The sequence below is a fragment of the Brachypodium distachyon genome, chromosome 2 (genome assembly GCF_000005505.3).
Source record: "Brachypodium distachyon strain Bd21 chromosome 2, Brachypodium_distachyon_v3.0, whole genome shotgun sequence".
NCBI classification, from domain to species: Eukaryota; Viridiplantae; Streptophyta; class Magnoliopsida; order Poales; family Poaceae; genus Brachypodium; species Brachypodium distachyon.
In genome coordinates this window covers 31,335,262-31,387,940 of record NC_016132.3, presented here as the reverse complement: position 1 = coordinate 31,387,940, position 52,679 = coordinate 31,335,262, and the positions used below count along the sequence as shown (strand labels likewise).

The following is a 52,679-nucleotide window of genomic DNA, read 5'->3' as shown; positions in this document are numbered from 1 at the left end:
AGCCGCTGGACAAGCCACCACCACCGGAGTCACGCCGTCACGGGCCTTGCGTCCGTCGCCATAACTGTACCGTGCGAGCCAGAGGGAGGGGCGAGGGGAGAGGAGGAGATGGAGGGGCGGCTGGAAGGCCCTGCCGCCGCCGCGGGCTGGCCGGCGGCCACCGGCGGTAGTGCCCGGGAGAGAGAGAGAAGCGCGGAGAGGAAGGTTAGGGGTGGCGGCGGGGTGTCACCCCATGAGTCGCAGGAGCGGCTCGCGGGGCGCTAGGGTTCCTACTTAGAAGTAGTTATTTTACAATTGTCTTAAGAATAGTTATTTAGCTTTAGAAATAGCAAAACCGTTTATATTTAGATTTGTACCATTTGTTTGAGGAAAAAGCAAAAGCAGTTACTGAAGGTAATTATAAGAAAACTGAGAGAAAAATCTAGGACACGCTGGAGATGATTAAAAATCTAGTAAAGCTAAATCATCGTCTGATGTTCCTCCGTACACAACCGTCGATTTATACCGTGCTTTTCTACCGACCACTTTGCTTTACTCACTCTTCCAAAATATATAAGGCCGACTATTTCACTAGTAGTATTAGATTATTGTGATGCAAATGTGACATCATTGTATTTGTATTGAAATGTTTTCTCGACAACCAGAACGTGATGAAACTTGATAAAAGGTAGTGGTTCAAAAGCCTAAGTGAACTAGACACTAAGTCCAACAATTTGACACGATTATGCGGCCAAAGACTCAACGATGCAAAACAATGGAAATAATTTTTTTTTAGACTCGAACTGTTTTGGACAAGGATGATCTAACGCTATTTTCCCAACTTTTTCACGGATGATAGGTCTGAAAACCAAATGCAGTCTAAACTACGTAAAATGTTGAAAATCTCAAGGAGAGCAACCTTGATCTTCCGATTCCACCTGATGGTAGGCGTTCCCAATACTTGGCTGAGCATAGGTAATTTTCAATTAGGTGGAGTCGACTCTCACTATCCGATTACCAACTGTAGAATGGCCATCATATATGGCTTGCAATCGCTGAAGAAACTACGGGCGAAGTCGACCTTGCTATGCAGCACGACCGACCTAACCACAAAAGTCTCTTCGTGCAAGCACTCGAGGACAAGCAAAAATCGGTACAAGGCAATCTGTATAAGCCCAGTAACTACACCCTCTCTTGTCTCTTCCTCGCTGGCTTCGCAGTTCCATTATGTACGTGGTCAGACACTGCAACATTACTCTCAGTCGTTAAAAAATACTCCGTTTTTTAAATTAGGCCTATATTGTTTTCTTTGACTAGACCTTTGACCAAGATTTAGTTTATTAATGTATACTTATTGTAAAATAAAATTGATAATTAGATTTGTATTCAAAAGTACTTTTTTATGATTATTACTTATATCACATATGTCATATGATGATGGAGTAATTTTTGGTTAAATGCTCGGTCACAGAAAACAATACATGCCTTAATTTAAGGAACGGAGGGAGTGTAAGTCATGTAACTTTTGTTACTCATTAAATTTGACCAAACAAGAAATATCAAGATTTACAGTGTTATCCAATATTAAGTGACTCAAAATTGCCCACATATGAATGTATTTATACTTAAAAGCGTCTAAATACATGTAATATTTCGTCAGTTAATATGGCCTGAGGGAGTGCATTTTTATAGTTGATATTTTTGCAATAAGATAATGGGAAGAAGTGGAGTAGTACTCCCTCTGTTTCATAATTTTTTAATCAAATTTGTACAAAATTAGATTTATCTATTTTTTAAAAAATGTCTAAATACATGTAATATTTGGACAAGAATGGAAGAGGGAGGGAGTACTTTATATCCGGGCTTCCAAAAGTTTCGGACTGCTCAAGAGGAAATTCCACAAGGAGAGCTTGTAAAACACGTCGTCACTGGTCTCCTTTTCCCCCTGCTCCTCTTCATCCAGGCCTGCCGGCTGCCGCTGCCTCCTCGCATCGCCCTCGCAGCAACGCCTCATCCTGCCAATGGACCTCGACTCCTCCGACGGCGAAGCGTGGCTGCTCGACGCCTTGGCCACGCCGCCCCTCTTCTCCGCCGCGGCCCCGCTGCCGTGGCTCTGCGGAGACCAGCATTATTCCTCCCTGCCAATGGATGCAGTCTCCGACCTGGATGAAACCCCGGGCACGCGCTCCGGTGAGCTCCATTTCTCTTGGATCCAACCATGAATTTTTCTTGTTTATTTCTTTATTCTGCCGTGCTGTGCGGGGGCGGTTAGCGCGAGATTCTTGTGATGCCGACGCTAGTTTTAACCTGTGCGTTGTTAGTTTGCTTGATTCCAAAAGGGTAAAAAAAAATTCATTGACTTACCGTGGTGTAGAATTGTTGGTGTTTGAAGTTTTCTATGCGCTTCGGATTCAATTGGTTGGCTGCAAATCGGATCCCACTACGAGGCATTGTGGAGGGCCTTATTTTACAATGGTGGGTGTCCACTTGCTAGTGCTACCTCTGCTTGTGCATATAAGATGTTCTATCTTTCTCTTATCATAAACTTTTTAAAGTTTAACCAAATTTATTAAAAAATATACTACTCCGTTACGATGGCCATGAAGATGTTTGTACATTTTTGTATGAGTAAATTTCATAGAAGTATGGTTTTTGGTCAGTAGTCTCATCAAACCCCACTTTTCGCTAATTCGCTCGCAGAACTATAGTTTTTCAGGCAAAATGTCTCAAGTAGCCCAAAACTTGCAGATTAGGACGTTTGATGGGATTATTTAAGGGGGGGCCCACATGTCAGCGCCTTGGGGCATGGCGGGGCGTGCCAAAGGGCTCGCTGCGTGCATGCCGTCACAGTGAAGAAGATGGCGTCGGCGGTGAGAAAGATTCGCCGCCAGAAACAGCCAGCGACGGCGAGTTGCCATGCCCGACGACGGCGCTCGATGCAAGGGCGCTCTGGGGTGAGGGAGAGGCAGGCGACGGCGTGGGCACATTTGGGAAACTCCATGGTGCTTCCGCGCAAAGCGGTGTGGTCGGGGAGGCGCGGGAGGGGATGACGACGAGACCTGGAGAAGACGTGGGGTGACAGAGCTTGAGTGGGTCCCTCAGGTCATAGAGAGAGAAGGAGGGGGAGGGTTACCTGGTCGGGTTGGGTTTAATCCCACGTGGCACCTGACATGTGGAGCCCACCTATAAAAAATCCCATCAAACGGCCTAATCTGCGAGTTTTGGGCTACTTGTGACACTCTGCCTGAAAAACTGTTGATCTGCGAGCAAAGTAGCGAAAAGTGGGGTTCGGTAAGACGACTGGACCAAAAATTGTGGTTCTCTGAAATTTACTCTTGCACTACGTTGAAGAAATGCATATTTTCGTCATAAATCTGTCACATCTGTGTGGAAAACTGGAAATAGCTTCCGCCATGGATCAGGAGGCATCCTATGGTGATATGTTTTTGTCATGGGCACAACAAAATATGCCATGGATGCACGCCACGACAGCAGTTAATTTCGTCCTGGAACAATGCGCCAGGTTCTCGGATGCGGTTATATATAACCTAGTTAAGTGCTCATTGGGTTTGGCTGTAATTGGTGTTTGTCTGCTTGTACGATGAACCCTCTTTCTATTAATGCATCAAGATGGAAGGCATTTTCGTTTGTACAAGGAAAAAAGATCTCAAGTTTACATAATCACTAGGGGTCATTTTCTTTGTTTTTATGCATTCCTTTTTAATAATTACTAAGCTATGTTGTGCTCTTCTATCATAGGGGAATCTGAAACAGCGGCTAAGAAAGTCGAGAACATGAATGGTAAAATGCAGGTTCCTGTTTCCTTGGATGATGATTATTCCGATTGTTCTCATTTCATGAAGGAAAGGCTTGCACTAGCTCTCAGTTACTTCAAGGAGTCCACCGATCAGCATCTGTTAGTTCAGGTTTGGATTCCCACTAAGAACGGAGATCGGTACGTGTTGACTACTTCAGGACATCCCTTTTTGCTTGCCCAAGAGAGCATCAAACTTGTTCAGTACAGAGCTGTGTCCATGACGTATGCCTTCTCCGTAGATGGGGAGAATGTCCATGATTTGGGGCTTCCAGGACGGGTATACAAGCAGCGAGTACCTGAGTGGACACCCAGTGTGCAGTACTATAGCAGTTTCGAGTATCCGCGGCTTAACCATGCGATAAATCACAACGTTCATGGTACTGTTGCCTTGCCTGTATTCGATCCTTCTATGAAGTCATGCATTGGTGTTGTTGAGCTTATAATGACATCCAAGAAAGTCAACTATGCAAGTGAGGTTGATAAAGTCTGCAAAGCTCTTGAGGTGTTGTTACTTTTGCCTCTTCATGTACAAACTTATATCAGTGTATATTTAGAACTACAATAGATGTTAAATATACCACATGTAATGAATGACAGATTAATATTTTCCATATATTCCCTTTTTGTGTTACATTGTGGTAAAAAAATATCTGCTATCTGCAGGCAGTGAATCTTAAAAGCACCAAAATTGTGGAACATCCATGTGTCCAGGTAATCATTCAGTAATTGCCATCTTAAATAATATATTATCATGTTTTATTATGAGAGTAAAATGGTTTTTGCTCAGATATGTAATGAAAGCCGTCAAGTTGCTCTAGTAGAGATACTGGAAATCTTAACTGTTGTTTGTGAAGAGTTCAAACTGCCCTTGGGTCAAACTTGGGTACCTTGCAAATATCAAAGTTTATTGGCACATGGTGGTGTGAAGAGGAGTTGCTTGAGCTTTGGTGGAAGTTGTATGGAGGAAGTATGCATTTCAACGAGTGATGTTGCCTTTCACATTATTGATGCTCGTATGTGGGGCTTCAGAGATGCCTGTGTAGCGCACCACCTACAGAAGGGGCAAGGAGTTTCTGGAAAGGCATTCATCTCAGGCAGGCCATGTTTTTCAAAAGATGTCAGTAGATTCTCCAAAATGGAGTATCCTCTTGTACACTATGCCCGCATGTTTGCATTAGCTGGCTGTTTTTCAATATATTTGCAGAGCGCTTATACCGGAGATGATTACATACTAGAGTTTTTCCTACCACCTGATTGCAGAGAAGACGATGAACAAAAGGCTCTCTTGCAGTCCATCATAGTTCTATTAAGACAGCATCTTCGCACTTTACAGGTAGCCGGGGATAAAGGCTTGAATGAAGCTTGTCTGCAAGTTGATGCCGTAACTGTAATGCATAATGAAGAAACTGGAAATACATATGTGCAAGACTTGAACGTTGGAGGTGGAATTCATACATTACTTGAGAGTGATATGCATGGAGGTATCCATGAGTCTGATAACAGGAATCACAAAGCTTCAACGATGTCCAAAAACCATTTGTTATCTCATGATTATTCCGGTGACAAACCTGTGGCAATACCAAGTGGCAGTGGTACCTCAGATTCTTCATTGTTGTACAAAAACAAGAAAAATCCCGTGAGGAGAAGAGGAAAAGCAGAAAAGACAATCAGTTTAGAAGTTATCCAACAATATTTTTCTGGAAGCTTAAAAAGCGCAGCAAAAAGTCTTGGTGGTATGCACAATTTTAATTTCTCTACTCCCTGATACATTGATTACTGTTCAGGACCTATTCGGTTTGCAGGAATCTCATAGGAATTTTACAGGATTTCAACCCTTAGGAATTTTTCCTACGTGTAGCATTCGTTTTATAGGAATGGAAGTGTTAGATTCCTAAGGATTGAGTCCAAATTGGTCTAATTCCTAAGGTTTTTAAGCATTAGGTAGGACCTCATTTTAAATTCCTAAGGAATGGAATGTCATGCACACTCCAATCCTCTACTTTTCCTATCCCTATGGTTTCAAATTCCTATGAACCGAATAAGCCCTCAGTACGTGCATTCACTGGAAGTCTCTGATGACTAACGTGTGGTGTATTCCATACCCACAATTTGTAGTCATTTGTGTAGGAGTGTAGATCATAGAAATATCAAATGTGTCATTCTGAAATCAGCATTTTTAAAAGGTTGATCTAAGTTCATTTCTCAATCTCTTGGTATCTTTAAATCTGGAGTTGTAGTCAATTTTAGTAAATTGTTTGTGTTAGACAGAAAGGTGTTTGAAATCTCAAAATGTGTTTAGTATCTTCAGTTGCCTGTTTACACATATGACATAGTTATACAGTGGCCACCATTTATTTTGTGAGCCTTCCTTTCGTCCAATTTATGATTAACCTAAGTGACTAAGTTTATAATGAATATCATAATGATAAGAGAAACAGAGTCTCCCCATGTCTTGCATGTTCTTAACTAAGTTATTTTTCCTTTTGATAGTATGCCCTACAACGATGAAGCGCATCTGCAGGAAACATGGGATTCCTCACTGGCCATCACGAGAAATCAGCAAGGTTAACAAGTCGATTTCAAAATTAAAGGAGGTAATCGAGTCCGCCCAAGCGTCAGAGAGTGCATTTGGTTTCACATCTGTCACAGCTCCTCCCTTTGGTCCTGCAAGCTCATCGTATCTTCTCGATATAGATAAATCAAGGCAAGAGAAAACTGCTGAGGTTTACATTCCTTTTGGTAATGAACACAAAGCTTCATCCTCGCAGAAGTCACTACAAAATTGTAGCCCAAGCATACTCATTTCCCCACAAACCCTTTTAGCCAATAGTGTTATCCAGATTGAAGGAGATAAAGTAACTAACTTGAGAAGCTCATCTGGTCAACATAGCACAAATTCACAGACTTCAGAAGGTTCTTACCCAGGAAGTCAAGGAAATGGGGCATTTGTTCGTGAGTCCATTGCTTCAACGTTCCTCGAGCCACAACAAAACTTGTACAACTCACAAGGCTTCGCCAAAGATTCTGTCAGACCAACTGTACTGTCTCCAGGTAGAATGATGTCGCCACAGAATTCCGGGATTGTAACAGTGAAGGCACATTACAAGGAAGATATTCTGAGGTTTCGCTTCCCGTGTTCTGGAAGTCTTAGAACCTTGAAAGATGAGGTGGCCAAAAGGATACAGATTGATGTTATCGGTTCTTTCTACATCAAGTACCTGGATGATGATCACGAATGGGTTAATCTGACATGCCAGGCAGACTTAGAAGAGTGCATGGAAATCTACTTGCTATCTGGTTTGAATGTTCTGAGGCTGTTGGTCACCGACAATGCCGTAATCCTCGGGAGTTCACATGGGAGCTCTGCCTGATTGTAGGTTTAGATAGTACATATTCTTCTAAGGTTCCCCCCGCACTGGTACATTTAGTTTTTTTTTACAGGAAACAATGGTGTATTTAGCTGCTTCGTTTTCTGTAAATATTCTTCTTTTCATATCGTAGACATTTCTCCAATGGTCCGCAACACCGGGAAACCAAATTGTTTGTCACTGTTTGTAAATATCAACCATTTTATGCTGGAAATGTAACGTTGCAAACATAAATGGAAGCAACAGTCTCGTTCTTTGGAATTGAATGTATTCTGGGGGTAATTTCTGTTCAATAGAAAGTGTGCATAGACAAGTTATCCCAGTGAAACTAAATGGAGTACTGAAAATTCGTTGCCCAAATGAGAATGAGTGAATGACTTGCTTTAGGAACGCTCTGTGCTGATTAGTTTACAGAGTGCCAACTATCAGGAAACGACTCTTCTGCCGTCACTACTGTAAATGGTACTGTAATATGCACAATAGTGCCGTTCTGAAATCATGGCCGTTCTTGCCAGCTGAGCGCCAGCGGTTCTGATGGTCCCTCCCATCTTGCTGCGTGTTGGCTGGACTAGAAGTCTAGAAGGCCCAGCAAAAGCGCTAGTCGCTCAGTACAGCTCCTCCTTTTTTTTCTCGAGGAAAGTACAGCTCCTCCTGATACACGAATGGCGTATCACTGTGGGATGTGTTTGGTTCTGTGAAAAGTTAAAAAGGAATTATTATCTACCAAACAGTACCTATTTACGCTTTTTGAATCTAAACTGATTTTGGTTGCCAAAGGTAAACCGGTAGGTCTGCTTAGTAGTCAGTCCCTTTCCTATTGCCAAGACTTGCTGTCATGAAAAATGAATCCAAGCGCCCGCGATTTTCTCACGTTGCCCAACTATCATGGTACCAAGATGTTGACACGCCAAACATATTATGGTACTGTAGTGTTAAGAGCGGCGACAAGTTGGGGTAAAGTTGCTTACCAACAAAGCTGCCCACATATGCAAACAACCAATATTTCCTCACTCTCCCACGTAGCTAGCTGAGCTACCACAAACTACTCCACGAAACAGGCGCTCTTATTTAACGATCGACATCACACACTGAAGTTCCTGAGATCCTGTCCTTGCTAATTAACCCAACATCTTTAACGACATCACATAGAGCATCACCGGCTTGCAGAAGGGCCGGGCAGCAGTATGGCGAAGCTGCACCGGCTTGTCACGGCCGTGCTCAGGCTCGCGGCTGCGGCGGCAGCGGGTGCGGCAGCGATAATCATGGTGACCAGCCATGAGACCACCTACCTGTTCGGCTTGGAGCTGGAGGCCAAGTACTCTCACACCCCAGCATTTATGTAAGTAATCCCACACACACACATGTATATATGATCGCGAGATGTTGGATCGAGATGATAATTTCAATGCATTGTTCAATTTGGCATGCGTGCGCGCAGCTTCTTCGTGGCGGCATACGGCGTGGCGTGCGCCTACAGCCTGCTGGTGCTCCCCGTGCGGCCGGGGAGCGCCGGCGCGAGACTGGTGGTCATGGCCGATGTGATAATGGGGATGGTGCTGACGGGGGCCGTGGCGGCGACGGGGGCGATAGCGGAAGTGGGGAGGAACGGCAACTCGCACGCCGGGTGGCTGCCCATCTGCGGGCAGGTGCAGGACTACTGCAGCCACGTCATGGGGGCACTCATCGCCGGTTTCGTCGCGCTCGTCGTCTACTTCCTCGTCATCATGTACTCCCTCCACGTCATCGCCGATCCCATGTGCCCGTGCCATTGATCGATCAGCAATGTCCCATCTCCCACTCTATTCTAGTGGTGGTATATATAGTTGGTTCGTTCATGCCAGATGAATCTTCTATATCTAAATAAAAACAACCCACTACTTGATTTCTCTAAACATACAAGCATGTCACGTCATCACATAATTAATTTGTTCACACCTATTTATATTTAGTAAAAAACTAATACTTTTGCACATGCATGTATGTTATTTCCATCGAGCTATTCCCACTAAGCGAGAAATGTATAATTTTATTATATGTTTTCAATTTTGAATAGTTTTTATGTTAACTAAAAATTTCCGCAACAACGTGCGGGGTATCATCTAATTATAAGTAAAGTATGGAGTAGTAGCCTGTGTCGAACTATGTACCTTGGGATCGATAGGACCTGGGTAGTGGATTGTACCAGAATTGCGAAAAAAAAAGGTTCAACATCTCTATTTCGAGTCAATTTTTCTTTACACTAGCAATTTGCCCGTGCGTTGCCACGGCACTTTTAATGCGCTCGTGGCAGGCGCACAGTAGTCGTCACGACCGCCGAACTCAATGATTGTGCCATGGTTTCCTCTGCTCCTGCTCTCCCTACACACTAATGTAATCCAATGCACTTCAGAGAAATCTACCTTTGCAGTTGCTTCTGCCTTCAATACCTCATAACCATGGGATTCCTGAAGCCGTTCATGCTACTTGAAAATTGATCATAGTTGTCACGGTAGAACCATATTGCATACAAACTGTAAAGGTCAACTGAAATTATCGGATTTGTCATGACTACTATAAATGCAAAGCACATGATTCATGTGAGTATGTAACGAACAAAACCATTCTGGACAGAACCATTTTGGATGACTGAATATTCTTAGTATTGCCTTCAGCTCAAGGTCTAGCATTCGGCAAAAAAATTGCCACACTAAATTACCAATGTTCATTTGGATCATTATATAAGGCAGATTCTACGGTACCCAATACTCCCATAGACCAAATGGAGTATTAGAGAAGGGCATTCTGGACTTTCCCAATAAAAATCACCTTGGGCATATAGAACATCCAATGCTTGCACATTAAGTTGAAAAGGTTACAACCTTCTTCGATAGCTCAATAAATTTATCAACATATCATGAGATGTGCATTATACCTGCACGCATAAACCCATTTTTAACTTCTATGCAGCAAAGATATATAGTTCTAAATCCATGCTCTTCACGAAAATAAATTTACCTGAATAGCAAGGAAAAATCTAGACCCACTCAGTGATGGAGCAACTGAAACTGTTTCGGCTGATTCTGAAGGTCCTAACTGAATTTTAGCTTCCACCTTTGACCTTGACAAACTTTTGATATCCAGGACATTTTTTCAAATATTCAAAACGAGCTCAACATGAATCAACATGCAGCAAATAACCAATTTGATGTAAACAAAAAGCAGCAAAAAAGCAAGATGACAATACTACTAAGCACTCAAACATTAGGAAAGCAACAAAAGGTAAACCTACAATTAGAATAGGGAAATCACTCACGTTGTGGACATGGAGTAATGCAAGCTTTTCATTGTCACTCTGCATACTGAATCTGGATCATCGTTGCTTTTGCATAGAGGTGGATTTGTGCCATGTGTTCGTGTCTTGTAGCAATCATTGTTTAGATCGGGGAAGCATTGTGTACCCAGCACGTGCCGGCAGGGTCGGTCACGCCGACCGTCACCCAGCACACGTGCCTCTCCGTGCCGGCATGGTCGCCGCCGTCCTCGCCCCCGCCTGCCGCCTCCTATGCCCTAGCACACGCGCAGGCCGCCTCCTTCCTCCCAGCAAACGCCGACGGGGCAGCGCGCCGTCCTCCTCGGCCGCGCTAGCTGCCTCCCCGCACTCGCCGCGCCAGCCGCCGCCTCTCAGCACACGTCGACTGGGTCACGCTCCCCCCTCCTCGCCCATGCCTTCAGGCCGCGCGCGCCGCTCTTCTCCAAGCCCGCGCCGGTGACCTCCCTCATCCCAGCCCACGCCCGCTGTCCGCCGCTGTTCCTGTTGCGTCCCTGGAACCACCGTCCTCCTCCCAGGTCGCGGTCACCGCTTTGCTCCTGCCGTCGGCGAGGTTGACGAGGGTGGTGGTGCAACCAAACCCTAGTCGACGCTCGTTTTGATCCGTTCGCTTTTTTTAGGGCAGTTTCGATCCATTCGTGTGCGTGCGGGTCTGAGAGAAGGAGAAAAACATGTTTGGGACTTTGGGCTGGGCCAGCAAGGGTTGCGGTCTTTTGTCGGCCCAGGCGTGCAAGGGTGCGGCAAGAGTTTGACGAACGACGAAAAAAGGGTGAAGGGAACGGTCCGTATTTTTTAGACATGTATAGAAATCCAACTCACGAAACGTACACGAACTGCTTAACGTTCTAATCAGACTCACTTAACACAATCTAATATTTAATCATGTGTTGTTAGCAATTGCTTTAAAAAAAAGAATATAGCAACTAACCAAAGGGAACACATTGGCGCGAAGGTTTGGTTCCTACCTCTTCGGTGTGATGGGTTAAAATTGACAGCAACGTGTGCTACAAGTTGCCACTCCCGTGGACTAAGGGTGCGTCATTTGCTTTTAAAAAAAGCTGCTTTGCTTTTTTTTCTCCCAAGAAATTGCCCTTTTTTTCTTGATGTGAAAAGCACGGAAGCCTGTTTGGTTCATATTTTCTTTTCTTCTTTAATTTCCTCCACCCGCACGCTGCCTCCCTCTTCTTCATGGGCCGGCGTGCCAATCCAAGGTCTTCTCCTACACATTGTGCCTCCCTTTTTTCCACAAGCCCTTGTTCTTGTTCTAGGTTGAAAAGGAGGATGAGACCGCATGGACTCTGGTTCGCAGGGGCGGCCGGGGTTGGACTGCTGACGGGGGCTCACGGGGGGAGGGGGGTGATGCAGAATGCCTCCACCTCCTCTGTAGTGGCAGCGGTCCTTTTCGGCCGAGGAGGTGTGGGCGGGCACCAGTGGGGGAAGGGCGTGAGGGAAGGAGAGACGGCGAAGGGAGCGTCGTGAGCCGTCGAAGAGTTCACCGGCCGAGTGGAGATGCGCGATGTATTTGTTACCGATGACAATGGGTAATAAATTTGAAAGTTACAAAGTAAAAAAAGATGAAAGTACCTTAGGAGGTAATTCGTAAAATGAACGAAGAAGCAACTTGCTTTGCAATAAAAAAAAAACCCTTTGGTTAGCCTCTTTGTTTTCCGAAAGAAGAAACTAATAACCAAAATTAACTAAGCGCATCCTAAAGTTGTTACTTCCACAAAAGTAAAGTTAGCACTACCGCAGAACTAAAATAACGCATAACATGAAAACATCTACTCCAGCCGCCACTCTTTCCATTCGGGGCAGAACTTGAAAGACGTTTGCTCCTTGTGAATTCCGAATTACTGTACTCCATAAAAAAGAACAGACACATTCGCTCCATTGGAGAAAGGAAATTCACGATACCCGTACGGCCCGCACGTACACCAGCCGCCGCCGCCGCCTCCCATCCCCGCCCAATCCTCCCTCCGCCTTGCCCCGCCTCGACGCCGCCGATACCTCAGCGCGGGTGCCCAGCCTCCGTTGCGTTTGAGCCCGCCGGAGTCGCCATAGAAGCGGATGCGGCCGGCGCCTCCGCGGCCCCGTCCAGTCCCCTGGAAGTGAGCTTGTTGCTAAACCCTCCTTTCTGATTTGTCGTGAATAGTAGAGCATGAATAATTGAAGAACTTGTTAGCGAATTTGATATTTCTAAAAACAACTGGGACATTGATTTCATCAATTAGCTTCTGTTCCACTGCATACTGTTTTGTTTACAGCTTTTGCCAAAAAAGTCACTTTCTAATATCGCTGAAAAGGTTTCAGTTTCGATTGGTTCGTGCCGTTCTCTGAACCTTTTTATGCTCCATTTTCTCGAGGTAAGACAAGTTAAAATAGATGAAATACTTTGGCTGGATCTTGGGCTTTTTCCTGGAATTGCATGAGCTACTTTTAAAATATATTTGGGACTTACGAGACGTGCAAAAAGGGGAGATAGAATTTTTTTGTTCACAGCGTGTCATTGACGATTCTGATGTGAATGTGATGCAGGGCCGTAGTAACCCAACTAATTATTGATAATTATCTCTTGCTTCTCTTTATACTGCTGCTGATGCGAAACCTGGGGATAAAAAGGCATCAGAGAAATCAAAAGAGGAGAATACAAATATCTTTCCTGCTGAATTGATCGAGCAAAACAATTTGGCTGTTGCTTCAGTGTGCGAAGAGTTGGCGTCTGAAAATTAAATCAAGATCGACATCATTGTTTCTATTGACTTGAAATTGCACTCCTACAAATTTCTGAACTATTTAAATCAATCTTAGGCTCACACAACCTCAATGGCCCAATTTAATTATTGTCCTCTCACCTGAGGCCAATGCTTATTGACCCATGGATGAAGAAACGGAATGCCGTGCTGTCAGAAAATGCTGAAAAGAGGGGGAAATGTGCTTGATAATCTGCAAAAGCAGCTAGATGAGGTAATTTGCATTTGCAGCCCATTTACAATTTGTTTCTTTATGCTATATATAGTTGCAATTTTTTAGTTTCCCGGATAGCTTCCTTGGATTTCTTTATTCTAAATTGTTTTCCTCATTTCTCTTATGATGCTAGATCATGTGCTTATTTCAATGTTATTCTTTGTTATTGTCAGGCTGTCCTGGATACGTAACTGTATAAAAAAAGCTCTCGATGTGTTTGAGGATGATCCTGCTACCTCTTTAAGCTGTTCTAGCCATCATCTTCACAAGATTGCTTGTTACTCAACAAGTTAGCAGCATTTATGTCATGTGGGGGCGTACCTACCAGCGTAGCGCTCGCCCTGCTGCAGATCCTCAGCCCTAGTTTGTGTTTAGTTCAATTGCTTGCTTAAGTTAAGAAATAGGATCTAAGTCGGAAAGGTTTTGTCCGTAGAAGGTTACCCTGCCGACAGAGTTCTTTTCTTCTTTCGCAAGTTGTAATTGGCTATTTATAGCCCACCCTAGTCAATCAATGAAGCAAGCAGAATAATTAGTCTAATCTCTCGTCCCCTTCCTCTGCGCCCTGCGCCTCTCTCTCACCCCGATCTCCAGCCATAGGGCGGCGTGGCTACCAACCTCGCCCTCTAACCTACCATGACTACAACCTCCGTTCCAATCCACGGCTTCCTGGTTCCCAAGCACGTGACAACTTGGTATCATATTCATCTTCGATCCCCACTGCCGCCATGAGTCAACCTCCGCCCCCTCAAACCCTAGCCGAGCTCATCATCAAACAGCAGACATATCATGATGGTGTGGTGGAGGCCCTCAACAACTTCGCCTCCGACTGGCAACTTGATGCAGACCAGCGCCAGGCGGACGCCGCCAAGCTCGACGCCTCGATCAAGCAACTCACCGAGGTCCTGCAGTCCGTTCAGAAACAGGCCGCTGAAACTGCACAACAGCAGCGCGCGCAACACATGGCCATCCAACGCCTCGAGCAGGGCGGCTCGGCGCCGCGGCTGGGAGGCCCAGGCATCATGCCCACGCCCGGCGACAGGTCCCAGGCGCTGGATCTGACCCACAACTCTGAGAGCAGCGACCGACCCCCACGCCTTTACAAAATCGATTTTCCCACGTTCGATGGGGAAAGCGATCCGCGTCCATGGCTGACGCGATGCAACTTGTTCTTCCTCGGTCAGTGCACGCAGGAGTCCGATAAGACATGGCTGGCCTCCTACCATCTCACCGGCGTCGCCGCATTGTGGTACGGCCACCTCGAGACCAAGATCGGTCGCCCATCCTGGGAGACGTTCCGGCAACTCCTCTCCAACCACTTCAGGCCTCCCACACGTGCTAATCCGTTCGGCGAACTGATCTCCCTCCGCCGATCAGGCACGGGGGCAGACTACACCAAGCGCTTCCTCGAGCACCTTTCTCAGATTCCCCCGATACCTGACTCCGAGGAATGGGACATCTTCACCAACAACCTGGGCGGCCCCATGAAGACTCAGGTCGAGATTATGAAACCAGCCACCTTGGAAGTGGCCATGGACCTGGCTGTCTCCTTCGAGCACCTCCACAACGTGTTGGCGGCTACGGCAGGCTTCGCGTCCCGACCGGCTTGTCAGCTCCGCGCCCCTGCAACACTGGTCCCCACCACTGCTGACCCCTCCAGCGTCACTCCAGCACATGTGTTAAAAAAACTAACAGCCGCGGAGATGGACGACCGGGGCGCGAAGGGGCTCTGCTTTAATTGCGACGAGAAGTTCGTCCGCGGCCATCGCTGCAAACGACTCTTCTACATCCAGTCCACGGACGACGACTTTGCGGATTGCGACGACGACATTCAAATCTCCCTCCTCGCAGTCACGGGCGTCCACACTAGTGACACCATGCAGGTCCCCGTCCGCATTGGTGATCGCAAGCTCGTCGCGATGATCGACTCGGGAAGCACCCACAACTTCATCAATGAGGACATCGCTGCCACCGTGGGCGCCAATTTCTCGTCAGGCCGTCACCTTCGTGTCATGGTCACCAACGGCGACCACGTCACCTGCTGCAGCCTCCTACGGCACGCTGCCATCGTCATCGACAAAGAGCACTTCGTCGCTGACCTCCACGCCATCCCATTGGGTGGCTTTGACGTCGTACTGGGCACACGTTTCCTCAAGACACTCGGGCCAATCCTTTGGGATTTCTCCCGTCTCTGGATGTCTTTTTGGCATGCTGACCACCGTGTCGAGTGGTACGGACTGGCTGCTCCGGGACGCCCAACTCACATCCACGTGTGCGCCGGTCGTGAGCTCCTCGACAGCCTCCTCGCTGACTACACCGAGATCTTTGGTGACACCACGGGCCTGCCGCCGCCGCGAGTCCAAGACCACCACATCCGATTCGAGGCCGGTTCCCTGCCAGTGGCTATCCGGCCGTATCGCTATCCAGCACTCCAAAAGGACGAGCTCTAGAGGCAATGCGCCGAGATGCTGGAACGCGGTCTCATTCGTCACAACACATCGGCCTTCTCCTCCCCGGTTCTGCTGGTGAAGAAACGTGACAGCACTTGGCGCTTCTGCGTTGATTACCGAGCTCTTAATGGTGTCACCATCAAGGACAAGTTTCCCATTCCCGTCGTTGACGAGCTGCTGGACGAGCTGAAGGGCGCCCGCTTCTTCACGAAGCTGGACCTGCGGTCGGGTTAGCACCAAGTACGCATGGCCCTAGAGGACATCCACAAGACGGCGTTTCGTACCCATGAGGGGCTCTTCGAGTTCGTGGTCATGGCGTTTGGTCTGACGAACGCTCCAGCAACGTTCCAGGCATTGATGAACGATGTGCTCCGTCCTTTCTTACGCCTCTTTGTGCTCGTATTTTTTGATGACATTTTGATCTACAGCTCCTCCTGGTCGGACCACCTTCGTCATGTCAAGACTGTCCTGGAGGCCTTGAGGACTCATCAACTCTTCCTCAAGCGCTCCAAGTGCTCATTTGGTGAGGAATTAGTGGCGTACCTCGGTCACGTGATTACGGTTGACGGCGTCGCCATGGACAGCGCCAAGGTATTGGGCGTCGTCGATTGGCCGCAGCCCCGGTCAGTACGTGCCGTGCGCGGCTTCCTGGGCCTTGCCGGTTACTATCGCAAGTTCATCCGCGACTTCGGCGTCATCGCGGCACCACTCACGGCGTTGCTTAAAAAAGAGAGCTTCCTTTGGTCGGAGGAGGCTGACCACGCTTTCTTCGCTCTCAAGACCGCCCTCACCACGGTGCCGGTTCTGCAGCTCCCTGACTTCACCAAAGCCTTCACGGTGGAGTGCGATGCGTCCGGGTTTGGTTTCGGCACGGTGCTGCACCAGGGTGCAGGTCCGATTGCCTATTTCAGCCGGGCTATCGCTCCTCGTCACGCCTCCCTTGCGGCATACGAGCGTGAGCTGATTGGTCTGGTCGAGGCAGTGCGGCACTGGAGGCCGTACCTCTGGGGGCGCTCTTTCATCGTCAAGACGGACCACTATAGCCTCAAGTTCTTGCTCGATTAGCGCCTGGCAACCAACCCCCAACACCACTGGGTGGGCAAGCTCCTAGGGTTCGACTTCACTGTGGAATACAAGCCGGGGCCACCAGAATATTGTGGCCGACGCTCTCTCTCGCAGGGACGCGCCTGCGGGCCATGCCTGTGCCATCACGGGACCGGCTTTTGACCTCTTTGACGCCCTCCGACAGGCGGCACGATCTGATCCAACTTTGGTGGCACTCCGTGAGCAGCTCCAGTCGGGCGAGCTGAGCGCCCCTTGGGCTCTCATCGACGGCATTGTTACTTTCAAGCACCGGGCCTATGTACCGCCATCATCTCCATTGATGGCCGAGGTGCTGGCTGCTGCCCATGACTCCCACCATGAGGGCATCCAAAAGTCGCTACACCGTCTCCGTCGCGATTTTCACCTCCCTCGGGCCCGCGTGGTGCTTCAAGATTATATCCGCGCATGTGAGGTGGGCCAACGTAACAAAACCGAGCAGCTTCATCCAGCCGGTCTGCTTCAGCCCTTGACAGTCCCTTCCCGCATTTGGGAGGATATTTCCATGGATCTCATCGAAGGGCTGCCTAAGGTCGGTGGCGAAAGTGTCATCCTCACCGTTGTCGACCGTTTCTCCAAATATGCACACTTCATACCACTGGCGCATCCCTATACAGCTGAGACGGTGGCCAAGGCGTTCTTCACCAACATTCTTCGCCTCCATGGAGTGCCGGTATCCATTGTGTCAGATCGTGATGTGGTGTTCACCTTGAATTTTTGGAAGGCCTTATTCGCAGCTTCAGGCACCCGTCTTCACATGAGCACGGCTTTCCACCCGCAATCTGATGGGCAGGCCGAGGCTGTTAATCGGGTCATCGCCATGTACTTACGCTGCCTCACCGGTGATCGGCCTCGCCAATGGCTCCAGTGGTTGTCATGGGCCGAGTACTGCTACAACACATCCAACCACTCGGCTTTACGGGATACTCCGTTCCGGGTGGTCTACGGCCGCAATTCTCCATCGTTCCGCGATTACATTCCAGGGGAGATTTGTAATCAAGCGGTGGAGCGCCAGATTGTTGATCGTGATCAGTTCCTCCAGGACGTGCATGGTCGGCTCCTTCAGGCAGTGCAACATTACAAGCACTATTATGATGGCAAGCATCGCCCCTTGTCTTTTTGACATTGGTGAGTGGGCTTGGTTGCGCCTTCACCATCGGCCAGCAGCGTTTCTGGGTTCTACAGCCAAGGGCAAGTTGGCTCCTAAATATTATGGCCCTTTGAAGATCATCGCCAAGATTGACTCGGTGGCCTATCGTCTGGAGCTACCAGCCCGTGCCCGCATTCACGATGTATTTCATGTGGGTCTGCTCAAGAAGTATCATGGGTCGCCGCCGGAAGGACCGCCGGCACTGCCTCCCCTTTTCCACGGCCGTGTGCAGCCAGCGCCCAGCAAAGCCTTGCGCGCCCGCCTGTGCAGAGGTCTGCAGCAAGTGTTGATTCAATGGGAAGGCCAGTCTGCTGCCAATGCTTCATGGGAAGACGTTCCGGCATTTCAGGCTCGCTATCCAGGCTTCCAGCTCGAGGACGAGCTGTTTCATAATGGAGGGGGAGATGTCATGTGGGGGCGTACCTACCAGCGTAGGGCTCGCCCTGCTGCAGATCCTCAGCCCTAGTTTGTGTTTAGTTCAATTGCTTGCTAGTTAAGTTAAGAAATAGGATCTAAGTCGGAAAGGTTTTGTCCCGTAGAAGGTTACCCTGCCGACCTGATCTAATTAGAGTTCTTTTCTTCTTTCCCAAGTTGTAATTGGCTATTTATAGCCCACCCTAGTCAATCAATAAAGCAAGCAGAATAATTAGTCTAATCTCTCATCCCCTTCCTCTGCGCCCTGCGCCTCTCTCTCACCCCGATCTCCAGCCATAGGGCGGCGTGGCTACCAGCCTCGCCCTCTAACCTACTACGACTACAACCTCCGTTCCAATCCATAGCTTCCTGGTTCCCAAGCACGTGACAATTTACCTATGGTCTATAGTAGACAAGATTTTCCTTACACTGGTAACTTCTACAAGCTCATGCAGGTGGATTGTCTGCAAGTCTTTAATTCATAAATAGTTTGTTTGCTACTTCCTTTTTTATTTAAATTTAGAGTTGCAACAGAACTCTTTAAATAACTTGCAGACCTTACTATTTTACTTGTCTATTTTGCGATCTTTGTTGTCTGATAAACTAAGAAACTGTGATTAACTTTTAGCTACTCCCTCCGATCCATGAAAAGTGTCGCCCACTTAGTACAAAACTTGTACTAACTTAGTACAAAATGGGCGACACTTTTTATGGATCGGAGGGAGTACTAGATAAAACAAAGAGGTTCATATGTATCCTTCCCATTCTGAATTCCAATTTGCATTTGATAATCCTCTTCTGGATGCCGTAAGTTATGGTGTGCAAACTGCAAAGAGGTCACTTTTAATAACCACTATCTGACTACCTAATGAATCTAGGTCTTTGTATATATCCGGATATAAGAGTTTGTCTCCTCCGGGGAAGGAATTAGTATTCTTCTGATAAATGGAAGTGGGAAATTAAAACAGGCTCCTGACAAATTGAAGGCAAGGTTCTTAAATCAGTAAGAAAATAAGTGACTGCTGCTGTGTATTTACTCAAAATTACTCTGCTACTTGTTTTGGTATCAGGGCATGTTCAGTAACGCATCAAATGCTTAAAATTAGTCAGATTAGAAGTCGATGTTTTGTGCCTCTTTATATATTATGTCGTCATTGGTTAAGATACTTCTATATGTCTCCACTTGCTATATTTCCTAGCATTGGTTATTCACAAGTTAAAATGGAGATGTATCTCCTTAATCCAACACCAACAGTAAATGCTACTCCCTCCGTTCCTAAACGTAAGAAGTCACAGCTTTGTCATAAGTCAAACTTCTTGAATTTGACCAAATTTATAGAAAAATCTACCAAAATTTATGACTCCAAATTAGTTTTATTGAATCCATCATAATATATATTTTCATAGTGTACTTATTTGATATTATAAATATCGATACATTTTTTTACAAACTTGGTCAAACTTTACTTAGGACAAAGCTAGGACTTCTTGTACTCAGGAACAGAGATAGCATTTAGAAATCGGCTAAATCATTGAAACTTGATTGAGTAGAGAATCATTGGCCTGTGCTCTGTGATTTATTATAACTAATTTAGGCACTTACCCACAGATTTAGTTCTTTTACATGGCATCGCAGTTTGATCCTTTTGTTTTATTCGTTGATCCCATTGGATATTTCCCTGACATTCTACACAATCTGACAGACTAGATGCACAGGAATAACCAATGTCTTCATGCTCCTGAAAGTTCTTCTCTAATCTCAACATGATCAAAAAGTACAGATCTGCACAAAGAAGGAAAGGCTGCATGTTTTACTCTCGTTGCTTGAAAGGGATGAACGAAAGTAGGTGATTATATTTGTCGCTCGATAGATACTGGTTAAAATGGCTAATCCGATTGTTCACGTAACGAAGCCTAACATATTAACAAGCACTGTCTTGTAACTTCTGCAAAGTGGCACCGCAGATATCATTTTCATGTAATATTATTTCACTGTGCATCTTGTTCCATGTCTTCTGATTTCACCTGATTATATTTGCTGTACATGTGAATTCCGTATATATCTCTTGCATATTATATTTACCTCATTTTGGATATTTTGAGGATTTATACATAATTTGACATGACCAACGTATTTGACTGCGAACAAAGATTGCTCAAGTCACAGAAAAGGTTGAAACTTTGGCTTCGGTACTACCAATGCATTCGTCTTATTCTATTGTTGCAGGATTTAGGTTGGAGGTTGGTCTTTTTTGACAGCAATTGTGACGGCTACTACGAGTACAAGTGTACAACATCAGCCTTGTCTGGTTGGCCTATTTAGTTTTTCATGTAATCCATGAATTGCTAATTCAAATATATGGTGTAGCTTCATGTGGACTGATTGAGTCATGCTATAATAATATTTTATATCCATCTGTGCATTAACTTTTCAAGTTTAGTTCTCCTATTGTGGATTAAGTATTGTGATCCCTCATTCTAACTCTCTTTTTTTGCAGTTCCTGGTGGAGAAGTAACAAACTCGGATGAGATATTTACCATTTAATAATGCACTTTATTTTTGTGCACGTTAACATTAGGTTGAAATTTGAATGAGAAATATTTGTTATTTACTAGCTAAATACCCATACCTTGCTATGGATAAAACAAATTGGACTACTCACTAAATTAGACTAAAATGATCATTATATATTAATGGCACCATCTGATATTATTCCAAATCAGTGACGAACATCATCACCCTGTGAGTCTTTTGTAATAACTTTAATTGTTTGCATTAAAATGGGATGAGAAGTTTTTTTTTTTTAAAATAGAAGTGCTGAGGGTTTTTTACGACAAAAGGAGGTGACGGACCGCCGCCACCGATTGAGTCTTTTATATAAGAGTAAAGAACGAACATTGTCACCCTGCGAGTCTTTTGCAATAACTTTAATTGTTTGCATTACAAAGAGCTGAGAAGATTTTTATTTACAAAAAATAGAAGGTGAGGAGGGTTTTTTTTATGACAAAAGGAGGTGACGGACCATCGCTACGGATTGACTCTTTTATAAGAGTAAAGATAAAGATGATGCAGTTTTAACTTTTCTATATTAAACACACGTGCTCGATTACCAGTGGTAAATTTATGAGTGCACCGGATAAATTTTTCGGCAACTCACTCTTTTATATCCCTTGGAATAGGTCGCAAGAGAAGGAAGTCCTCTCTAGTTATACGTGCCCATCGATTTATTGGTGAGAGGCCGGGTTGTAATTTGTGGGCATTTACAATTGCAATGGCAGACGCTTTTTGAGACGTCACATAGTCTTTTTATCTGATCTGTATGGGTGAGAAGACTATCCTTTTCTATTGAAACGATCGATGCCCTAGCCATGTCCAAAATGGCTTCTTTTTTCTTAGTTATGATATGTTCTATTCGATTTTTCAAATCCAATTTAATCGGGGCATTTGTTGAATTTGATTTGCTAGAGACCACAATTTAATTCATTGCAGGACAACTGTTTTGTTAATATCTTAAAATGATTGAGATAAGTTTGCATTACAACCCTAACTAGTCACAAAGCTTAAATTATCTCCGAAACTCTAATGCCGATTAGAACATAACCCCCGATTATTCATACCGTTTAAATTACCTCCTCAAAGATGGTATTCAGATATGTGACAAGTTTTGACCGAATCAACTAATGTTTTTTAGTCAGAATCAAAAAAAGTTGCTAGAAAATTTTGAAAAAAGTACACAAAATCATAAATGTTGTCGTTAGTGTACTGTTAAAATTTCAGCGCATTTCAACTAAAGATTGAGAAGAAGATGTTGTTGTCAACTCAGGTCAAAACCTGTCACGTATCGAAAACCATCTTTTGTGTAGGTCAGGGGGTAATTAGAACGGTATGGATAGCTAGAGTCTGTGTACTAAGCGGTATTGGAGTCAAGGATATTTTAAACTATGCGATTAGTTCAGGATTAATGTAATATGGACTTATATCTAAATGATTCGAGAGATACTAAATAGATATTTCTGTAGAGTTAATAATACATATTTTCCTCTCGTCATAATATTTTCAAACAGTTGACTGAACGCGTTGAAAGTTGACTGGCAGCTTGTTTGATGGAAACAACTAGCCGTCGGCGTCGCCTATGACAATGACAGCCTCCGTTGTAATCTTGTATCTTCACGGACGACGCACTAGTCATCATTCAAAAATCCCGCACCCATATATGCGAGCAGAGCAGTGCAGAGGCAGAGCAGAGCACAACACAGCCACTCAAGCAGCCAAAAAAAAATCAAAATGGCCCGACGACGCAGCGTCGTCCACGACGTTTCGCTCCTTCTCCTGTGCTTCTGCTGGCTGTGCTCCCTGTCCCAGGCCAAGAGGACGCCGTCGTCCAAGAGCTCCTTCCGGCTGCCCGTCCGGGCGGTGTGCCTCGGGGGCTGGCTTGTGACCGAGGGCTGGATCCTCCCGTCCCTCTTCGACGGCATCCCAAACAAAGATCTCTTGGTACGTCAAAAAATTGTAATTCCACGCGCTTAATTAGCTTCGTGTAATACGTTGCATGCGCTTTATACGTGCTTAGCGCTTACTATGTAAGTACGTTGTATATATGAACAGGATGGAACGCAGCTGCAGTTCAAGTCGGCAGCGAGGGGCATGTATCTGGCCGCCGAGCAGGGCGGCGGCGCGGCGGTCAGCGCCAACAGGGCGCAGGCCTCCGGCTGGGAGACTTTCAAGGTCGTTGGTCATCTTTTACCGTAGTCTACGTACTGTTGCTTAATTTAATTTGTGCGCTAAGTCTAACTGTCTAACCCAGAGGTTTGATTGATTCAGCTGTGGAGGATCAACGAGACGACGTTCAACTTTAAGGTGTTCGGTGGCCAGTTCGTGAGCGTGGGGAGCGACGGCACGGTGGTGGCGACCGCGGCGTTGCCGGGGCCGTCGGAGGCGTTCCAGATAGTGCGCAACGCCGGCGACAAGAACAGGACGCGGATTAGAGCGCCAAACGGGGCCTTCTTGCAGGTATAAATAAGAAAGAGCGCGCGCACTCGCATAGTGGCGTCTAGTAGTACGTAGTGGGTCGGCTCTCCGGCACAACGAACTTTCCTTTTCTGTCGATGGTTCTGTTTGTGTTCAACTCATAAGTGCTCGTATTAGTTACGTTTCTGAATATAAGATATTCTAATTTTGTCTTAAATCTGACCAAATTTATAAAAAAAATCTACTGCCTCCGACTCGCATTAGCTACTCTTTCGGTTTCTAAATACTCCGTAGTCTGACCAAACTTATAAAAACAAATCTACCAACGTTTATACTCTAGATAAGTTTTAGTAAATCAGATTTTCACAACATACGTATTTGATACTTGATAGTAGCACATTTATCTACAAAATGGTTAAATTTTAAAATGTTTGATCTAAGACAAAGATAGAGCATCTTATATTTAAGAATAGAGCTAGTGGTATTCAATAGAATGTTGTCTTTCCCCTTAAATCTATTACTATTTATTAAATTGGAGTTGGTGGTGATGGTACGGTCGCAGTTGCGGTCGCCGTAGGTTAACTTCGTTAAAATTACAACCAATATGCCACTACTCGTTATTTTCTTTTTCTCCGGTTAAAATTACAACCAATATGTCACTGTCCGTTATTTTCTTTTCCTCCAGTTTTTTTGTGAGTTTATTGACCCGTAGCAACGCGCGGGCACAGTAATTACTATCCCTTGGGATCTCGCCGGCGCCCGCCGCCGCTCTTGATCGCCTCCACCAGTTCGTGCGCGTCGGCGTCGTCCATGTGAGGAAGGCGGCTGCGGACCCGCGGATCCGTCGCGGGCCCCGACCGCCGCCTCCACCGGCTCGTGCGCGCCGGTGGCTCCACGCGGGACTTGGACGGCGATGAGATGAGTCTGAGGCAATTAATTTGACGTTCTGATACAATTTTCTATTGTTTCGTAGCAACGCACGGGCTTTTGCTAGTTGTTTTAACAAATGCCACTAGTACTCTAAGTTTGGCGTGACAAATCCGCAATACCAATGAGTCTTGCCTGTACTTAAGTCTGGCGCTAAGCCAAAAGCAGCATGTTTGGCTGAGGCATCAATAAGCATATCCTGTTCAAAAGCAGTACAAGTCAATCCTTGCCCGGCCGGGGAGGGAATGAGATCTAATTTGCCTTAGTCAAGTCAACTAATCCTTACCATCACACTTACGGCAGGCAAAGAAAGATGGCTCGGTGACAGCAGACTACGGCGAGAGCACAAGCTGGGGCGACGACGACCCGTCGGTGTTTGCAGTGACCAAAGCCGGGGAGCTGCAAGGGGAGTACCAGATCTGCAACGGCTACGGCACGTCCAAGGCTACACCGGTTCTCAGGGTAAGATCGAGATATACAAATTGGCTGTGCCCGGCCCACCGGCCTTGTTGATTGATTGCCCAATTGCCAATTGTTTATGATTTCGAGAGGAGGTCGATCCGTGTTGTCAGGCGGTCCATGCACGCCTGCTAGGGGCAAGGAAACAAAAGGATAGGGACGATTATTCATGATGCGCCGAATAGCTCCGTGTTGCCCGGACTTTGGAAGCAATATCGCAACATGCTGGACAAGCGATCACATGCGTTTTCGTGCTTTTGCCATCCGTAGTACGAGTTGTCGCTTCTTCCATCGTATATGTATCTACAGTGTAGAGAAAACGACATTTCAGTGGAAAAACGGCCAAACATAAACATTCCAATCCAGTAAAAATAATGCTCGGTAGTTGATTTTTTAAAATTCAAAATAACTCCATGTTTTTGCAAACTGGCAGAACCACTGGAGCACATACATAGTGGAGGAGGACTTCAGGTTCATCTCAGCAAGTGGGCTGACGGCAGTGAGGATCCCGGTGGGGTGGTGGATCGCCAGCGACCCCAATCCTCCGGCTCCTTACGTCGGAGGTTCTCTCAAAATCTTGGACAGGGCGTTCAAATGGGCCGAGTAAGTCTGAATTCGCCTCAAACCAAGATGCACTTAACCAGGGGACCATATCAAATCAAGAAATCTTCCATCTTGCAAAATGTTAAATTCAACAGGAAATACAACCTGGGCGTGATCGTCGACCTGCACGCGGCTCCCGGGTCACAGAACCCCTGGGAGCACAGCTCCTCCAGGGACGGCACACAGGAGTGGGGAACCAAAGATGCCAACATCGCCGAGACGGTGCAAGTCATCGAGTTCCTGGCGTCCAGGTACGCCAAGAGCCCGAGCTTCCTGGCAATGGAGCTGATGAACGAGCCGCTGGCGCCCAAAACGTCATTCGAGAGCCTGACCAAGTACTACCGCGACGGCTACGACGCCGTCAGGAGGCACTCGTCGGGGGCCTATGTGATCATGTCGAACCGGCTTGGGACCGGGGGCAACACTACCGAGCTTCTCGGGTTCGCCGGAGGGTTCAACGGAGCCGTCCTCGACGTGCACTACTACACGGTGTTCAACTCCATGTTTGATAACTTCACCGTGCAGCAGAACATCGATTTCATCAGGACCAACTTCTCCAGCGATCTCGGCTCTATCACCGCGCAAAATGGGCCTCTCACGTTTGTCGGTAAGCTTAATCTACTGCAGGAAAGAAAGAAAGAAAATGGAAAAAATGCCTAGAGCAGAAAAATGTTCAAACAGGGGAAATCAAATATTTGACGCGATTTATATTTACATGTAGCTCCAGAAATATCTTACTTATACCATGTTTTTTTCAGGAGAGTGGGTGGCTGAGTGGAAGGTGCCCAATGCAGCAAAGGAAGAATACCAGAAGTATGCCAAGGCGCAAATGGATGTGTATGGGCAGGCCACTTTTGGGTGGTCCTATTGGACTCTCAAGAATGTTAACGACCACTGGAATATGGAGTGGATGATCAACAACGGATTCATCTCCCTGAAAAGCTAAGGATTAATATGTTATCTGTATGTCATGACTCATGAGCGTGCTGAACGCTTTAAATAAGACGGATGGATCTGCAATAGTGGAACACATATCTCCTGTAACGGATCATGCTTCGCTGTTATAAACCATGATGTTATTGACAGATCTTAAACCCTCATCTGTGACGTGTGTCCAGTGACCGACTCGTTCATCACTGATAGGTCGTTGGCACGTCAGTGAAGGCCCTGTTTGGTTGGATTTAAAACTGTCTTTTGACTTTTGGCTTATAAGCCACAAAAGCACCTAAATAGTTGCTTTTGACTTTAACTTTTTGCTTATACCATCATCTAACAATATCAAGTCAAATGTCAAAAACCAAAACCGAAAGCACCTATTGGTGCTTTTGTGACTTATAAGACAAAAGTCAGAAAGCAGTTTTAAGCCCAATCAAACAAGACCGAAGATGCATTGATGGGCCAGGTAAACATGGCGGTCTCCGGAGCATTGCTATAGTAGTCACTATCAATGGGCCAGGCTGCCTGTCACAGGTTATACATTCCATTAGTGGTGTTCCTCTTTGCAAACAGGCCTTTTGATGTGGTATGTCAGCAGTGAAATGTTACATTGTTACTAGCCACATGAAAATATCACCACTAACAGACTTGCTCGATGGTGACATTCAAAATACATCTAAGATGCCTTCTCCCCTCACGATCTAGACCCCCTTCTCCAATACTTTCTCCCCATGGGTTCCCACCTAGATATCGCCAGAGGAGGCGGAGATGGAGGTGGCGTCGGCGGCAACTGCAGCCACGGTGCAAGAACGTAAGAGAGACGAAGGCGTGAGATTATCTTTTTGGAGACACCACGGAGGGGTCGTGCTAGAAAATCATTTTCACCTACGCATCCAAACGATCATCTTTCACCAGGGAAAACCCCGTCGAGGAATACCCAAGTACCGAGCTGCATTTGCTAAGAAGAACAAGACGATAGTAACAGCCAACATGCCGTGCCAAAAAAAAGCTGTGAGCCTACCGTGCCCGACCAGTTGCCCGGCCCATCACGATACTAAATGAGCCGTGCCGGCCAGCGACCCGCCTGGACCAGCACGGCCCGTTTAGCTTTTTCTTTTTTGTACATTTGTTAATTCCTCGTGGTCCGCAGGCTAAACAGGTCTAGGCCGGTCCGGCCCGGCTACTGGGCCGTGCCTGTGCCTGGGATTCGCCAGAGCAGGCCGGCACGGCCATTTATAAACGGGCCTGGGGGCCAGACCGTGCCGAGCCCGATTAGCCGTCGGCTGGGCCATGACGGCCCGTTGAGCCCCCTATAGTCGTAGCTTACATTTGCATATGGCCTGCCAAAAGAGCCCATGATACCGACCGCACTACCAACTCGAGGCTTTTCACTTCCGCCAGCTTCTTCTTCCTCAAAAGAAAAAATTCCGGCAGTCCCGCCTGCGCCGCCTCCCCGTCGCGGCGGACACCGCTCCTCCCATGGCTGCGGACTGGACGTGGGCGCGTCGGGCGTGGGAGAAGTGGACCGGGAAGCACGTCGGCTCTTCCGGTATCCCCTTCCCTCCCGCTTCGCTGCTCCTTCTACTCTCTCCTGTGTGTGAACTAATCCCCATCCTCTTTGCAGGGATGCCGGTCAAGGCAGCGTTGCTTCTCAACTACGATCCGACGGGACCGTCTCGCCTCCTCCCCATCGTGTAAGTATCATCCCTGACGCCGAGAGCACGGCCAATTTAGGGCTCATTTGGTTGCTTGCTAGGGAAATAAACACTGGGTAGCAAGTCCATACGAGGGATTTCTAAGAGCACATGGGATCCCCTCCCGCAACGGGAGATCTCCCCTACCGGGAAATCACCATTTGGGAAACAAGGGCGAGCGAAGGAAATCCCGAGCACAGAAATGTCATGAAGAATTCGAAAACAAAATCAAAACAAATCAGATAACTGTCACAGATAATTCTGAATTATTCATAGTTCTATAAATTGTCATTGAAACTGGCTCGGAGTTTCAACTGATGAATTTAGAACGATAACAAACATTTTTGTTTCAACTTCTGATTGAACGATAAAATTAGCAATTTAGTAGTTTAAGATTAGCATTATTTCCAGTGGCACCTACTGGAAGATGCAATTGGAATGCCAAAATGATTGTTCCAGAGTGCAGCAACAAGGGAGATAGTTTGAATGTTGAATAATATATATACAATTTTACTCTCCTCGTTAGTAATTTTGATTCAAGTTTATCTATGTGCGTTTATAAATTCATAGATTTGACAGATATCTCAATCTCAAATATATGTAAATCCTATTTATTAGGGGTATGGCCTTGGCCTTGCAAGCTGGGCCGACCTAGCTTTTTTTACTTGAAATCCTTGCATGTAATTAACTTTGTTTAGCATTCTAGAAAATTAACTTTGTTTATGTCTAATCAAATGGTAAAATGGGCCTTTTCCTCAAAAAACATATTCATTAAGTTACGTGAACTTTCAAGTCCCTTAAGTTTAAATTCACAAACTTTTTCAACTGTGCAGAGCAGAGCAAGAGGGAACAAAATTTACAGCTGTTGATCTGCAACCATTCATTGACTTTTTTAGGAGGAATAATCTGCAGATGGAATTTTTCTCTATTGGGCCAAACCTATGTGAGTTTCTAGCATTATTCGTCTAAGTTATCTTTCATACTTTAAAGATAGGTGAAAGCTAATTATACATTGTTATCTCCAGCACTGTCGTGATTGTATGTTACACATGTGTAGATTTAGTCACCTCAATCCACAATCACTGGTTTTGTGCTCGTTGTGTTAACTCGGAAAAGCCAGAAGGTGAAGGAGTTATAATTATGCAGATTGGGGCTTATTTGTTAGTCTCCATGTACGTATCTCCTTGTTCAACATTTAATTAATAGAAATCAGCTTGGGGTCTGCCAAAGTTTATTTTCATATTGATATCTTAATGCATAGGTATGATGGTTCTCTTTGTTCGGCTTCACAAGCAATGGTGGCTGTTGATCAGTTTGCATGGCACTTTAACCGGAGAACACATTAACTGTCGACTTGTATTAATTTGAGGTTTATTATGAACCTGCTACTTCTGTTTGGAATCCTTAGAATGAAGTGTATGACCTGATATGCTTCCAAATATTACTGTTGTCTTGGGATCAGTAGGTATGTAGTGTAATAACATTAAGCTTCAGCTGTTTCTGAAATAGAAGTTTTTGAGATTGATTGGTTTTCTCTACACACATGCTCAAACATGAGCAGTTCTTAAAAGTTCTGGAACGTGTTAATTATAGGCAACAATCCTATAAATTTATACTCCCTCCGTCCCATATTAAGTGACTTTATATTACATGTATCTAGACGCATTTTAAACATAGATACATCGTGTTTGGGCAAATTTGAGTCACTTAATATGGGACGGAGGGAGTATGTTTTAGGAATCATTCTCTTGTAAATGCACATCAGTTCATTTGGCAACAGTAAATGGGTAAGTTATTCTCATAATCAATGTACCTTGTCACCTTGAGCTGAAACTATTACTTAATCTACATTTTTTGTATTGATGCGAGTGCTTTTGCTACGTAGATTGCGTGGATGATTCACCGGCAAGCTAGAGCATCACATGTGAGTAGGTAACGGTTGTCGATAGGGCCGTAGGAATTAGCAGTAGGAAGATCGAGGTTTATTTCTTGCTTGAATAATGTCAATAAAAGTACAATGCCTAGCAGGCTAGGGAACGGGCTCATTTTTAGTTTCCTATTTGCTTCCTGCTGCTTTGCTGGATCTGATTTTATCTCTGCCTTTGCCGAGTCCTAGTCGAACTTCTAAGCCGCAGCTCGTCCTCAACCTGCTGCACCTGGATTCTGCACATGATTTCTCCTTGCACTTCTGCACTAATAATTTGACGCCACAACCGTGCAAACCTACTTCAGTCTGAGTTTTAACTTTGTATTCTTTTTTCTGACTTTTGCTTTTGAGTACCATCTGGGATACACAGTTCTTATATGGTCATCAAAACCCAAGTATTTGTAGAAATAAGCAAAGTGGTCCGCTTCATAAATGCACCAAGTTACCAAGAGAATCCAACTGAAGATAGGGGGAAGGAGATAGTGAAGTGTACTTGAAAACTTATATTGGCGTGATTATGTAACCAGGAACATATTAATTCAACAGTGAAAAAAAATCTGTTGATGCTTCTGTGTCCTTATATCAGTTCACCTTATTGGTCTGGGAAATTATTTTGCTTCTTCTGCCACATCATGTTGTCGGCACCATCGTTTCATACAGCTATATTTTTTTTTAACATATCCTATTATTATTTCTTGTAATGATGCAACTGATTGATTATGCTTGTCGCAATTTTACGTATAGGGCGGCTATCTTGATGAGTAGGATAGATTTCAGTGTTGACTGAGGATGGAGACGTCTTGCTCACAACTGATACACTGGGAATGGCGGAAATACTTTTTTTTTATTCAGGCCGACGTGCACGCGGTATTTAAATATGCATGTTTCCGGGTAGCGCCAATCCTGCCGGGGATCCCGGGCCTTTCCCTGGGTCGAAAAGCCACGAGTCAAATTGACCCTGGGAAGGTTTTGGACGCATTTGGTTGCCTCCATAAGCGGGGGTATATGACCCCGTTCCCTGTCTTTTCCCCGTGGAAACAATCCACGAGTCGGTACGTCGGGAAAGAAACCACGCGCCTCTCGGGACAGAGCGCCTCCGCGCGCGAGCTCTTCGTCTTCCTCCCGCGACTAGGAGTTCGTCCCCTCTCTCCTGCAATTTCCTTCGGCGCCCGCCGGGCGCCGGCCCACCTCCCTCCTCCTGTCCTCCAGCCGCGTCGTCCCCGAGCAGATCGCAAGTCCTCGAGTAGATCGTCACCCTGCCTCCTCCAATGGCCCCTTCTGTAGATTCTTCCTCATGCCGGTTCTGGATCGGCTCATCCTCCCACGGCTTCCATTCTTCAATCCAGCAAAGCCTCGTCCTCCTCTGACTTCCTGGTGCACCTACGATTCCGTTTCCTCTTTCAATCTCTCTGGTTCTATGGTTTCTCACAGATCTGCTTGTAAGAAATTGTGCTGACGAAGGAGAGGAGAAGCAGTTCTAGGCATTTTCGAATTACTTGTGATTATATTTGGTATACCTATTTAGCTTTATTTCCTTTTTATTCCTTGATTTTTTCTGATTTTTTTGTGGTTTCCAAATGGGGCACGGGGTGATTTCTCGCCCTTGTTACCAAATGGGGTCACAGGTGATTTCCCGGGTTTGAAGATTCCTCGAGGGGATCCCGTCTGCTCCCTAAAATCCCCTCTTTGGATCTAAAACCCTGGATTTTCCTTCCCCTGCTGCCAAACTAGCCCTAAAGCTTGTTTCTGTCAACTTCTGTTATATGGTATAGATTAATTAATTTTATGTTCCTCCTTGTTCTGTCAATTCGCCCTACAGTAGATCCCTCAGTTTTGCCATGTGTTTGCCCTTTTGGATATACCTTCCATTTGGCAGAATTATTTCCCCCTCAGAGTTGTGCCAGTAACGGAATCAGTTATCCAATAAAAAGTTACAAATAGGATAATCCTAATTTATGGGATTGATTAAGGTGTCCATAGAAAGCATCATTCCATGGATTTTCCCAGACAAGTACTCGCTCCAATCATAAATAAATTGTTGTAAAAATATTACATGTATCCGGACGTTTTTTAAGAATAGATACATCCATATTTGGGCAAATTTGAGTCAAGAATTTAGAACAACATTACACAGAACATGTATTTCCCTCGTCCCGAAATAAGTGACGTGGATTTGTATAAAAATCTATACAGATCTATGTCATTTATTTTATTTTGAGACAGAAAGAATAGTAAAAAAAATAGGGCGAAACTTGGTGGGTGATAATGTACGAGTAATTGAATTAGGATCCAGTGTAAGTACGCATTTGCTCCCATGATAAAAATAACTGCGGTTAACATCAAACCCAAGCATGTCTGTCTGGGTTCAGTGACGCTACTACCTCTGTCAGCCAATCAAATAAAAGTCAAACCCTGCTATCCCAGCCCTTGGTCAGCCTCGTCGGCCGAATTCTCGGCGCGGGCCTTCTTGAACAGTCTAATAAAACACACGGTTCTCATGGCCTGGTCAAAAGTCAAAACAAAATCTTCATCACGTACGGCACCATCAGAAGACATTGCACAAATTGCAACACGCAGCTTTTTATTCTTGTCTGCATTGCAGCCTTGCAGGATCGACCAACACCACCTAGGCTAGAACAATATGTTGTTCCACCGCCACCGCGGCGACGGTGCTCCTGAACCTCCTCCTTCTCCTTACGACGACGACCGGGACCACAGCCTGGTGGTGCTCCTGACCTTCGGCATCTTCTTCTCCTTCGTCGTGCTCTACCTCGTGGCCGGCCTCGTCTGGGCCTCGGCGATCGCCGCCTTCGCCGTCGCGCTCTCCGTCTGCTACCTCAGGGCTCGGAGGCGGGCCGCGCTGGCGAGGCTTGCTGCCGCGGCAGGCGTTGGCGGCAGAGCGCGTCTTGCTCGGAGCAGCAGCGGTGGTTTGGACAATCTTCACCTTCGTCCCGCTGCTTTGCTGCTGCCGGCGTTCGCGTACAAGAGGGGCGCCGGCGAGGCGGCAGGGTCCCCAGGGTGGGCGCAGTGCGTGATATGCATCGGCCTGGTGCAGGCCGGCGAGATGGTGCGGCGGCTGCCGGCGTGCAAGCACCTGTTCCACGCCGAGTGCATCGACACGTGGCTGCGGTCGCACTCCACGTGCCCCATCTGCCGCGCCGTCGTCGTCGACGGGCGGTCGTCTCAGCCGCCGGTTTGAATGATTGGTTAGCCGGTCTGCGGCCGCCTTCGGAGGTTCGTGCAGTACCGTACAGGGATGGAGTAGCTTGTAAATTGTAGTTATGGGTGTTAACTTTCGAGACGAAGTGTGAGATTGAAGTATCTGTTCATGCCCAAATGTCCTCTGCTATTTCCTTGTTGAACGAGGGTGTTAACTTTCGAGACAGAAGAACGGGAAGTAACGAGGGGATCACGTCGGACGTCCCACAATTTCGGCGGCCCATACCAAATCACAACTTGGCAATAATGTCAGAATGATCGGACAGAAGAAGCAATTTCGGACAGACGGTATAGTGTCATCTCGCCCCCACCAACAGGCAACGGATGTAGTACGATCATTTTGACATTCTTGCCAAGTAGTGGACAGCTGGACAGCTGGTGCATGATTTTCAAGGTGATGCACTCACTCTAAAAAAATATTGAAATACAAGACTCGGTATCTTAGTTTAGGAGCAGTTATCAAAATGAATATATCCTCGCCTAAAAGTCCTTGTACTCTGCAAATTGAGTTTTCCCCAAAATTGTCTGGACTAATTTAGTTAACCATCTGAAGCTTGTGCTGTTCAATGCTGAATCGGCAAAATAGACAGGGATACAGAAGACACCTAGATTGTTATCCAACTTTCCAGTTTCTTTCCTTCAGAGGCAACGCAGATTGATCAAAATAGCCATCCAGCCAAACTCACAGCACTCAACTCCTTATGCACTCTTTGTTTGCTGCATTTAATCACAAGACTGAACTAGTTACAAACCTCAATGATTTATGTCAGTTGGAACTAACTAAATGGAATTTTGTCAAGTAAAAATAGATTATGAGAGGTACCAAGCTAGGTGTGCAGAACACGATGTAGTTTCATACAATGTTTCAGAAAGCAACATTAAAATGCGTGGACTGTGTATTATGCATATGATTGTTCATTGGATTCAGCAAACAATTATTTCTAAAATCCGGAAAGATGATATGAGGAGCAACTTTTGAGTAAAGCGAGTTCTCTTTTGTGGAAGACAATGAAAAGTTCATTAGGTACACTCAAGCTGGGCTTCTTCTGTCATCTTGGAGTACAGCATTATGTTGTTTGATTTCTGTTAACAATTTGTTTCAGGTGTCTCTTATTTTTCATTACTAAATTTTATTTCTACCATCAAAATACATAAAAAGATTGCATTGTGGCGTTTTTCTATTTCCATAAAAAATTCTGGAGAACAATCTAAAAGCTGACCAGCACAGGTGTTGGTACGCGTGTAAATAAATGATTCCGTAACAGATGTTACAGTTTTTCTTGGTCAGGACACAGAAGCTTGGTCTTTCAATGTTGAACGCTGACCACAATTTTGCCAAATGGTGATAAGTACTGTGGGGCGGCACTGAGACTCATCGTTGAAAATGGTATAACCATCCTAACCCTATGGCAAATCCGAAAAGAGAACAATCACCATCTCTTTGAAGCCACTGCCTTGTGAGCATCAGATTTCGCACTCTCATTCACTCGGGGACAACTGTTTGGATACAAGCAGGACTGCAGGAGCCTCTGGTTTTGTGAGATTATAATCTTGAAATTTCTTGCTTTGGATTGCCCAGCTTTTCATAGTTGCTGTAATCCCCTACTTTAAATGAAAATGGCAGCTTGCCATTCGTTAAAGATGATGAATTCAAATGATATCTGGCTTAGATTATGCAAATGTCTAAGGATATTAATTTATTATCCAGCCCACAACAAAACTAGGAGTCAGTTTCATGTTACGGCAAACCTAAGAGAAATACTGGGGAATTGTACAAGTGTGCAACACAATCCAACCATTCAGATCTAGAAGTTCTTGGTGAGAATAAATGTACCTTTTTCTCCTCCTCAATCTTAGCCTTGATAACTGAGTAGAGGGCAACACCAGTAATAGCAATGCAGGTGCCGATTCCAGTTTGTGTGGTGATCTTGTTGCCTGATCAACATGGAGCGAAGTGTTACATACCACTGATAAGAGTACACGCCATTTGAGCAACATATGTATTGATCTATTGATCATAAACAAACATTGGAACTAAGTGAAATACCGAAAATAACGATTGAGAAGCCAATGACGAAGACACGTTTCAACACATTGCCAACAGCATGTGTCAGAGGGGCCACCCGCTGCAATGTGTTTGTTGCAACCTGGTTGTCCAAAATTAGAACATATGAATGTAAGAAGGACAAAACTATCATCAGAAATACCACAAGCATAATGCATATTAGGTGATATTATGGTTTATTTCTGTATGTGAAACAACTACATGTCCTGGTGCAGCAAAACATGCTGAGTTGCACTGTACTCGACACCCTTGAAGTTGATTCCTATCCTCTTGATCTAGTGACATAGTTTTGATGATTGGCTTTATACTGAGTAAAAACACTATGTCACTATGAGATAATACAGGAAAGTCATATGGCATGAAACCTTATACCTGGTTATAAAGGTGATAGAACAAGCCCGCCAAGAAGAGGTTAGAAACCAACTTTGTCAATCCAACTTTGGCGATTGCATCTTTGAATCCATGCTGCACTAGTTGAGGTCCTTCAATCTGCAAACATTGTAATACGAAATATATATAAGAAAAGCAATTTGACACTCCAGCAGAATTGACTGCAAAAGTTGTTTTTTCTATAGGAAGTTATATCCAAGAATCAGCCTAATCTCACACATAGCCCATAAACATCATGTGACTCGGGCCTGCCTGCCAATTGTACATAATTACATAAACAAATTTCATGCAGACATGTCCACACATTCTAGAACATGAAGTTGTAACATTACTTGCAGTATTGCAAAACCTAATAATGGGCCAATAGTCCATCTCACAGTAGCCAAGTATGAAATTACAAATTACATAGGTGGTGAGTTTGCAGGTTGTTAACATTAAGAAGTTGCAGTTGATCACTTTCCTTTTCCTTTCAAAATCATTACCTATTGTTCTTCCTCATGTTGTCTTCCATTGTTGGTTGGTATGTTTCTGTTTCCTGGTTACACTTGCTGCTGTTTGTCCAAACTGGATCCAGTTTGGAGACATTGTGCTCAATAAAATGGTAGTCTAATCATAGAATATTGGATTTTGTTTTTTACAGTGAATAGGAGTCATACATAAATCTATTGAAGATAAAATATGTATTATTAGTTAAATAAATAAAAGACTTACAATCAGTGCTGGAGGAATGCAGACAATGAGAGCAATTATTGAGATGTAGGCATATAGATTGGTGCTATCCATGTCAGTCTAGGACAAAGAACAGAAATAATAAGAAACGAAGTTATCAAATTGTATTTGTTCAGGAGGAATGGAAAACGCGCGAAAGCATTAGGGCCAAGACACAAACCATAGCTTTCTTGGAGTAAATGCTACGGTACGTGAAGGAGATATTGGAAATCATGGCATTAATGAACCCAGTCCAGTTGAATGAGAGTTCCGTGAGAGATGCGATTGATACACCTAATCAGATTTAAGAAGTTAACCCTGGTCCAAATCTCATAATATTTGGAATCACAACATGATTCTGCAATAAAATTCCTGTTAACACAAAAACTATCCTGCCTGGTGCATACGGTGTCCTCATCCTAGCAATCTTGCTAGCGCACAAACCTAAACAAACCGCTACATCATCGCATATCAAAAGGAACATCAAAATCTATCACATAGATAATAATGTATTCTAAAACATCTACCGCCTCCTGTACCAGATAAACCTGATACAAAACATGGGAAGCTGAAACTACATGCAAATACTGTAGCATCTTAGCATTCATGTTGAAAACGATGTTAGAGACAGAAAACTAAGCGGTATGCAGGTAGCTTCAGAAGAAGAAAAAAGTGCATTAACCACAAATTACCTAATACAACTGGAGCAAGAGACAACCACAACGTCAACGGAACTGGATCCCCAAGGATAAACTGTGAAGCAGCTGCATTGAAGAATGGCTCCAGAGCTGTGTTGCATTTATTTGTTAAAAAGATGAAATCATAACTAAAAAGGGATGACATCAACACAACAAACAGGGGGCAGAAAAGATGTGGAAAAACCAGAATATTATTGCAGCACCTTTAATGGTGTGGGCAAATGAAACAGCTACAGCAGCAAAGGACACAGTGCTTGTTACATGACCAATGGCATGGCAAACTGCAACTGGCAACAGCAGCTTCAGAAGCGCCGAGTTGATCGGCTACAAAAGTACAAAAGAATCGGGTTTACTGTTTCTCGTCAGTAATGATGCCATTAACAAGAAAAAACATAGTTGAGAAACACTTGATGATTCACACAAATATACAACATTTTCTGAACATAGATATAAATTTATACTCCCTCCGTCCCATATAAAGTGACTTTCTATTACATGTATCTAGACGTAATTTAGTATATAGATGCGTCCATATTTAGACAAATTTGAGTCACTTAATATGGGACGGAGTGAGTATCTATTTTAGCTTGATTCTTAGATATCCATGTCATTGTTTGTAAATTCCTCACATATGCAGATACACACTCTATAACAGCTTACGGTAAGATATCAGGGAACATTGGTCCTAAATTGACTACAGACAGGAAAAGAAACAAAAATTATAATTATATATCTGATTCTAAAAAAAATAGTGTATATATATCTCTCCATTCAGAACCAACGTCATTTGTACATCAGAAGGACAGGATAAATAACTCTGTTACTCCCTCCGATCCATATTAATTTTCGAAATATTACATGTATCTGGACGCTTTTTAGGCATAGATACATCCATATTTGGGCAAATTTGAGACAACTAATATGGATCGGAGGGAGTAATACATTCAGAAATGGACATATAAACCTCTAAGACTTGAGTGACCCAGTGTTTCATGTTTTTTTTAAAGGTGAACCGCTGCTCATGAGTTTCACGAAAAATAATGAACCATGGGTTAGGGGTGTGGTAAGAATACCGCGCGCTTTAGGAGACCGATACTCCAGCTGATAAGGCAGTATAAGACTCCTACCGAAAGATGGGTCACCGACACGAAGCTATATGAATTCGTACAAATTTAGATGATGAACAAAACTGATCTCAGCATTAAAGAGAATTCGCACACGTACTATGGATAGGGGAAATAGTCGAAGATCTTCTTGTTGAGGATGTTAAATATCACATTCAGAAAATACCTACAAATTATATCAAAATGGTAATCATTAGACCACTATGGCTATCGTCTTTCACATGTGGGTGCGACATTGTAAACGAATTCTTCAAGTACCCTTGTTCATGGAAATTGTCATTCTAGCTGTGTGGGACATTTGGAACACAAGACATATATGGACTTTTTAGGGCATACCGCCAAACTTGGAAGATTGGGAAAGATATAAATTTGACCATGTCATTGGGATAGGGAAAATATGCCCCTCAAATGTCTGATTGGCTGAGTAGTCTCATATAAGATTTTTTTTCCTTTTATCCCCTGACACCAGCACAGAGCACACAAACACCCTATACCATCTTTTTCTCCCAAAAAGGACATGCCCCCCCGCCTCTGCATAGACTGGTGCACACAGCCATCTTATTTTAGTTTTAAGAGTACAAAGTGTCAAGTCATACTACACCGAGTAACATAAATCAAATGGTACGACTCATGCATCACAGATCCTATTGCTATGTTGTCATCTATATCGGGTGAACAAGTCCAGATACCATCTCCAAGTAGTTGCAATCTATACAACCTGGGTTTTTACTAATAGTATATGCCATTATAGGTCAATCTCCTACTGTTTTCCCTAAAAACATTGTACATGTAGGTCAGGAGAGTGAGCATACCACATGAAGAAGAAGAAACCGGTGACAAGGGCCGGATACTTATCTACAAATCCTGTAGTCTTTGCTTGCCTGTAAGTAACCCCAGCAAATTGTGTTAGGGTGACAAGAAAAATCTAAAAGCTCTGATTTACGAAGAATCATGCTAATTATGAGTTTCATTAGCCAAAGATACAACAAATATTTAATCTCGGCATAGAACTCATAGTCTCCTCTTTTCGAGTACAAGGCACACACAAGCCACAAGCACTACCACCTGCGTCGCAGGTGTGGCCTCACTTAATAAATATGCAACACCATGTTAACCATAGGAATTGAGCATCCAAATAGAATGCTACTGGGTGTGGATGAGATTATGAGGATTGGCTTACTGATAAATGTAATTAGAGTATTAAACACAAAACATGATTTAAGTGTAAGGGTCCAACTTCAATTTTAGCCCTCCAATTAAAAAGATAGAGGGTTATGGCATTTACAAAGGTGAAACATGAGCTGATTCTCCACCCTACCATGTATGATTATTATTGACTTGGAGGAGGAGAAAGAACAAAGATAACTCTTCATATGTTTTATGAAGACTTGAAACTCTAGAGTCTATTAAGTTGCATGCATCTAACCATTTCACCCAAAAGCTCAAGCTGTTGGGTTGTATCGTTATATTGCTGACTCTTGGTGTATCGTTATAACTTGCAAGAAGTTGTTAGTATTAACTCTAGATGACATGGAAGTGTAAAAATTTGAGCTACTTACTAACTCTAACTTTGTAAATGCCCTTAGCTAAAAAAATGCTCTAAAGTGGTATTTATATGTTTTATATTAGTAGATGCACATTCCGCGATGTTCTCATGTTATAGTTTGCTTATAAAAATGCCCACCTGGTTAACCATTGCTTTCCGACAATCTAGTACTACTATCAAAAGAGAGCAACTGCAGGGAAACAAAGCAATTTACTTGGTTTATTTCTTCTATTCGAATATTAGAGCTGGTAGATTAAAGTGGCGATTGGGTAACTGGGTGTCTACATCGAATTCAGTAATCTTCAACGGAGAAACCCCTAGGTAAAGAATGGAGCTGTGCAGCTTTCACGGATCCACGGTACAGAGTGCGTAAGCTGCGGGAAGGCAGGAGATCGATACTAACCCCGTGGAGTCAGACGAGGAGGCGGAAGCCGGCGCCCGGAGCTGCTGCCTACTGGCGGAAGAAGATAGGGTGCGGAGGGAGGGAGCGAGGAATAGCGCCGGGAGTAGCTGCCTCCCGCGGACGACGTTGGCGCCATTCATGACGGCGACACCGCCAGCACTGAGCGACGGGGCTGCCCGGCGGCCGCCGAACCGCTGGCGGACGGCGACGGCAACGCCGCCGCCGCAGAGGACGGTCGCGACCGCAGCCATTGGTAGTTAACGCGGAGAGTGGAACCAGACGTCCGTGTTGGGGGATTGTGTGGAGGAGCCGCGAGCGCGCGGAGATAGAATCGTGATTTCGTAGCACGGTCGAACAGATCACAGATGACGCCAAGACGGCAGAATGCCGAAGACAACGGAACGGAAGTGAACCGAAACGAGGATGCGCATTCTTTACTGGAGTATCTCTTTACCTAAATCGGCGTTTATGTGTGCAGTTTCTCAAAAATAAACTCCACATGGGTAATCGAATTCGTTCGATTAGAAAACTAATTAAATGATAACAAAGGTTCCACCGAGACTTGAACTCGGGTTACTGGATTCAGAGTCCAATGTCCTAACCACTAGACCATGGAACCGAACATGCCAAACGAACGAGACAAACGTACTTTACTTGTGTTCGCTCGCTCTGAGCAACCTTTTGCCTGTTCCACACCGACAACGACACAAAATCGGTTGTTGTTGACTGGCTTATAAATTTCTCTTCCCATATTAGTCCGTAACACTAATACGATTCATAATACATGATATGTATGTATACGATAACAACACACGATCCGATATCCATCCTAATTTAGTCCTTGGGCTTACAGTTACAGCAATATAAGCAATCACGTTGATCCGACACGGACAAGAGATAACCGGCAGTACGTATCGTGGGTCGCCCAGCCCGAGTCGCATGCATGTCTTATCGTACGCAAACCGAACGCGTTTCGATGTCTGCTGCCGACTATATATGGGCAGGTAGCTAGCAACCCACGTCCGTACTTCCCATAGCAGTTAACCCGTGTGCGCGGCTCGAGTCGTCAATTAGCACACGCACAACTCGATCCGCCGGACGTAATCACGATGTCGTCGCGGGAATCGGATATCATGGAGGAGTACGCGGAGACGGTGAAGGAGCGGAGAACAGAGGAGAAGCTCAAGGACGTGAACCTGGACGACTGGCTCCCGATCACGTCGTCGCGCACGGCCAAGTGGTACTACTCGGCGTTCCACAACGTGACGGCCATGGTGGGCGCCGGCGTGCTGGGCCTCCCCTTCGCCATGGCCCAGCTCGGCTGGGGCCCAGGAGTGGCCGTCATCGTCGCCTCCTTCGTCATCACGCTCTACACGCTGTGGCAGCTGGTGGAGATGCACGAGATGGTGCCCGGGAAGCGGTTCGACCGGTACCACGAGCTCGGCCAGCACGCCTTCGGCGACAAGCTGGGCCTCTGGATCATCGTCCCGCAGCAGCTCATCGTCGAGGTCGGCACCGACATCGTGTACATGGTCACGGGCGGCCAGTCGCTCAAGAAGTTCCACGACCTCGTCTGCAACGGCAGGTGCAAGGACATCCGCCTCACCTTCTTCATCATGATCTTCGGCGCCGTCCACTTCGTGCTCTCCCAGATGCCCAACTTCAACTCCATCTCTGGCGTGTCAGCCGCCGCCGCCGTCATGTCCTTGTGTTACTCCATGGTCGCCTTCTTCACGTCGGCGGTCAAGGGCCACGTGGGCGCGGCCGTTGACTACGGGCTGAAGGCGACGACCACGGTGGGGCAGGTCTTCGGCATGCTGAACGGGCTAGGGGCGGTGGCCTTCGCGTTCGCGGGCCACAGCGTGGTGCTGGAGATCCAAGCGACGATCCCTTCGACGCCGGAGCAGCCATCGAAGAAGCCGATGTGGCGCGGGGTGGTCGTCGCCTACGCCGCCGTGGCGCTCTGCTACTTCTGCGTCGCCTTCGGGGGCTACTACGCCTTCGGGAACTCCGTCGACCCCAACGTGCTCATCACGCTGGAGAAGCCACGCTGGCTCATCGCGGCCGCCAACATGATGGTGGTCGTCCACGTCATCGGCAGCTACCAGGTGTTCGCCATGCCGGTCTTCGACATGATGGAGACGGTGCTGGTGAAGAAGCTCAAGTTCGCGCCCGGACTACCGCTCCGCCTCGTCGCCCGCTCCGCCTACGTGGCGCTCACCATGTTCGTCGGCATGACCTTCCCGTTCTTCGACGGCCTGCTGGGTTTCTTCGGAGGCTTCGCGTTTGCGCCCACCACCTACTTCCTTCCCTGCGTCATCTGGCTCATGCTGCGCAAGCCCGCCAGGTTCAGCGCCACGTGGATCGTCAACTGGGTGTTGATCGTCCTCGGGGTCCTGCTCATGCTGCTGGCCCCCATCGGTGGACTGCGCCAAATCATCCTTGATGCCAAGACTTTCAAGTTCTACTCTTAAATTAGATCTAGTACTATTTCTTAATTTGTTAGCAATTCAGCGTACTTTACTAGTTGCAGGGTTATATATGTAGTTTTAATTCATTAATAACGATGCAGGTTCGTGTGTGTATCAAAAAGAGCTGTATAATTCTTATTGGAATATAATATTCTAGCCTATAATTTCCTTACCTGATTAACATACCGGTACCATAGATAAGCCACATCCATGTCGTTCTTTTCTTTAAGAGAAAAATATATTTTATTACTTAGACGTGCCAACCAAATCGTTGGCGACGTGAGACTGCACGAAGGTAGGAACACGGCCCGGCCATACGGCTTGGGGCACATGCTCCATCTTCGCACCTGAAACCGCTAGGGCATCAGCCACATAGTTACATCGCCGATTACAATATGTGTAAACCGACATGATACAAAGTTTAAAATAGCATTTGCTCGGATCTCCCGTAACAGCGTTCGATTGGGGCCAAGATCATGGTCAGAACCGGTGAGCGCATGTACAAGCAACAGGGCATTAGTTTTGTTACGAAATCCGGCGGATGCACGATAAAGGATGACACCGAGGCACGATATTTGTTAACGAGGTTCGATCGAAGCTTACATCCCGGGGGCATGACTACGGGTGCTCCTCCCCCCATAATACCGCAACACAGGCCACCTGTGCGCCGGCACAAGCGAGCCTATTGCTATTATGTTGTCATATTCTCTTTGGACTACCCCACGGTGCCTTTATATTTAGACCCGGGTTACACGTGTTCGACTCCAACACCTAACCCTCCGCTAATTCCAAGTCCAACTGTAACACTACTCGTACACATATTCGACACATATCTCAACAAACTCTTGGCGAATATTTCCCTCACCACCTTGAAGCCGTCATGCACGAACCTCCGTGTACCTTGTGATAAGGGATGGTCCGATCTTCTCAGAGAGCAACGAGGATAACTCGTATGATTCTACAAATCTTCCGGCTGTTCACCCGTCGCTGCACGATGAACTAGCAACCCAATGGAAATTCGTAACACCACACACTTGCACAGTAGTCCGCCGACCACAAGTGGTTTCACAGCCTTCCAATTCCCAGCGGAACGACAAATTACGCTCGAAATTTAAGTGGATAACAAACACCCTATCAAAACAATATGGTGTATAGAATTCCAGATGAATGCTTCTCACAATCAACAAGAGTCTCGAAAATAGCTAAGACGTGGTCTAACTCTAACCCTAGGCGTACCCCTTGTATATATAGGCAGGGGGCAGCCAAACACACAAACGGACTCAGACTCAAACTAGGTTCGACTCAAACTCATACAACCAATCCGAATAGCACTGGGCATAAACAAGGACTCGCAGGTCCGGGCGCCCCTTAGACGTGTCGGGCTCGTCGTAGGCTGTCCTGGTGCGCCTCATACCCATACTCAACTTGTGGTGGGCAGATCATTCTTGTCGTTGGCTGCCCCTTGCACACAAGTTGATCGTCTAGCGTTTTGTATCCTCCATCTCCATTTGTGGTGCACCTGCCTCCCTTTCCTTCCTCGCGCATATTTTGATGTTGGATAACAGCACATGATGATCCTCGCACGCGGCCTCCTCTCCTCCACGCTCCATGGTTGCCTCAGCCTCAAACCTGATTGCACAAAGATACAAAGACTTAGGCAGTATAAAATTCTCATCAATATAAACATTAGGTGCAGCTAGGAGTGAATTCACCTGTTGTTCTAATAACTTGGCACGTGCTCGTGTAATTGGTCCAATGCGTAGATCATTGGATTTATCTTGAACAGCAAGATCATCATTAGGCAAAGATGACAAAGGACTAGGGATGCCCTCATCATCCTCCCCCTCTTCAAAAGGCATCGACCTCGACGCTCCAAGGTCTTCTCCATCATATGGCGTCAAATCAGCAACGTTGAACGAATTACTCACGCCAAACTTATCGGTTTGAAGATCTATTTTGTAAGCATTATCATTGATCTTGGCAAGCACCTTGTATGGTCCATCTCCTCGTGGCAGCAACTTTGACTTACGTTGTTCAGGAAATCTATCCTTGCGAAAATGAACCCATACCAGATCGTCGGGCTGAAAGAGCACTTCTTTTCGCTTTGTATTGAGACGTGCAGCATTGTACTTGCCCTTCTTCTCTATTGCTTCTTTAGTCTTCTCATGTAATCTTCTGAACAAAATCAGCATGCTTGGACGCCTCCATATTCACACGTTCTTGACTTGGAAGTGGCAGCAAATCAAGTGGCGTAATGGGTTTAAAACCATATACCACCTCAAACGGACAAAGCTGCGTTGTTGAATGTACCGCTCTGTTATATATTTATGATAACTCTCGGCTATTGTCATAACCGACGGTGCCCACTCGGCTATCTCCCATCGGCTATGCTTAGTTGGCCATTACCCTAATACCTGAGCGTATCATCGGGTATGTGTATAATCGACAGTGTATGTGCACCGTCGGCCTAGTTTATATCCGGGGCTTTTATATTACCGTCGGCCTGGGTTATATCCGAGTGTTTTATAGTATTGTTGGCATTTATTATAACCGAGAGGTTTTGTCCTACCGTCGGTCTAGGTAATAACCGAGAGTTTTGTAGTACCGTCGGTATTAAATATAACCGTGGGGTTTACATTGCCGTCGGTCTAAGTTATAACCGAGAGGTTTGTAATCCTGTCGATATTAATTATAGCTAAGAGTTTCTATCCCTGTCGGTATTATGGATTACCGAGAGCTTAGAAACTGACATCAGCGAATAATTTCATGACATTATTACACATGCATCCTATAGGCATAGTGTACAAATGGGCTCACTTCTGGTCACATCTGAGATTGAACAAAAGATGTAATCGAAGCCCACATAATTAAAGGACACATGTCTCACAATGTAGCACAAGTCTAATGGGAGATGGTTACATAATGAAAACTACATAGAATCTTCAATTATCTGTCTTGGCAAATATGGAAATGTAGAAGATAAGTTAACAAATTTAAAAATAGTTCATCCCAAACAGCTTGAAACATCAAATACTTTGTAAGATGCACCATGATAAGATCGCTTCGCCCCAGCTTACAAGAAGTCAAAGATATCCTCATGCTCACCACCAACTCCAATGTCATCCTCACCACCAATGTCACCTTCGCCTCCAGTGCTCTAAGAAAATAAAATACCAGTTCTAAGAAATAATATCCATGGTAACATAATTTCACGAAATATTGAATTTATACATGCAGATGCATGCATGGTATATAGTGATGAGAATTTGTTTGCACATCAGCACATTTGGGAGAGTTAAATTCTGACAACTTTTGGAAATAAATAGTAGAGTCAAATGTCCAACATTAAGGTGTGGCCAGCACTGTTTGTTTCTACTTGAAGGCTGAGAAAATAACTGCACGGAGCATATATGCCTATATGTACCAGTCAGGTCCTTGGTGCACCAAACTAAGTTGTGGCTAAAATATCACTTTTACTAGCTTGCTTTTTTATCAGAGATTTTATTCCTTAAATTCTAGCTAAGAAATTTAGTTTTATTCCTTTCTAGCTTGCTGCACATGTCAAAGAAAAAAAAATGCCAGATGCTGGTGCATAGATTATGATTTTCTTCAAACCCTGCTGCTGGTGTAGGCTACAGGCCCGCATGGGACACCTGTGCAGAGTGAGTACTTGCGCAAGGCACCCAGATGACCAGGCCTAGATGTTTCTTAAGTAACAATTACTAGTGCTAATAAACAGTGGAAACAGTAGTGCCACTAATGTTACGTTCAAGAGATGGATTGGTTCAGGGTTACTAAAAAAAGAGATTCGCTCGTGGCTTCAGGAACTAATGAATAATAACTATCACAGAAAAGTCTATTTTCCCATGTCAACCAATAACTGAAAACCGCATTAACAATTATGATAAACGAAACTTGTTTTGCTAGTTGATTTTATTCGTACAAGGTCCTAATTCCATATTTTGCATTGTCAAAATTTGGATGTACTTAAACATGACTTAGTGTATAGATGCATTAAAATTTGGTCAAAGTTGAGATCTCCTTTTGTCAAATTTGTTCAACTATTACCGGTTCAGTTCCATAATCATCCTCTTTGTACAAATCCTCTGAATCTGACTTGTCCTGTGCATCAAACACAGAAGTAATAGTCAACAAACAGAAGCAGTATGAATATTACTTCAAAATTAAAATTGCTCCATCCAAACTCATCAATAGTTTGTCACCAATGGTTGATTTTTGTGCTAAACTTACAAATTCATGTTCCGGTTCCCGCAGTAAACCATCAAAGTCCAGTCCTCCATTTGACGTAAGAGCCTATGTTAGGAGTAACATGAACATTGCTGTCATAATTGTCAACTGTATCTACTCCAATCCTCTTGGTTCACGTACTATCAGTCTCCTTCCAGTCAAATTTTACAAAATAAATTTTCATGTTAAAATGCTTTGCCCAAAAAGTGACATTTGCAAATAGATAGGAGTAGCTGAAAATTTATACTCAGACCAAAGAAGAGCAACAGGAGCCAGGAGGAGCAAGCATCCGTAAATAAACATAGTTATGTTGAACGCTAAAGAACCAAACCCAACGTCAGAAATCCTCAATTGCGACACAAGCGGGGAGCAGCATTGTGAAATCATAGGTGATGTGTAATATTGGCAAGTGTTTTAAATGAAACATTGATTGGATACTTTGGATAATATGGATATTTATGTGATGACATGTATCTTGTTTGGACTTAGTGCTTTGCTAGTGGTGTGCTGATCCATTAGTTTCTTATGTGAAAACATGGCGTGAGTTGTGTGGAACTTATCCTGAGTCAAGTCGTGGACTTGTGCTCATACTGGTTATTTGTGTGTTCGCTTTCAGGTGTTGCCGGAGCTAGAGAAACGTGGTCGATGACGGGATCGAGGGACGAAGCTTGGGAAGCTGAGGTCGAGGATCAAGGTCATGCGGGACGTTCGTGCGAAGGAACAATGGAAGTGAAGGCTACGATGATCCGGGAGGGCACCGGTTTGTCGTAGTTGTTTATACCGGATATGTACGGTATTGGAGATATTCGATACGTGATGATCGAGTTTTGAAGACATCACAAGAAGAGTTAATGGCACGGGGTGGTATCGACGTGAAGATATGTAGGTCCAGCTGTGGCTGGATGAGAGCTGTTTAAAGATTAAACAGTAGCGTCATCAAGATGGCGTCGGATGGAAAAGTGGTCTACATGAAAGTTGTGCGCGTCGTCGAGACGAACAACTTTGCTTTTGGAGTTATCTCAATCCGAGGTTGTATGCGGGCCCCACGGGCAAAATACCGACCGGGACAGAGGAGTTCGTGTTGGATTCGGACTCCGTTTAGGGTCGCGAATTTTCACTTATAAATAGAGGGCATCCTAACTAGGGTTTTAGCAAGGACGTGAGGGAACTCAGAGCTTTGGATCTAGATCAATTCTTGGAGAGTTCTTGGATGCATGGTTGCATCTTTTGTAATCGATCAACATCGTTGCAATAAAGAGATTCGTTGGCGGTGTCATCTCTGTTTTTTCTCGGATTTTCGTGGATTCTTCGTGCTAGATCTTTCTAACACTTTGGTGCAGGTTCATCACGAGTTCATAATACTTTGCTGCAGATTTATCACGAGATCAAGTGAAAATTGCGATTAATTCATCTTTCTTGTTATTCCTCGAAATTGATTTTAGATTAATCCTCATAACTTTCTGTCAGCTGTTACTATTTTGATCATATCTTTTGATTGGTACGTCCGATTGAGCTGATTCTTGTTGCGTTGGTTAGATAATTTCAATACCTTTTTTTTGCATACTCATACTATTTTTTGGTTCATCTAATCAAAAGTTACGACTGTTTTACTATCACGGACAGAAAGGTGATTTAGGATTTGAACTTTCGGGAAAAGTTTTAATTTGCTTCCGTGCAATCATTCACCCCCCCTCTGATTGCCTATCTCGATCTCACAAGCATGGAGCAGCTGGTGATGAGCTGGGCGCCAAGCGGGCCAAGCGGCGTGCCTCAGGTGGCGTCGAGGCGTCGAGCCGGCCGCCGGGCAGGGGGAAAGCAGCATGCCCAAGTGATGCGGCTGCCGTTTGACTGTGATCGTGCAGGCTATATGTCCTAGCAGGCTATGCGGCACCCGCAATACGTTACAGAGGAGACTGCAGCCTGCAGGAGAGAGATCCAGGGAGTGAGTGAGAGAGAGACCTTGGCGCTCCGCTGGAGAGGGGACTGCAGGAGAGAGACCCAGGGAGTGAAAAAGATCAGGAACGAGAGATATACCCTGGTGCTCCGCTGGGGTTGTCTCGGTTTTGGTCCATCGGAGGGGAAGCAGAGGACTCGCCGCATCTGTGGTCGTCCATCGCAGAAAAGCAGAGGAACTCTTCTCCCACACAACCGGCAAGAAGAAGGACTTGAATTTCAGAAGATTTAGATCAGTTTTGGAGTAAGACAAATGAGTTCGTTGTGATCGGAAGTGGGAGACCGCACGATATTAGGAATCGGTGGGTGCGCGGTGTGCGATGGCACGGAAATTAATTTCGTGGGCGCGAAAGAAGTAATAACCGCCCAAGCACATCTGCAGTTTTTTTTAGTGAAAGCAATAGGGAAAACACGTCTGCAGGTATCTTTCACCTGGAGTCAACACTTAATAAAAGTTATATTATTTGTGTGCACAGCGACGAAGAAGCAATGAGCTGGTAGATGCCTTATTCTTAATAAAAGTTCTCTAACCTGGCAGCCATTTTTATCTTATAAAACTAGGGACTGTCTATTTGGCAGCTGGCTGTTTTTAAAATTGGTAACAGTCGGATTTTGTAGAAGCAATTTGGCATCTGCTGTTTTTAGCATCTGTCTGTTTTTCAAATTGGTAGCAGTCAGATTTTGGTTATACTAAATTTCGTCTCAGCCCATGAAAAAACAGGATCCCCACGACCCCACGTACCCCCATCCCCACCTCGTGGACAGGATCCTATTCGACTAGAAACACATAAAACACACAGCGGCAGGGAAAAAAAGAGCTGGAAAAGATAGATCAAGCATCAAGGAACATGGAAGAGAGCGAAGAACAACAACAAGATCCAGTTGCTGACCGTATAGAAGAGCAGCAGACCCACTCGATGAACTGTTAACTATAGCCACTAGAGTACAGTATAACAGTTAAAAGAAGAGAGTACAGTATAGCTGTTGCTGCATGTGTTTTTGCCTTTCTCCTATTGTGATTCAATATAACTTGTAGCTGCTAGACTAGCTTGTAGCTGCTACACTAAAGAGAATTCTATAATTAGATAATACAACCATGAAGGTCACTGATAAAAACTATTCCCTTCGATCCTAAATTCTTATGGTGTTCTAATTCAAATTTGCGCTAAAACAACAACAACAATTTAGAACCGGAGGGAATAAGAATTAGATAGATTCAGCATTGCTATTTAGCTGCTGGCCTGCACGATCCCCCACCACCCCACCCCCAAAAGTCTCAAGCTTGAACAATGCAGTCTAGCATTTGCCCCCTCCCGTGACTTCGGAAAAACAAAGCAAAGGGTGTTCATGATGATTGATGAGGCATAATTCAGAAACTCGGAATAAAAAAATCAACTGATAACTGCCTAAAGCAAAGATAGAACACTTATATATTCTCTGGACTGAAATTCATGATACTAAATCAAAACAACAAATAAAGACTTGGAAATGATATAAATCTCTTGCATCGTGGCTAACTTTATGTTTAAATGACCCAAAGCTCATCTAACTGAACAACAAAATAGTTTATGCATCCCCCACCCCGACAAGAAAGACTCATAAAAGACTGAGAAAGAATTGATATGTACTGAGAAAAGACTGAGAAAGAAATTGAGCATGCAAGGAGGGAGACTGAAATGAACATACAAGGACATGAATGCAAGGAAAAAAGACTGAGCAAGAAATAAACTAATAAAGACTAAGAATCACATGATAAAAACTAATACTAATACCGGACTATTAATAACCATAAAGGAACCAAAAAAAATAAAGCCGGCTATCATGGCTGGGACTGAAACTAGCAAAGAGCTAAGACATAATTTCTGAAAATTTATAAACACATTGCCCTCAGCTTCGATGTATATTATTCAGCCTCTCTGACCGAAAATGCAACAACCCCTACCACATGAACCCCCATTTGATTCCAAAATAATAATAATTCAAAACCCCTCAACCAGCCACACAACTACTTACCACAAAGCAGCAACCATGACACAAAAAATAGGCTGAAAGATATCAACGGCATCCCCTGAAAAATGTGTAGCTTAGCTAGATTAACAGTAACCATAACCAATGCATGAAACACAAAACATGGACAGTATCTAGCTACACTGTAATTCCACTACACTACAGAGGATAGGCAAAAGCATCACAGCCCCTAATTGCACTCAAAAATCGTTCTCTGCCTATGCAAACAGTACAACTAGCAAAGCCAAAAACCGGCATTAACAACCCCTAATCCCCCCTGTATCTGGAGCGCCCCTCCGCTCTGTGCAAACAGCACAACTAGCAAAGCTAGATATGGATTTCCGCCTCCGCACTGCACACTAACCCGCTAGCAGGCTGAAACTTACGAAACTACAACACTACAACAGCTTGCATAACTCATGATCATTTTGAGCGAAATCTCTCGCCAGAGACAACAACCACTGGATCGTGGGTCGGGTGTCCCAATCTTTCAATGAGATTGATAACTCTCGATTTGGGTAGGAGGTGACGTTGATGATCCGACTACGGCCTAAAAGGCAGCGCCGTACCAATCGATACACCAACTCCAGAGGGTTATTGATCACGCGGAGGCACGATCAACCTGACCACGAAGGTCTTTGTTCCTGCAAGCAATCAAAGAACAAGTAAGAACAAGATAAATAAAAGATGCAATCTGAAATTGCGAATATACTATATCAAACCAATGTCTCAACGAGACGATACGTTGGGGTTCCGAAAGCGGTAAAACAGGTGGTCTAACCGACACACGCGATTTCACGAAATAGTAGCGATGGCTAACTTTTGACTAAACAAAACCCCAGGCTCCTTAGGGGGCTCATGGGGTATATAAAGCAGGAAGGAGAGATATTTTCATCCACCTTGAGTAAGGAGGCCGAAATCCAACTCTATCTCTAACTTTCCTAACAAACTACAACTCTTTAGGAAACAGAAAAACAGATTCGTCAGCTTGTTTTGTCCGCCACGGTCAACACGCGTCGAATGTCCTTGTGGGCCGGATCCGTTGGAAAGGTCTTGTAATTACCTTTCCAAAAAGTACTTGTTTGCTTGATGTGGACTCCAGATGCGGCCTGGGTGATTAAAACAAATTCGGGTCTCCTGACAGCTCGGACCCGAATCGGATTCAACTTTAATTCGTGATATCTTTCTCTACCAAGCTCCGAATCATGTGCCGTTTGATTTGTTGGAAAGTAGACTTGATAGTCTTCACTTTGAATCTCCCTTTGCAGAATATCACACTTCATCTTCACTTTGGACTTGTAAAGTTCAATAAGATGCCTACATAATAAGATTACACAAGATAGTAGCTCCGCCTCTTTGCAAGTAACATATTGAAAACATTTTGTAATTGAATTCACCTAATTATAATTATTAGATACACCAACAATTAAGATTCTAATGGTCGTATCCATGGTTAGCATGTCCATATCATCCTCCCTTTCTTGAAAGGAAAGCCGTCATCGGCGTCGTTTATACTGAAAATATGCTAACAAAAGAGACAAGGTATGCGCATGGTATATGTATATATCGTTATTTTTAACTCCACTCCCATGTTGCACAATTAATGTTTTATAACACAATTTCATGAGATAATTAGTCAAACAATCATCATGAATATCATTCCAGCAAGAAGATTGACAATATGTTTTGCATATATAAGTGAAACAATATCTTGTATTTGATTTGCACCGCTCACCATTATACCATCCCAACACTGGAGAATAATAATTAATGTTACCCAAATTA

The 52,679-nt window shown here is 44.9% G+C and overlaps 8 protein-coding genes and 1 non-coding gene across 11 annotated transcripts; 7 read left to right on the top strand and 2 right to left on the bottom strand.

The window, feature by feature from the left end:
• Positions 1–1,868: 1,868 nt before the first annotated feature.
• LOC100824282 (protein NLP3) lies at positions 1,869–7,425 on the top strand. Its single transcript, XM_014898412.2, has 5 exons — positions 1,869–2,169; positions 3,739–4,298; positions 4,460–4,507; positions 4,584–5,529; positions 6,287–7,425. Exons 1-5 carry the CDS (start codon positions 2,001–2,003, stop codon positions 7,165–7,167), a joined length of 2,604 nt encoding a protein of 867 aa, XP_014753898.1. The 5' UTR covers positions 1,869–2,000; the 3' UTR covers positions 7,168–7,425.
• Positions 7,426–8,193: 768 nt separating this feature from the next.
• Positions 8,194–9,216, top strand: LOC100837255 (CASP-like protein 1C1). The gene is made up of 2 exons (XM_003568665.4): positions 8,194–8,503; positions 8,603–9,216. The coding sequence occupies exons 1-2, from the start codon at positions 8,349–8,351 to the stop codon at positions 8,934–8,936; spliced, it is 489 nt and encodes a 162-aa protein (XP_003568713.1). The 5' UTR covers positions 8,194–8,348; the 3' UTR covers positions 8,937–9,216.
• Positions 9,217–12,252: 3,036 nt separating this feature from the next.
• On the top strand, positions 12,253–15,918 carry LOC112270799. Of its 2 annotated transcripts, XM_024459026.1 has the most exons (3): positions 12,253–12,579; positions 13,280–13,435; positions 13,609–15,918. In XM_024459026.1, exon 3 carries the CDS (start codon positions 14,161–14,163, stop codon positions 15,880–15,882), a length of 1,722 nt encoding a protein of 573 aa, XP_024314794.1. In that variant the 5' UTR covers positions 12,253–12,579; positions 13,280–13,435; positions 13,609–14,160; the 3' UTR covers positions 15,883–15,918. The 2 variants fall into 2 exon arrangements, with proteins under 2 accessions (XP_024314794.1, XP_024314793.1); XM_024459025.1 differs by having other exon boundaries at positions 12,263–13,435.
• A 6,846-nt stretch (positions 15,919–22,764) lies between these two features.
• LOC100823369 (probable glucan 1,3-beta-glucosidase A) lies at positions 22,765–26,605 on the top strand. Its single transcript, XM_003566360.4, has 7 exons — positions 22,765–23,042; positions 23,154–23,273; positions 23,370–23,558; positions 24,747–24,905; positions 25,336–25,505; positions 25,601–26,112; positions 26,264–26,605. The coding sequence occupies exons 1-7, from the start codon at positions 22,833–22,835 to the stop codon at positions 26,449–26,451; spliced, it is 1,548 nt and encodes a 515-aa protein (XP_003566408.1). The 5' UTR covers positions 22,765–22,832; the 3' UTR covers positions 26,452–26,605.
• A 1,211-nt stretch (positions 26,606–27,816) lies between these two features.
• LOC100836950 lies at positions 27,817–29,673 on the top strand. Its single transcript, XM_003568664.4, has 5 exons — positions 27,817–27,990; positions 28,066–28,135; positions 28,969–29,078; positions 29,193–29,307; positions 29,397–29,673. Exons 1-5 carry the CDS (start codon positions 27,921–27,923, stop codon positions 29,479–29,481), a joined length of 450 nt encoding a protein of 149 aa, XP_003568712.1. The 5' UTR covers positions 27,817–27,920; the 3' UTR covers positions 29,482–29,673.
• A 3,030-nt stretch (positions 29,674–32,703) lies between these two features.
• LOC100823052 (RING-H2 finger protein ATL39) lies at positions 32,704–33,261 on the top strand. Its single transcript, XM_024458811.1, has one exon. The coding sequence runs from the start codon at positions 32,704–32,706 to the stop codon at positions 33,259–33,261; it is 558 nt and encodes a 185-aa protein (XP_024314579.1).
• Positions 33,262–33,643: 382 nt separating this feature from the next.
• On the bottom strand, positions 33,644–40,609 carry LOC100836639 (triose phosphate/phosphate translocator TPT, chloroplastic). 2 transcript variants are annotated; one of them, XM_003568663.4, is made up of 12 exons: positions 40,216–40,552; positions 39,079–39,147; positions 38,367–38,432; positions 38,216–38,294; positions 37,346–37,466; positions 37,137–37,232; positions 36,626–36,738; positions 36,448–36,525; positions 35,719–35,835; positions 35,329–35,428; positions 35,116–35,216; positions 33,644–33,998 (listed from the first exon to the last, which is right to left on the bottom strand). In XM_003568663.4, the coding sequence occupies exons 1-12, from the start codon at positions 40,464–40,466 to the stop codon at positions 33,981–33,983; spliced, it is 1,209 nt and encodes a 402-aa protein (XP_003568711.1). In that variant the 5' UTR covers positions 40,467–40,552; the 3' UTR covers positions 33,644–33,980. The 2 variants fall into 2 exon arrangements, 1 of the variants encoding a protein (XP_003568711.1); XR_002963320.1 differs by lacking the exons at positions 33,644–33,998; positions 35,116–35,216 and adding an exon at positions 36,219–36,342 and having other exon boundaries at positions 35,403–35,428; positions 40,216–40,609.
• A 153-nt stretch (positions 40,610–40,762) lies between these two features.
• Positions 40,763–40,834, bottom strand: TRNAQ-CUG. The gene has a single exon. It is a non-coding gene; the product is annotated as a tRNA-Gln (tRNA).
• Positions 40,835–41,260: 426 nt separating this feature from the next.
• On the top strand, positions 41,261–42,793 carry LOC100822737 (lysine histidine transporter 2). Its single transcript, XM_014898582.2, has one exon. It carries the CDS (start codon positions 41,325–41,327, stop codon positions 42,687–42,689), a length of 1,365 nt encoding a protein of 454 aa, XP_014754068.1. The 5' UTR covers positions 41,261–41,324; the 3' UTR covers positions 42,690–42,793.
• Positions 42,794–52,679: the final 9,886 nt, after the last annotated feature.

Excerpts from the sequence above, each read along its gene's own strand:
- LOC100824282 (XM_014898412.2), top strand. The coding sequence starts at position 2,001 with ATGGACCTCGACTCCTCCGACGGCGAAGCGTGGCTGCTCGACGCCTTG. Across the intron at positions 4,508-4,583 it reads TGGAACATCCATGTGTCCAG|ATATGTAATGAAAGCCGTCA; the intron begins GTAATCATTCAG and ends GTTTTTGCTCAG. Across the intron at positions 5,530-6,286 it reads CGCAGCAAAAAGTCTTGGTG|TATGCCCTACAACGATGAAG; the intron begins GTATGCACAATT and ends TCCTTTTGATAG.
- LOC100836639 (XM_003568663.4), bottom strand. The coding sequence starts at position 40,466 with ATGGCTGCGGTCGCGACCGTCCTCTGCGGCGGCGGCGTTGCCGTCGCC. Across the intron at positions 38,295-38,366 it reads GACTATTTCCCCTATCCATA|CTTCGTGTCGGTGACCCATC; the intron begins GTACGTGTGCGA and ends GAATTCATATAG. Across the intron at positions 36,526-36,625 it reads TTTACTCCAAGAAAGCTATG|ACTGACATGGATAGCACCAA; the intron begins GTTTGTGTCTTG and ends TCTTTGTCCTAG.
- LOC100823052 (XM_024458811.1), top strand. The coding sequence starts at position 32,704 with ATGTTGTTCCACCGCCACCGCGGCGACGGTGCTCCTGAACCTCCTCCT.
- LOC100823369 (XM_003566360.4), top strand. The coding sequence starts at position 22,833 with ATGGCCCGACGACGCAGCGTCGTCCACGACGTTTCGCTCCTTCTCCTG. Across the intron at positions 23,043-23,153 it reads TCCCAAACAAAGATCTCTTG|GATGGAACGCAGCTGCAGTT; the intron begins GTACGTCAAAAA and ends ATATATGAACAG. Across the intron at positions 23,274-23,369 it reads CCGGCTGGGAGACTTTCAAG|CTGTGGAGGATCAACGAGAC; the intron begins GTCGTTGGTCAT and ends TGATTGATTCAG.
- LOC100822737 (XM_014898582.2), top strand. The coding sequence starts at position 41,325 with ATGTCGTCGCGGGAATCGGATATCATGGAGGAGTACGCGGAGACGGTG.
- LOC100837255 (XM_003568665.4), top strand. The coding sequence starts at position 8,349 with ATGGCGAAGCTGCACCGGCTTGTCACGGCCGTGCTCAGGCTCGCGGCT. Across the intron at positions 8,504-8,602 it reads TCTCACACCCCAGCATTTAT|CTTCTTCGTGGCGGCATACG; the intron begins GTAAGTAATCCC and ends GCGTGCGCGCAG.
- LOC100836950 (XM_003568664.4), top strand. The coding sequence starts at position 27,921 with ATGGCTGCGGACTGGACGTGGGCGCGTCGGGCGTGGGAGAAGTGGACC. Across the intron at positions 28,136-28,968 it reads TCTCGCCTCCTCCCCATCGT|AGCAGAGCAAGAGGGAACAA; the intron begins GTAAGTATCATC and ends TCAACTGTGCAG. Across the intron at positions 29,079-29,192 it reads CTCTATTGGGCCAAACCTAT|ATTTAGTCACCTCAATCCAC; the intron begins GTGAGTTTCTAG and ends ACACATGTGTAG.
- LOC112270799 (XM_024459026.1), top strand. The coding sequence starts at position 14,161 with ATGAGTCAACCTCCGCCCCCTCAAACCCTAGCCGAGCTCATCATCAAA.